At 34.7% G+C, this 55987-nt stretch overlaps 6 protein-coding genes across 6 annotated transcripts; 1 reads left to right on the top strand and 5 right to left on the bottom strand.

Moving 5' to 3' along the window:
* Positions 1 to 3263: 3263 nt before the first annotated feature.
* LOC125777317 (putative nuclease HARBI1) lies at positions 3264 to 7692 on the bottom strand. Its single transcript, XM_049451788.1, has 3 exons — positions 7528 to 7692; positions 3388 to 3687; positions 3264 to 3323 (listed from the first exon to the last, which is right to left on the bottom strand). The coding sequence occupies exons 1-3, from the start codon at positions 7690 to 7692 to the stop codon at positions 3264 to 3266; spliced, it is 525 nt and encodes a 174-aa protein (XP_049307745.1).
* A 5252-nt stretch (positions 7693 to 12944) lies between these two features.
* LOC125777772 (uncharacterized) lies at positions 12945 to 15384 on the top strand. Its single transcript, XM_049453325.1, has 2 exons — positions 12945 to 13778; positions 13838 to 15384. The coding sequence occupies exons 1-2, from the start codon at positions 13251 to 13253 to the stop codon at positions 13991 to 13993; spliced, it is 684 nt and encodes a 227-aa protein (XP_049309282.1). The 5' UTR covers positions 12945 to 13250; the 3' UTR covers positions 13994 to 15384.
* Positions 15385 to 17780: 2396 nt separating this feature from the next.
* Positions 17781 to 19704, bottom strand: LOC125777316 (uncharacterized). The gene is made up of 4 exons (XM_049451786.1): positions 19569 to 19704; positions 19380 to 19487; positions 18927 to 19313; positions 17781 to 18106 (listed from the first exon to the last, which is right to left on the bottom strand). Exons 1-4 carry the CDS (start codon positions 19575 to 19577, stop codon positions 17915 to 17917), a joined length of 696 nt encoding a protein of 231 aa, XP_049307743.1. The 5' UTR covers positions 19578 to 19704; the 3' UTR covers positions 17781 to 17914.
* A 576-nt stretch (positions 19705 to 20280) lies between these two features.
* Positions 20281 to 20772, bottom strand: LOC125777315 (uncharacterized). Its single transcript, XM_049451785.1, has 2 exons — positions 20379 to 20772; positions 20281 to 20324 (listed from the first exon to the last, which is right to left on the bottom strand). Exons 1-2 carry the CDS (start codon positions 20770 to 20772, stop codon positions 20281 to 20283), a joined length of 438 nt encoding a protein of 145 aa, XP_049307742.1.
* Positions 20773 to 38675: 17903 nt separating this feature from the next.
* On the bottom strand, positions 38676 to 39356 carry LOC125777314 (tigger transposable element-derived protein 6-like). Its single transcript, XM_049451783.1, has one exon. The coding sequence runs from the start codon at positions 39354 to 39356 to the stop codon at positions 38676 to 38678; it is 681 nt and encodes a 226-aa protein (XP_049307740.1).
* A 1422-nt stretch (positions 39357 to 40778) lies between these two features.
* On the bottom strand, positions 40779 to 44032 carry LOC125777764 (uncharacterized). The gene is made up of 3 exons (XM_049453314.1): positions 42860 to 44032; positions 42482 to 42794; positions 40779 to 42424 (listed from the first exon to the last, which is right to left on the bottom strand). Exon 3 carries the CDS (start codon positions 42232 to 42234, stop codon positions 41044 to 41046), a length of 1191 nt encoding a protein of 396 aa, XP_049309271.1. The 5' UTR covers positions 42235 to 42424; positions 42482 to 42794; positions 42860 to 44032; the 3' UTR covers positions 40779 to 41043.
* Between the last annotated feature and the right edge of the window lie 11955 nt (positions 44033 to 55987).

Raw genomic sequence — 55987 nt, 5'->3', positions numbered from 1 at the left:
CAAAAGCTGAATCTAGAAGGCGCTAGTAAACTCCCGAAGCTCGAAAAATTTTCTAAGGATTAACTTAATAATGAACTGTAGAACACCGTTATAACGATCATAAACATGAATCCTTCAGGAACTCTATCACAAATATAAACAGCGCCTAAGAACTATCGAAAATGGTAAGTGCATACTAGTTTATTTTACACAAAATATAATATATAAATATGGAGGGCTTTGTTTCTTAATTTAACTAAATTATTTTATTAATGCAAAATAATATTTATTACAATTTTTGAACAATTCATATTTTTAGATGCCAGAATAGTGTCAACAATAAATCTTGCCGTTCTAGTTTTTAATTTTACAGTTCATAAATTAAAAAAAATTGGAATTTTCAATAAATAATAAATTTCAAATCGAAGTCGATTATATTTTATACCCGGAAAAAGATATATTAAATATAAAATATAATATGCATTTTGACAAAAAAGTACGCGGAAACTGATAATAAAACGCAAAATATTTAATTTTTCATCAATAATTATTTTGTCGCCTTCAAAGTAATCCCCATCAGTTGCAATACACTTTTGCCAACGATTTTTCAGTCCTCGAAACACTTTTCATAAGCACTTTTTGGGATGGCCTGCAACTCCTTCAGCGAATTTTGTTTTACATATCTCTTCGATCGACTGGAAACCAGTTACACGGAACGGCAATTTCAGTTTTAGGAACAAGAAAAAAATCACACGGAGCCAAACCTGGGGAATACGGTTGTTGATCGATGGTATTCATTGCGTTTTTGGCTTTAAATTCGATCACAATTGTACTCTTATTGAAAAAAAATTCAGCTTTATCGGGATGAGACGAGTAAAAACGCGTTTATACCTAAAATATTCACTAAAATTATTCGAACGAACTTGCGAGAGATGTTAACTCTCTTGCCTGACAATTTTCATGCACCATATCCTTCACTTTTTAATATTTTCAACAGTTGAAGAGGAGGAAGGTCTTCCAGAACGAAGCATGTCTTCAACGATCTCTCGACAGTTTTTTAAGGTTTTTTTACTAGTCATTTTTTTTTTCCAACATTCTCAACAATTCTCCACACGACATTTGATTAGAAATACAAAATTTGAGACAAATTCTTTGTCGGATATTTATGTAAGTATATCCATTGTAAAAATCGCAACGGACTACTGAGGTGTACCGACTTAACTGCCATAAACAAACTGGGAGACAGTTCGCGCATAGTAATTAAAGATAGTCCTACCAACTTATCAAAATAGATTTTTTTTTGAAATATCATTTACCTGTGAAATTTAATTACAATTTAATTTTAACAATTCCGAAAAATAATATAATTTATTTTCTATGTTGTATACATATATTATTTTTGCTATTAAATTATATTTTATATTTCAGATTTACTGAGTGTACAAGTGTGAACATAACCCTACGAGATAAATTCACCATAACCTACAATGTGGAAATTTTAGTAAATAACATGTCTTAATGAATATCAACTATATCACATACATACATCTACAAATAAAATCAACAAGCATAAGGTAACGATAGATATAAGTATTTAGAAAGCGACGGAAGAAAACAAAATTAAAAAATATTACTTAAAATTAAAAAAAAATTTAGAAAATGTTTTGATGACAAATTAAGTAAAAAAACATAATTTAAGTACAAAAACTGAGACTAGAGTTTTGTAAAACGTTAAGTACATATGCATATAACGTTAAAAAAAATATTTTATAAGTATATTTTTAAAATCTTTCGAAACTAACGTTCTGACTATTCAATGTTTAAAATCTTTGAATTATTTTTTCGAGTGTTGTATAAATAACTTAGTGAATCCGCACTTTAAAAAACTTTTATTGAATGAGTTAAATTCTTACAAGTACATAAATATATATACAATAAGTATCAGCTTATATGAAAAATTATGTGTAGATATCGATAAAATTGTAATATAAAAAAATGTCAAAAAAGAATGGTTTTCAAACCATAAGTTGTGGAGGGTCAATGCGAAAACTAATCTGAAGAATGTTCACTTTTTTAGTCGCTGAGTTTCAGTGAGAATAATATTTTCTAAACTTATTCCGTTATACCACTAATTTTTATATATCTAATTTAATATTTATATGAAATTTACTACCTGCATTATTTTCCAACTGAAATTTGCAACAATGAACTAAATAATAAGTAAGTTGCCATAATGTGACTTGAAGAAACAGTGCAACCTGCCGATTACGGCTTCAAATTTGATTTATTTATATACTTTATTTATTTGTTTGTATAATTATTAACATTTTTCACGTCATTGAAGAACAGAGAACTGCAAAAATCACTATTTTCTTGATTTACTCATACGCGAACTTTTTCATTCAATCCAACTCACTGAAAAAAACAGAGTGATGAGTAAAAATCAACTAATTTTGCCGTACACATCATTCCGAGGATCTTGAGTCTTCGGTTCAAAATTTCTCACTCAATTCAACTCACTGAACAAAAGTCAGCGTTCAATAAAATGAGCATGTGTTGACGAAAGCATCATTCGGTTCAATTTGAGTTGATCGATTATGAGTAAACTATTAGCGACAAGACGGCACGATGTGAGCGTGCATGTACAGTAACAATTTCTATGTAAGCCCCATGCGTTCCACGAACTGCAGCTTGTTGTTGTAGCTTGTTTTTGTTTTCGTTCTTCTCACATTTCATCTGTGCAGAAAAAGTGCCGCTTGCTGCGCGCATGAGTAAAATCATACGAGTTGATTTTTGCGAGTTGAGTGTTGTTCTTGTTCAAAACAATGATTGTTGAACCGAATGAGCATGCGTCCGAAATCATTATATTGAACACGAGCCGAACAAACTCGGAGTGAAACAAAAAATCGCACACACCCGAGTGTATTTAAAATCAACAACGAAAATGTGAGCGCATGCAAGTTTGATCGGCTGATCCGAACAGTGTGATTATTCGGCTGTTGAACGCGTACGAATGTTTTTCATTCAGCCGATGCCGTTCTCTGTTGAAGAAGTTTACGATAAATATTTCCCTCTTCACCTTTTCCGATTGCGCCATTAATGAGTGGTTTTAAGTTTTTAGAGCGTATCCAGCGTTCAGAAAAAAAATTATTCTAAAAAATATAACGTTTTGCTTTTTTAGTCAAACATATACATATGTACCAAGTAGCCAAGTATTGCGAAGACCATTTTCGACTTGCTGTTCTAAATATGCTTTCAATGCTGACATGTTGAAAATCATTGAATCATGCGTTGCCCGGATTCTTTGCATTTATATACCGTATGTTCATTGTATGATCACAAACCTGTAATTAATATAAAATCCAAAAATGCTCAACTACAAATTTACGATAAACTTGTCATACTTACAATCATAGCATTAATGCTAAAGAATCCTTTTCTGTTGTAATATAAATGCTGCAACTCCTTTTTGGGAGCCACAATTTTGATGTGTGTACCATCAACACAACCGATTACCCCAGGAAATCTGGTATTACTATAAAAATGTGATTTTGCTTGTTGCATTTCAGCCTCGGTATAATTGAATTGTATCCATCTTTTCCAAATGAAATTCTCCAGGGCATCGAGTACCTCAGATAGTACCACAGACACTGTGGGCTGTGCAAGTCCAAGCATGTTTTCATTCCCTATACTAAGTTGATACGATCCCTGAGCACAAAATCGTAAAGCTGTTGCCAATTTTAGTATATTGGGAATAGATTTCGCTCGTGCTCGTGCATCGCTGCAGCATCTCCTCGGACAGCAAATCAACAAACGGCTCTTTCGACAAACGGAAGTTTTTTATAAATCTACAAATAAAATTTCCTAAATGTTGAACATGTAGAAACCTCTAACAAATAGCATTGTACTTACGTAGCGGAATCCAATTCCAAAGGGTTGGAAGCGTCCCTTAGCTTCTTTCTATTTCTAGCCAATTCCAGTAAGCTTTCATCCTCCTCTGAAGAATCGCCAAACCACAACTCAGTCATAGTCATATTTTATTTTAACTTTTATTTATATTTTCTTTATTTATAAAATATTTGTTAGTTTTACTTTCACACTTCGTAAACAAAACGCTTTTAGTTTTTACACCATACTATCGTGAACGTTCAAAATGATTGCAATTCACAATAACGCCAATCTTCATCGAATGAGCGTCGTAATACCAAATGCAAATTCGTTCGACCAGCATTTTCGATCGTTGTCGAAGATCGAATGCAACTCATAATAGGGGCCTATGTCTATATACTCTACTCGTTGTGAGAGTATATACTCGCTGCTCTCTTCAGCTACCGCACGACACCGTTTGAAAAAAGACCTTTTTCATGAATTTTTTTAGAAAAAATTATTGCTGTAGGTTTATTTTACTTATTATTATATGAAAGTACAACATTTGAAGGATACTTAAAAAAAGTTTTATCGAAAAATAGCGAGGAATAACGGATTTATCGTCGATCTCTGCATGTCGAACTCAAAAAATTTAACTCCTACGCTTTTGTTTTTTTTAAGAACGTATAAATAATTTCTTATTTCTATGCGCAAATTAAGAATAATATTTAGTTATTATACAAAAAAAATATATTTCCCTTGGATTCCTCCCTCATATACTTATATGTATATGTCGGAATACCATTGTCTTCGTTAGACCTGGTTATAGCGTAGCGAGTTTCGGTTTCACACTTACACTTCACAATATTATCTTACTTCACAATATCTTCCCACTACTAATTCTAGAAACCGACTTAACAAGATCAAGTCTTCAACTCGACTGCCTCTTTGTACGTCGTTTTCTTCCTTTTAAACTTACCACCGAACCACGCTCGACGATAGCGACGTCACACTGTCGTCCCGCTAAAACGGTACTCCTTGAAGAGGCGACATGCAGACAACCACACTCGATGGTGGCGACGCCACGCTGTCGCCTCGCTAAAGCGGTACTTCTTGAAGTGACAACCAATCACAGCACAATTAACGGCTGATGGAATAATGAGGAACTTAGACTTCTAATGAAATTCCCTAAACTGTATACACATACACTCACACACGCATATGAATATTCACACACTATTAGGGTGCGCCGACATATATATTATATGTTTACACAATGAACAATAATACATTACTGGCTATGCCTAAGATTAAATTCAAACTGAGGACAAGAGTTGTATGCGCGTCACTCTTTTATAGTAGTGCAGTCAACTCATGTCGGCTTTTGATTATCTAATTCCGGTGGGTTGAAATCTTGGATGATGTCATGCTTGTTTACTTGTTGGTCACGTGGTGACTGTATATTCTTGTATGATGATGTCATTCCATGTGTTTGTGTGTTGATCACGTTGTATATGCGTTATGTGGTATTGTCGTATTGCTAAGTGAATCATATACATATGTATGTATGGCTGGGTGTTAACTTGCACCAAAGCTTTTATACATTAACGCGGACATTTAACACCACACTTTTCCTTCAATTTGCGTGCAAATGAAGTCCATCCCACGATATCCATTATGTTCAGTTTGCTGTCACAAAACGTTTGCACATTAATTGAAAAGTAGTTTTTTGGTTTCGGAATAGTTCTGCTTCCTCCCCACCTAAATAGTCATTCATTTTAAATAATCGTAAATATCGGAGGATTGCCGCCAAACGTGCGCCTATACTCTCTTTGAACCGAAACTACGGACTCCAGTGCGTGATAGCGGCGGACAATCCAAATTCTTGTTTCAGTGTCCCAGTTATCCATTTTTGTTAAATGTAAAAGTCAATCTGCAAAATAAAAAAAAAATTAACCAGATTCATTAGATAGAAAAAAAGTTATTTAATTTTTTTTTGGTAGCGGCTTTCATCAGCCACCCTGTGCGAGAGCGGCGATTTATAAACATATTTATTAAAACCTCGCACTCTATATCACTTTCGTCGTCAGATTCCATTTCTTACAACATATTTATTTTCTGCTACTTGCAAATCAGCTGATAGGAAAACGTTAACATAGTTGCATATGACAGTATTTAATTAATATCATTGTGATAGTCAAAAAAAAGACAAGACCAAATTCGACGGTTCCCCCTATTTCGGGTCTTACGAATCGAACTGCATCATTACTTTTTTGAGTTACAATCATGGTTTCATACAAAAATTTTGAAGGTTTTCATCAAAGTGGCCCATTGTAAGAGAAAGGCACATTTTTCGTCGGTCTCTAACTTTTTTAATGTTGACTTTTTTGGTAAACTTTCTTTGGCAAAGCTTCTCAGATTAAGTCCGTTTTTAAGTTCTTAGATGACTGTAAACCCCAAATTCAATGTTTTTTGTGTCCTTATAGCCAATATGTCGAAAAAACTGAAATTTAATCCATTTTTTTTTTAAATGTTTTTTCCCTTACGTTTCGTATTTTGATACTTATACATTAAGTGACATCTTGTAATAGTAAGAAACTTAAGCAAAGACAACGTTCTGAGCAAACTAACCATTACTGTTGGCGAAATATATCTGTCAGTTGGACTTGGACATCTTGGTATCGGAACATTTTCTGAATGAGATACTGGTAGCTGTGCAGATTGAACACTTTTGTAAACTGTGTTTTTTTGTTGAGCCTTGCAAACTCGCAATGTTTTTCCCTTTCAATGTTTTTAGTGTCAATTTATCACTATGTATACACTGTGCACTGCACTGATCACTAATCACTGCACTGTAATGTTTCACTGCACTGTTGTTGTATAGTTTTCTGTAGCTAAGCAGGCATACGGCCTTGCTAAGCTTTATGTTTTGCGTTTGTTTGCGCTACTACACGACCGTTCGCGTTGCTGTCTGCTGTTAGGATCGTATTCGGTGTGAAGTGCTTGCTTATTTAGTAGCATAGCGCAGCTTTCGTCAGCGTAGTGAGGTAAGTTGTGTGCGTAGCTTTGGTCAATGCTGTGAGGTGAAGTTTACTAAGTGTAGGATAATTCTAGTATGGTGGAAAGCTCTATGTTGAGGTAGGGTGAGGGTAAATGATGTACAGTGTTGAAGTAAATTATTGTAAGGTGGTAAAAACCACGTTACAGTCCCCCCCTCACTTCGGACAACGATACTTCGCTGGCTACAGGTGGAAGGAGTGGTTTCGATCTCCCACGATGGTTTGGCTGGAGGCTGGCTGGCTGTCCTGGTTGGCATGTGCCGTGGACGGGGAGCGGGTGTGGAAATCTTTATTTAGCAGCAATTTCTTAACCTATGGTACAAGGTGTCTTATGTCTTATGATTATGAGTACTTACAACTAGTAATACCAATTTTAATTTCTGGCTTTGTGTGTTTAGTCGTACAAATGCACAAATGAGTACTTAAAACTAGTAAAATTAATGTTAATCGCTGGCCTTATGTGTTTAGTCGTACAAATGTAGCACGCATCTCTCCTTGCCATATCGCACCAATACGCGATCGCCTTCCAACTTCTAGCCCTGCAGAAGAATAGCGTTCTCCTGGAGCGCTTGATGAAGTGCTGTCGCGTTATTGTCAGCCCTTCTAGGAACCCTGGTGTTACCTCTTCGTGCGACGCGATAGGCAGGGCCGGTCGTGCACTGGTCTCGGCCATGGGAGGTTGTGTCGCCGTCGTGGTCGTTTGAGCCTTTGGGTGAATCGGTGTCGACTCGACGTGGGTAGTAATTTTGGCTGTTGTGGTGGCTATATGTCCAAGTTCAAAGGACATATTACCTCTAGAGCTCCAAAGGACGCTTATAATGTCCCTTTGAAGCATTTCAAATGTATCCATTGTTGTGCTGAGTTGGTGTCTGCTTCAATGAATAACTTGAGAATTGAACTCATTGAATAAATTGAGTCGTTTATTATTTTAAAGTTATTCCAATAAGCATGATTTCGCAGCAATCCCAGCTAGTAGTTTTCGTTCTCCTTATCCTTCTCAATTTTTTCCGTAAAAACTTCTGTATGCTCTTCATCCATCAGCCCAAACAAAGAGTAGTATAATGATCCTTTGAAGGGTAACACTGTCCTAGTTTTCCTTTTCTTCCTCCTCCCCGTGAACGCGATGATGTCGTGAAGCTGTTCAATCATTGAGTTGCTGCTGAATCATTGAGTTCACTAAATTCTCTTCAAATATCGTTGAGTATATCAAATGAAATTGAATTTGAAATAAGGTACCTTTCAACCGAGTACTGATAAATCGATGTGAACAATTATATCCCACATTGTCTTGGTCAACCCAACAGATACTCCAGAAATATTTTGAAAGTAACTTATATTTAAACATTTTTTGCATGTTAAAATCATAAGTAAGCTTAACAAAGTAAATATAAGGTTTTTATTTTTCTTGTTTTTTAGTTCGAGTCGACCACATCTCTCTCTATTGGTTAATACGTATTTTTTCTTCGGTAGAAAAGGGGTAAGCCATGTGCATCGCTCTTTACGATGTGCCATTGCTTATCCTTATGTGTAATTTTATAAATATAGTTTAATAAAGTTTGTAACAAATTATCTGCAGACAAACTGAGGCTTTTCAATGCTTGTGTACTTCCAGAAATTTTTTCTTCAAAATTTCGTACATTAAAAGCAGTCTCAGTCAGTCTGGTGCATCTAAAATTTGTTTGAAATAACTATTTGCTAGTAAGCTTTTATTAGTAAATTTTACATTAAGAAGGTTCCAGGCAATTGAAAAATTTGTCGAGGTTGAAGGCAGATTTGCAATAAAACTTGCAGCCGATCCTCTCAATTTAGTTATTAAAATACACAAGCACAGTTTTTTTTTCTTTTTTTTTATTATTATTTTACATTGTACCTAGTATATAAAAATAAAATACTAACAACAATTCTTGTCTAAATAATTAGAAGAGATACTTAAAAGCTAAATGTTAAGAAATACATTTGCTGCTACTGTTGTCTTACTAGGTCGGAAGGCTTCTTGAGTTTCAGCCGGATTTCTCGCCCAGCACTTTCGATGAGTCTGAAGGCTTCCTTATTAACCCATTTAGACCTGAAACTATTTTTTTTATTGAAGCGTTTTCTTCTATTTTTTATTAGTCCTAAGGTATCACAGAACATAAAAAAATTACATTTCTAGAGGTTGGGTAGAAAATATACCAAAGTTAGCAAAGAAGTTATTTATTATTTATTATTATGACATCGTCATGGTCTGGAACTCCAGTTATGAAGCTGAATATACTGCCTAGGAAATTTAATGCTCGTTTGTGTCTCCTTGTTAACAACTGATCCTTTAGTGCTTCTATCCTTTGTATGAGCATCGTATCTGCTATTTGCTCATTGTTGTGGTATCCGTTTATGGATGTTGTTATGGTTTCATAATAGTCTAAGATTGTTGTTAAATTCACTATGTGGAATAAATAATCTTCTTCGTTGTATATGTAAGATGGGTCTGTTTGTGTTAGAATATATTTTTTGTCTTCGACGTTCGTTATTTCGTATGTTTTTAGTTGTTTATGTAGTAGTAGTATTGTTATCAGCAATATCCATATTTGTTCTGTTGACATTGTGTATGTTATCCTTGTGTAAATTAATTACGTTTATTTGTTACACAAATTAAATTTATTTATTTCAACAGTAAGACCAATTAATTGAATATGTGTCGTTAAATGTTAAATTAAAGGTATGTTCTATGACGATTTAACTCGTCACCTTCGCCGTTCAGTTCTAGAATGATTTTACTTTTGCCTTTTTGTCTTTTTGCCGCTGTCCAATTCTTCTTCTTTGATCATGTCCCGTTACGCAGCTTTGAGTTGGCGTCTTTCTGCTGCTAAGTGGTATGCAGTTTTACGCTCAGCGAGAGCTGTTGCAAAGCGCATTGAGTTACGCAAACCAGCATACAAGTAGCGACGCTGCTATTCTTGGCGTAACCCAGCATACAAAATTGGCCAGCCACAGTGGTACATTAACTTGTATGATCCTCCACTTGGTTGCTAAGTCTGGGTCCTCACGGTTTTTTTTTACTATATGTTTTGTATAACGATGACTGGATTTATCTCTTCTGTCTGTTTTTTCGTAGATTATTTGTCCTTCTTGGAATTCTCTGTGTTTTCTTTTCTTGTTGTGGTATTCAAGCATATAATTTTGTTTCCTTTTTATTTTTTCTGCTGTCAGGATGTTGGTTCCTGTTAAAGAATACATCTACTGGTCTTGCTTCGGTTACTGAATGTAGTGTCCTGTTGTATCTTTTACTGACTGAAATATTGCTTCATCTGCTGTACTTTCCTTGTCTGCTGCTAATGTCTTAGCTATTTCTAGTATCGTCGAATGTAACCGCTCGACTTGTGCGTTCGATGTTGAATGATGCACTGCTGTGAGTGTATGTTTAATTTTTAGCTTTTTCAATAGTGCTGTTGTGCTCACGCCGCTGAATATATTTTCGTTATCTGTCATCAATTCGGTACAGTTGGGGAATATTCGTGTGATGACTTCTTCTATTATTTCGTGGAATTGTCGCTTCGTGTCGAGTTTACGTAAGTATGTGTATTTAGAGTAGCGAAAAATGCTAGATAAGTATCTCGTGCCGCGTATTTGGAATATTCCATTTGTATTGATGTGCCAACTAAATTGGGTGTTGGCGTTGTTCGGATTACGTGTTTAATTGGTTTTCTTTCATATTTCTTCTTTGTACAGTTTGTACAGTGTCTGTTTCGTCTCTATACCTTTTGAATCGGTTGCCAAATGTTTGGACTGCTTATCTGAAGGGATTGAAGGTTGGTTGCTGTCTTGGTTGGACTGGTGGGTTGTTTGGTGGTTGTTTGCTGGTTGTATGTTTCTTTGATGCGTAGGTCGTCGGAATCGTGTTGAGGAGTCTATTTCCATAGGTTCTACTCTGGGTTGTAGGATCTTTTGAGGAAATGTGTTCCAGTTGTTTAGTGTATAATTGTGTTGCGGATGTGGTCGCATCCTGGATATGTATTCTAGGTGTTGATAGCCGACATCATGTGGGATAGTTCTAGCTATATCGTGAGCTTCTGTGAGTGATGCACAGTATCTGGAGTATAATGTGTTTTTGATTGAGGAACATCTGATGCCAGAGATGTATGTTCTCGTGGCTTTTAATTGTGCTTCTTTATTCTGTGATGCAAGGTCTGCTTCGTTTTTATACGTCATTTCTAACTTGGACAGGATCAGGTTTAACGCTTGATTCACTTGATCGTAGTATTCATGTAGTGATGAACTTGTTGCAACCTTCTCATTTCATCTTCCAGGACATACAGTGGTCGTTGGTCGGCATAGATTAAGTCAAGCCGATCGATGATTGCATTAAAATTAGTTCTGGTGTTATTGTTAACCAGGACCTGCGATGCACCGCCGGTTATTTTCCCTAATATTATGAGCACTGCTTGAGCAAATAAGTTTGTTCCTCTGAATTGCATAATGTTATTCATGTGAGTGGTCACTATTTTTCTCCATGGTCGATATTATTTAGGATCGCCCCTGAATGTTCTTATTAGTTTGAACATGTTTAGATCTAACTCCTGTGGATTATTGTATACACATATGTCGTCCTCTTCCTCCGCTTGAGGAGTTAATGTTGGATTAGCTAGTTCCATTGAAGCTATTTTTCGCTGTAGTTCGGTGACTATAGTCTGGAGTGCTTGAATTTCGTGCGTTCATTTTTTAGGTTTTAACTTGTTATTAAATTTTCACTTATTTATTTTACTTGCGTCGATTTGAAGGATAAAGGTTATCCTTTTACTTTTGATCAGGATCCACACGCGTAAGGATTTTATTCACTGAATCCTTTTTTGATGTGTGCCCAATTAATAACACTTGGCTTATTTTAGTCAAAAAAATTGGCTGCCGACCGAGTTGGACCTCTTAAGGCATTTAAATTATCCGCTAACTCCGACCAAAGTATTTGCAGCCCTTAAGGCTTGGTCGGAGTTAGCTTCCGACGTTGCAACTCAGGATGCTGCTTGCAAAACATTATACTCGTATAATGTTGCAGCTGCTCCTACGTTGTCCTTTCCGTTTTTATATGCCTAGGAATATATGAAATTATTATATAAATTAAAGGACAATGTGCTTTCCTTTGTTAATTTATTTAAACGAATGCAATTTTTCACACTTTATGGCGATGTTACTCGCTTGGTTGCTAATTACTTAATAATCTATTGTCCATCGATGTCGCTTTACTAAACCTCTGTCAGCGTTAGTTAGTGCGTTGAGCAGAGCAGCAGCTTCCCTTGCGGTCCTCTACTAATTGTTGCTAAGCATATGCTAAGGTAGGCGAGGTTTGTGGTTGCTTTCGCGTGCCTGGTGCTTTGGCGCTACTGTTGTTGCTCTGCATGCAGCCGTCCAAGTCAAGCGCTATCAAAACGCGTGTCCCATCTAATACGTATGTTGTTACCAAGCGTATGCTAAAGTAAGTGAGATTTGTTGCTACTTTGGCGTACGGTAGTTTTGGCGGTGCAATAACTTGTTGTTAAGTGAGTGTTATGCGTTGTTGCCATGCATTCAGACACCCAAGCCAAGCGCTATCACTAAGCGTGGTTTGCCGAGGTACATATGTACATATATTTAATATGTTGTTGTCACTAAGCGCCTGTTATTGCTAGGCGCGCTCTTAACATATTATAATAATATGAGCAGGGATGGGCACCATAACAATCAAACAAGCATCACAAAATGAGATTGTGTTAGTGCGCTTACAGTGGGACCAAGCGCACCAGCAACCAAAAAATAATCAGTCTGCTTGCAGATGTCGAACGAGCAGGTCTATGTCGCACGAAGCCGCAATGCTACGAATACGTATGTATATACTTATGCACATATTTAACCTTTATGTCAACAGCAGAACTTTTTTACGCACGTCAACAGCAACACACCCGGGTATGTACATACGTTTTGTATGGCAAATGGCATGCCGTTATAACTCGGCAGGTACACATTCAACTAATCGCTTGCGATTCAGATTTTTTTTACTAATAATTCAATAATAATATTTCTAATAATTCAATAAATAATGATTCAGTAGTTGGTGACGAGGCTTTAGATGAATGTGTATGTGATATTGGTGATGACTCAGACTTAGAAGAGCCCACGTTACCAGAATATGACCCAGAGGACGACAGTGATTCTGATGAAGAATTTGAAGATGCACCAATTGAAGCTGGGGAATATTTTACTGCCAGAGATGGTAATGTTTGGTCTTCGATACAACCACAACCTGTACGATTCCGTACGCGCAACATTCTAAGAAGTGCACAATCTGGACCAGTACGGGCAACGCAAGGTTTGACCATTTCAGAAACGTTCAAATTGATAATGTCAGACGAAATATGTGACATAATTTTTCGTGAATCAAATCGAAAGGCAAGGCAATTCTTTGATGATGACAATGCAAAACATCCAACAAGAGAACCGAGATCATGGATTCCCATAACAGAAAGTGAATTTGATGCATATTTGGGCGTACTTTTGCTAAGTGGCGTTACACATTCTGGTTACGTGCATACGAAAGATTTGTGGACTACTAAATCACATCCATTATATCGTGCTGCAATGAGTGTACGACGATTTTGGGAAATTAGCCGCTTCATTCGTTTTGATAATGGAAACACACACCAGCAACGCAAACAAACTGACAAAGCAGCAGCAATATCGGACGTTTTTTTGATGCTAAACAGCTGTCTTCGTAGATATTACGTGGCAGAAGCCAACGTCACTGTAATTGAACAATTGTATGCTTATCGTGGTGGAACTGGCTTCACGCAATACATACCATCAAAACCTGCCAAATATGGGATAAAAGTGTGGTGGGTGTTCGACTCCATTTCGTCCTATCCATTGCAGGTACTATCAATATTGTTGAAAGTATAAATAACTAAATTGAATTTAATTTTTCAATGCAGGGACAAATCTATACAGGAATAGCACCGTCTGGTGAACGTGAAAGAAACGTTGATGAAAGAATAGTCAAAGATTTATGTATCAGCCTTTTTGGTGGAAGTGGAAGAAATATTGTATGTGACAATTTTTTCACTAGCTACACTTGGCAAAATCTTTGATGATAGACAATAATTTATCCATCGCCATCAAAGCCATGATAGGTAGGCCCATCCGAGTTGTGGATGATGGAGCACATGAACCGGAGGAGCGTGATAGTACGGGACGCCCAAAAGTAAAAGGGGAATTGCTACATCTGCTCCAAACGACGCCCTACTCGTAAAGCATGCACATTATGCAACAAACCAGTGTGCGCAGAGCATTCCAAAGACTTGCCGCAATGCGATAGATGTAATTGAATTTCAATAATTTTAAATTTTTTCGTAGTTTTTTTAATATTTTTTTATAAGTATTTTATAATTTATAATAATTTTTATGCCACAAATATTTTTTTCACTCAAAATAAACTATATTTTTCAAATATTATCATATTTGCATGCGTTTTACTATACATATGGTATGGTATACCCAGGTATGTATGCTGTTGACGTAAGGGTGCAACTTTGTAAATGGGCTTTATCTACCAAACGGATGATCCAATCCTAACCAAAATTGAGACTATTGCGTAAAACAGTTTTCACTAGGATATCACGAAATTTCAAGTCAATCCGATTATCCAGTTCAGAGCTACAGCGTTTTGAAAACGCAAAACATACCCAGGTATGTTGCCGTTGACATAAGGGTTAAGAATATGTGCATAAACCATTGAATATAAAATATAATTATTTTTCATTTCAAGCAAGAATAAAACTTAAGTTATTAGTTAATTATAAATTAGTAATCTAATTCATTTAAAAACTTAAAAATAAATTAAATTTGTATATGAAAAGAAAATATAAATCTATATTTGAATTCATCGAAATTTAAATATATAACGAAACTTCAATAAAGTTAAAGCTATTAGAAAATGAAAGCTATTATAATATGAAATATTATGAATACACATTTCAAGAGGTCAGTTAATTTCAAACAATTATCCGAGTGTCAAAAAAAAAAGAGTTCATTCTGTGATAAATTTAAGAAGGTCGTCATAATTTATATCAAAATTTGCTACCTTTATTCTAAGCAGGTCTTCTAAATGTTTGTCTGAAAGCCTTGTTCTATAGGAATTCTTTATGTATACCATAGCAGAAAACGCAGATTCGCAAATATATGTGGTTCCAAACATTGAGTACAACTTATAAATTTCGTTTTTTAAAATAGGATATTTATTTTCATCAATATTTTTCCAAAATTGAATACCACGGTCTAAAGGAAGGTTGATATCATTCTAAAGTTTACTGAGCTCTTTGTGTAAATGTTCCTCTTGCTCTTGGATGTCACAGAGCAAAGGATTCTCATATAACCTTATTACACGTTTAACTTTGATGAAGTCTTTGAATCTGCCATCTAGGTTAGTTTTAAGATCCTCAAAGGACTTAAAATATTGTCGTAACTCTTGTTGCATATTAAAACGGTCACATATTTCCTTAGTATATTTAAAATTATCCAATACTCCAGCTCGAAATTGTTCTTCGAGAATTTCCAAACGTCTTCTAAAAGTATCCATAGCAATTGTAAAATCAAAAATAAATTTGTATTTACTTGCATATTCAAATTTAATTGCGAAAAAAATTGGTGATATCACACAAAAGGGCAAAACTTAACAAAAAACTTGGATTATTTAAATTATTAATTAATTCTTTTGTATCCACGGAAGTATCTTCCGCAAAAAACAAAAGAACGTCTGTCTTCAGGTTAAATAGGCGCTCTAGACATTTAGCCCTACTAAGCCACCTCACTTCGGTGTGAAGCAGAACATCGTGGAATTCTGCTTCGGTTTCTTCCAGAAACTGGCGAAACTTTCGGTGGGTGAGAGCATTATGTCCACCGCGAATTTTTTTAATGATTTTTACTGTAGTTTCCATTACATTCCCCACCTTAAAACTTTTTGCAAATAGTTGCTGTTGGTGCAAAATGCAATGGAAAGTAAAAATATTAATATTATTACGAATAAGCTGTCCAATCAAACCATCTTTTTTGCCTATCATAGTAGGTGCTCCATCTGTGCAAATGGATGATAATTTTTCTTTTTCAGAAAATGAGAACAAATTATTTTGTAGAACCTTATATATATTTTTCCCGGTTGCATTTTTGTGCAATCCTCGCAAACAAAGCATGTCTTCTGAGACATTAAAGTTTTCATCAACGGTCCTTATGCAAATTAAAAGTTGACTAATATCTTGGATATCAGTGCTTTCATCTAAGGCAATCGAGTAATATTTGGAGGACAAAATTTTTTTCTTTAAATTTAAATACATATAATTTGAAATATCTCCAATGCGTCGGGTAACTGTTCGACGGGACAAAGGAATATCATTGATATTTCTTGCTAATTCGATTCCAGTTTCCCCAAAACAATGAAGCACCGCTATTGCCATTTCTTTAAAAAAAGTCCCATCCTCTAAGGGTCTTCCTTTCTTTGCTAATGCGTAGCTTACAATACACGATGCTTTTAAAAATGCCGAATTTAAATCATAACTTGGTTCATTAACGTTTGCGTTAATTAAAAATACGTGTTTTAATTCAAAGAATTTTATTAATTTTTCTTCGTTATTTAAATTATTTATTTCTTTGTGAAAGATTATAAAATGTCTTTTTAAATTTTGCTTAAATACAAAATTTAAAACTTTTTGACATAACAAGCACTGCGACTTCCCAGAATTATTCAAAAGAAAAAAATTCAAATTCCCACTCTGTCTGAAACGTTGTTTGGTCTTCCATGTTTATACTCGCATATGTGTTCATTTATATACGGCATACAACTCGTGCGCATCAACCTGCTCAGTTCAACTTCTGATTGCAGACTGATTTTAACATCGCTTTGTTCCATCGTAAGTGCTCGTTTTACGCTCTTCGCTTGTGCGTGTTAGTGACAATCGGTGTGTGTACGTATACGATAGCTTACGCTCTTTTAGCACCTGCTAAGACTTTGCCCATGCCTGATTAAGGACTATGGAAACATATTTTACATAATTATGTGAAACATACTCAAGCATTTATGAACTGTTTTCTGGTAGAAGAGAAGACAATAAAAGAAGATTACATATTGGAGGAACTGCTGATTGTTTTGGCTCTGGGCCAAGAATGAAGATACAGTGTGCCGTTTATTCAAAATAGTGTGCCTAAGTGTAAGGATTTCTTAAACGACGTGTTATGGGAACTTGATGAGACTAGATTCAAGAAGATTACACGCGTAAACTGGAAAACCTTCGACTTTATTTTAAATTTAATAAAGGATAAATAACATTTAGTGTTAGGCTATCCAGGTAGCGTACATGATGCACGTATTTTTAGTAACTGCGAATTGTCGAATGACGCCGATGTGTTTTTTGGAGGAGCTGAATGGATCGCAGGTGACAGTGCCTATAAATTGTCACGAACTGTTATAACACCATTTAGAGAAAACTCTAGAGAACTAACACAGGGTCAGCGAACTTTCTTTAACAAAATATTCAGTCGTTATAGGATTAGAATTGAACATTGTTATGGCATGTTGAAGGAAAGGTTTGGCAGCTTGAAAACGTTGAGACTGCAAGGATGAAAAAGGCATGAATAGAGTAAATAAATGGATTATCTGCTGCGCGTTGTTGCACAATGTTATACTTCGACTTGACGATCGTTTCGATTACGAGCTTGAGGAATCTGAGCACGATGTTTTAGAGTCATTACCTACTGCTCGAACTAATGAAGGGGAAGCGGTACGCCGAACCATCTATGAATTGTTAAGTTATGCAAACAATGAATAAAAGAATTTGTACTAACAATTAAAAGCTTATTTATTGGAATAAATTCAAGTTCTATATGCACATTAGAGCATTTAAAAAAATTAAAAAAGAAATATTTTGGCATTTAAACCAAACTTTTGAGCGTGGTTCCGAAGAAAAACGAAAAATTTAGAATACGCTTTCTTTTGCGGATCATAACCTTACGAATATGCCTCCTTATGTTCCGGCAAGGAGCTCTTCATCAAGCATTTTCTTGTTTGACGTATCAACACTTGACAATCTTTCGTGCTCCAATCTTATTTTCTCCATTTCGATCCTTTCCTCCTTCTCCAGTTGTAGCTTCTGTAACATGAATTTGGTTTGCTCTATTTCCTTTTCGAATTCTAGTTTTTGTGATTCTAATTCCAGCTTTTTGATGGAATTTCAAATAATAATGCAAATAGGTTTGTATTTAATATTGAGGGTTCCGGATTGGGTGTTGCACCCCACGTTTATTAACATGAGGACTGATAACTTTTAGTAAATCAGCCCTCACTTTGTACACGGATTTTGGATGGTTACAATTAAATATTTTTTGTATAAAAATTGTCTTACGAAATATATTATGAGATGATTCACTGAAATGATGCACGTGGAATGATGTGGCCCGATTGTCTGTGATATGATTCCAAAAAATGTGTAGATGAATGCACTTATACACTTGATGATTGAAAAACGAAGAAGGGAAGAACCAAGCCACATTTTCCATTTATAGCGTGGCTAGAGTGTTGTAACACTAATGTTTCAGTACTCAATTGTTCTGAGTAATATTAAACGTAATAAATCGAATTTTCTTTTGTTGTTAAAACTTTTATTAATTATGTTCTTAAAACTGATTTACAATTTTTGTACTCAAATTATGTTCTTAAAACTGATTTACAATTTTAGTACTCAACTGTACTGAATAAAAATGAAATAGAATAAATCGAACTTTCCTTCTTGTTATAACTTTTTACTAGATGTCTTCTAGAGGCTGGTTTACGAAAAAGTGACCAGAGTGTCGGCAATGCATTGGCAATTGTATAATAGTGTGACCAGAGTGAGGGCAATGCATTGGCAATCCGTAACAGTTTGAGGTTTGAGGCCTTTTCAAATTTCTTTTTGGTGTAGTGGTATTTTGCGTACAAGCACTTGTTGCGATGGACAGGGCGGACGGTCTTGCTACACTCTCTGATGTAGAAGGAAGCACCATAGTCGGACTGGCCAATGGACTTTCAGGTAAACTTGTTGAAAATGTTTCGCCATCATTTTCCATCAACGCATCTACTTCAAAAGTATCCAACAATGACACTGGCATGGTAGATTGATAAATAGCTGGTGGCTGCACATTTACACGATGACCAAATATTGCGTACAAGTCATCATAGAATGGACACATTTTTTTAATGTAATCTTCAACGCTTTTTACATCTCCACTTTCTAGCAATCCTGCACCTGTTTGACACTTCCATTTCAGTGCGGACGAAAAACTTGTTTTTAGGTGCCTCATTTTTGTGCGCATAACATCCCATTTGATGCTGTTCAAAGTAGATGCATTTTTTGTAATATGCTCATAGAATTTTTGAGCAGTTGGTTTCTACAATACATATGTAAGTTCACTAAATGTTAAATACCCTCTTATTGGAAATAGCAAACATATTACCTCGAACTGTTCCGGATTAGCTTTTACATTTTCCACGATAATGTTGAGTAAATCTTTAGTTTGTCGTTCTGTCCAACGAAAAGTTCCATTTATCCGCGAACGTTTTTTCTATAAATACATGTACACATGTGTCACAGACAATTGAAAGTTAGAGAAAAATAATAGTACATAAAAGTTAAATATACTTACTTCTTCCATTTTATAAGAACTTTGTTTGAACTGTTTTAATGATCAGCTGATATTGATATGCCACAAATTGCCATGGATGCCAATTAGAATTGGCTCGCATAGTTGCCATTGTGTTGCAAACGAAATTGCATACAAAATTGAACAGATGAGTTGCGACTTTGCCATTTCGCGACGTTTGCAACAAATGCAATATATTTGCTACAATAAATGAGTACCATTATTATACTCGTATAATGTTGCAGCTGCTCCTGTGTTGTCCTTTCCGCTTTTGTATGCCTAGGAATATATGAAATTATTATATATATATATATATTTAAAATTTGCAAAATTACTTACATATGCTGATTATCCATTTGTGTGTCCATTTGTGTTTGCTTATTTTTACTAAAACAGCTGTTGTCAAAGCAGCTGTTGGCAAAAAGCTTTTTACCTCACGTGGTGACTTTTTTAAGCTTTTTTCTTATGAGGTTTGAGCAAGTATAGCTTCACAAAATATGCCTCACAAGAAATCTCTCAAATGTTTCCTCTCAACTCAGTTGAGAGGTTTTTTCAGAATAGGGCTGTAAAGTTATTTTTGTAGTATTGTTTAGACCGTGCACTTGACACCAGCACAAGATGTAAACGATTTCTTATCAAGGGTATTTAAAAATAATAATACTTCTGGTGTATCGTATATGAGACGGTAGGTCTAAATGGTTATTGTAAAAACTGTTTACACTGGCGATAAAGTGGCACTGGCAAAACTGTTGGCACTAGCTACGTGCCAAAAGACACTCAATTTAGGAAATATGAAACAACGAAATTACTTACTTGCATCACCATCAAAGGTATTTTCCAATCCAGTGGCCGACTCCTCCAAAATAGCAGCAACTTTTTGCGTTACCATGCTGCTACTTTCTACAGCAGCCGAACCGCCACCTGTCCGATAATGCTCTGATTTCTCGGTTGCCATTTCTGCCTTGGACTTTCGTTTCAGTCTTTCGAACTTATCCCGTAGAGTCCTCCACTCTCGATTAGTCCCAATCCTAGCTGTGAAACACTCCGCCAACTTTTTCAAGGCCTCCTCCTTCTGTTTCCATGTGACAGCATCGGATCTTTTATTCTCCAGAATATGTCGTTGTTCATCCACCAACTCCACTAATGCATCCTCTTCTTGGGGAGTGAAGTTCTTTCCTCTTTTTCTTTTTAACAGTGGGCTTTCCATCATAACTTTTTAATTAACAGCTGATTTTGTTTACGTTTTGCTTGCATGACATTGCCAACATGCCAATTTTATAGGCAATTGTTGGATTTTAATTTTGGCCTTGCCATAATTTCGAAATAACACATATATTTTTACAGGCAAGATGAGAAAACGAAATAACTTAAATCGCGCTTTTAAGTGAGGAACAATTTATCCTCCCAGTTAGTAAAGAGAACTTTATTGCTTACATAAGAAAACGGCCCTAAGTCAATTAAGTTGACGGTTGGCCTATTCATATACCGTGTACGAAATACTCCTCACTATTCCTCAATTAATCATTGAAAAAGTTATTACTATTTCCACGAAATAAATACCGGGTGCACCGTAAACTATTAGAGTTTAAATTTCACTTTCTTAATATATTTTATTTTTTAACAAGAGGTACCTTCAATGTTTAGATCTTTGATTCTAAAATTGAAATTCGAGTTTCTCAACTTACATTAAATTCATGATTGCCGGCTGCTTCGATCTTCTTCCTGTCCTGATCCGCCAATGGAATAGCTGCTGCTCGTTTACGATAGCTGGTTGATTGCAGTTGCTGGCTGGTCCTTGATTCGATCGACTTTCAGCGGCAAAATCCTGATTGTTTGTGGCAGCTGGTTGATTGTAGTTGCTCGTTTTTAACCGACACCGACAAACTACTTTGCTTAAATACAGCCCCACGTTGGGCGCCAATTAATTAAAAATGCCAATTTTGTTTTTATTGACTTTATTACGAGTAGTCGAGTGGAGCGCGTCCAGCTCGAAGAGCACCAAACATTATACCGAAAATTATTCTAATTATAAACTACCCTCAAGCTACCTGTTGCTGTTGCTGCCGCCGCTGCTGCGTAGCAGTTGTGGTGTTGCGAGCTGGTATTTGCAGGCGTGAGAACGAATACATATGTGCTGATGGTATTGGCAGACGTGAGAACGTATAATTGCTGACTCAGTCCACGCGTGTTTGTTCTGAATACTACTGCTCTCATATTATCATAAAGTTCTTCTACGCTCAATTTTTCTCCAAAATTATTTATAAGGACATTCTTAATGTCCGCCCACGACTGTACATGAAAATTTATTTCTATTATTTCCCTAGCTCTACCTTGTAACCTACTTTTTATTATATCAGAGAAAAGAAGTTGAGACATTTGGTCATATTGCGTTAGTAAGGGGTGTATTCTATCTATAAGAGTAGTAAAGTTGTAAAGGTCATGTCGTTGTCCGTTAAATTCAGGTAATGTTTTGAGGTATTTGATAGGGTCAAGGGTAATAGAAGGTGCTTGAGTCATGATTAAAAATAAAATGAATTTATATATGTAACATTTAGAATTTCACTTTGCAATTTCGCTTAGTAATCTTAATGGTTCTCTCTTTTTTTTTTTTTTGTTATTCAAATGATTTTTTTTTGTGTAACAATAACTTTGTAAAACTTATACTTATAATATATATGCAAATAACTTACTTTATACAGGATTCTTCGTAAGTGTTGTCTTCTTCTTGTAGGAACTCACTTTATAAAGGATTCTTCGTAAATGTTGTCTTCTTCTTGTAGGAACTCACTTTATACAGGATTCTTCGTAAATGTTGAAATGTTGTCTTCTTCTTCTCTTTGATGTTGGTTTTTTTGTTTTTTAATTGTTGATTTGTTTACTACCTTAATTCTTTAAGGATCTTCTCTCTTCTTTGATGTTGGTTTTTCTTGTTTTTTAATGTTGATTTGTTCACTACCTTAATTCTTTAAGGATTTTAGTAAAAATTTATTTGGTACGCGTTAATTATTAAAATAAAAAAAAGTCCTTGATTCTTCAAAGAAACTTTTCCGCGTATCCCATCCTCGTCGCCAATTAAAACATTTATTTAAATATTTATATTTATTACTAAGAGTATGTAACTCTTACTTTATTGGGCCAAAGAATATGACTCGCTTTGTTGAATCAATGAATATGACTCTTGCTTTGTTGAGTCAAAGAATATGACTAAATTAGTTTACAAAAATTCTTAATCTTAAATACAAAATTGCTAGTAAAGACAGAAAGCAAAATACAATTAAAATTCCAAAGAATTCTTATCAGCAAAATCAATAAGTGCAACGCCTCTTAAGAATGTCGATCGTAAAGACATACCTGAAGCAAAGCGGAAATGCACTTAAAATTCTTTAGAATTTTGGTTACAAATATTGTCAATGCAATTTTGACTATTTTATAAACAAATAAATAAAACTAAAGAGTTCGATGCCTCTTATGCACAATTAAGTGGAAAACAATAAAAGAACTTAGTTTATTTTAATTTATGTATTAATGACGTAAGTATGTTTAAGTGTACATGTATGTATGTATGTAAACAGACATACATGTATGTTTATATTAATATTTTGTATGATGGTGAAGTGGATATCATAACTATTAAGCACTTACTATATTTATAATTACTACGTGTTTAGAGTATGGGAATGTAACTCGCGAGGTGTTGCTGTTGTTAGGTGGTGATAGAATTACGCGCTATCCTGCGTCGTTGCGACGTTGCTAGACAAACACATGGGCAAGGTTAATTGCCTGCGCAGTGTTCTTAAGCGCCGGACTGTTCCGTTGTTGGACAGCTTAGAAAACATATGCGCGAGGTGTTGATATTGCTAAGCGCCACTGTCGAAAGGTTGCGTGGTGATGACATGCGCTAAGCTGTGTTGTTGCAATGCTACATTCGAGCGCAATATAATAACTTCCATGTCATCTAATTTCGCGCCAGATGCAGAAAGTTCCGTTATTAGATCATCAAATATATTAAAATGGTTTATCAAATCCATATCGCCTTTTAATTTTAGTGAAAGTAATTGTTTACGGACGGACAACTGTGTAGCCAAATTTTTGCGTTCATATATTGAATCTAAATTATGAAAAATTTCTTTAGCACTGCAATCATTTGTGACAAAACTTAAGAGGGAATCACTTAAATATTCAATAATTGTATTTTTGGCCAATTTCTCTAACTTTTTCCACTCATCACCTTTTTCAACAGCATTTTTCTCAGTAACTTCACCACCAGTTTCATCAATTACTTTAATCGAATCATTTTCGCTTAAGAGCGCTCTAACTCGAAAGTTCCAAATCGCATATTTTTCACCGTCGAACGGGTTTATATTTCTTTTTGATTTTTCCATGATAATAAATGTAAATCACAAATCTGTAGAAAACAGATCAATCCGCAGAGCCTTTAGGTAGGGGAACACAATATTTATCCTTAATATCTTCTTGGTTTGTCTTGATTTCTCGTTTTGTATATTTCCAGTAGGAACAAATAAGGAAAACACTTTGTTGCGGATATTTTAATTTATAGCAGACACACGTGTTTATTGTTCAAGGAACCAAGTAGAAAGAGAACGAAAAGTAGAAAGGAAAAAGTAAGGCCGTATAATCCAGAAATGACAAATAAATATCGATATTCGATTCGATATATATATATATATATGTATATATATTTGGTTTATTCGTGTTCTTTTATTTAACATTAAACAGTCTATTAATCACAAATCGCACTGTATTTTCTGCAGTTTTGTCCCAAATAGTTATTTTTACGTTGCTGAACAAAACACGGCGGAGCGCTGCACGTCTGGTTGCTTAGGAGGTCGAGGTAAAAAGGAACGAGTCATCTTTGCGTGGTTGTAGTGTTTGCTTTCTTCGATTTCGTAATGGCCGACTCGTTGAACTGTCATTTTGCTTATTGGCTGGTGAGCGAGACTCGTTGTTTGACAGGGATGGCATATAAGGGCTGTCGGCCGCCACATATATACTGTTTTTGCCTTTAATGATGTGATATTTCCACATATTTCTTTCGATATCATAACGAAAAGTTACAGAAACGCACTACAGGGCACTTAAATTCTACTATATTTATTCTGTCTTGTTCCGCTGTAACGTTTTTTAATATGAGTTGCGCGAATACTTTGGGATAATTGACAATTACATATGTGTTTAATTTGTGGTTGAACTTTATGCCAAAGTTCTAAATCAGAGTGAAATGCTGTCCTGTTGACGTTGTTTGTTGAACAGTTCTAACTACCTCCTCGTTTATAGGTTGTGCGGCGTTCACTTGCTTAGGCTTTCTACGTCGAGAGCCTTTCTTTTGCGTAGCTTCAGCGGGTGCTTGGGCTGAAGTTGCTGGCTGTTGTTGTTGCTGATTTTGCTTAGATGTATTTGCGTTCATTTTGATTGAGATGCTACTCATAAAACCACTTTCATTAAGAAAATGGTTCGATTTTGCTGTCGATGCTGTCATAACCTTTGGTTTTAATACAGCTCTAATATATTTCATTAAAAAGCTGTATTATATTATTTTCTAATAGTTTTTCAATTTCTTTCTTTACGAAGTCGTGGTCTGAATACGGGTATGGGTATTGTCTAACCCACACAGGATCTTTTGATTCTGTTCTAATTTTCGCTTCAATAGTTGTGGTGAAAGATAAGTTCTTTCCACAGTAATTGCTTTTCATTAATTTTTTAATTTCATTTTCGTACGTTTTATTCCCTATCGTATAGTTTAATGTTTCTATTCTTGTTTTTGAGAAACTAATGGAGTAGTTAATCATGTTTATTTTTGCTTTCATTGTTTTTAGATTACCTTCCCTTAATATAATGTCAAAATGTTTTAATTTATCTATGTCTAGTAATTCAATTTCATGCCCTAATAAATTTATCTTTCTCTTGTGAATAATCATGGAACATCCATGTACTGTTTTTGTTTTCACTGTTTTGTTTAATAATACCTTCTTTGCATAAGGATAATCACTTCTAATATAACTACTTGTGGCACCAGTATTTATTAATATATGCACGGGCTTACCATTTGGTGCGATTCTTCGTAGTGTGGGAAGACCGTGGTGCTTTATAAAAAATGAGTCTGCTCTTGTTCTTCTTCATCACTAGCTGGCTCGTTGTATAGTGACTGTATTTCTTCGATATCTTCGTTGGCGTTCATGTCTGTGTCTTCGGAATTGAGCTGATGATGGGTCGATTTCCATTTGTTCGACTCGTTGTTGTGTATTGTGTGTATTCCAGCTGTTGATACTGTGAATCGTGCTGCATGGTTCTTGCTATCCCATAGGCTTCGATGATATTTTGACATCCTCGAGAATAAAGAGCGTTTTTATTAGTTAAGCTCCTGAGTCCTGTAATGAATGTGCTGACTGCTTTTGATTGTACCTCCTTGCTTAGAGCTTGGGCATCGTATTCATTTTTATGTGTCATTTCGATTTTTGATAAGACTATATTTAGTGTAGTTTAGGAGTCGTCCAATCTTTCTATGATGGCATCAAAGTTTTGTTTTGTATTGTTGTTGATTAAAATTTGTGCTGCTCTTCCGGTGATTGTGCTTCTAACTATTATTAGAGCTTCAGCGTATATATTCTGTCCTTGGAATCTGGAAATGTTTTGCATTAATGTACATGCCATTTTACTCCAGTTCCGATAGTCGTGGTAATCTCCATTAAATATAAGCAATTTTTTGAATATATTTAAGTCAACTTTCTTTGGGTCGTTATAGGTGCGTAATTGATCTTGATATTCATGTAGAAATATTCAAATTATGGTCACTTTCGTTTTTAAATTGTTCCGTTTATTTTATAAAAACTCCATAGAAATATATATGTATGTAGGAATTCTCACCTGGTCAGCTCCTTTCCCAGCAATGAAACCAGTGTTAGCCTATTTTTCAACAGCTTATGAACATCTGACGAACAAAGCTTAGCACCGAATTCAGTAATTAACGCACTTTTTAAGTTTTCCCAATTGCTTACATTGCTTTGACTTCTAACGAAAAGCTTGGCTGCTCCACGTAGAAGCTGCTTGCCACAAACAAATCTTTGCAAATCGTTCCACTTTACTATATCTGCATTTAACTCGAATTCGTTTACCCAAAACCGAATATCTACCGACCCTTCACCAGTAAATGAACTAACAGAATCACCTAAATCTTTAAGAGTAAATAGCTGTTGCCGCACAAAGGACTGGGAAGACTGTGGAATGTTGCATTTTTGAACGTCATCGTATACCGACCGACTCAACTCATCATCGCTTGGCTCATTTCGCGACAAGCCATAGTGCTGCAGTAGTCTGTCCTGAAGTTTTCGTTTTTGTCCAGTAGTCGGAATACCAATTTCTCTCAACTTGTCTTTCAGTCCATTAACTGTCAAAGTCATTAAAGTGTTTAAGTCCATCTTACCAACTAATATTTAGACCTTGTTGTAACAAGTATAAAAATACAGATGCTTATAAACTAAAAAAAAAGTTTATCAAAAGTTGCTTAGAATATGTGCATGCGTATACATAAATACGTATATAGTTTAAAATACTGCTGGCGATCACTTATATTACTCGTAGTTTAAATTTAATAAATGAAGTGTTTTTTATTTTCTATATTTTGTCTTTTTACTGCATTATCTATAGCATAGATATTATTCGTCTTGTTTAGGCTTTTTCTTTATTCTCCTTCTTATTCGAATGGTGTCGGTTAATTACTCTGGATTTTAAATAGGCTTCTGCTCTGCTGCTACGAATGCTCCTTCGGCTGCTGCTGTTCTGCTTCGGCTGCTGCGGCTCTGCTTCGGCTGCTATTGCTCTGGAATCTTCGCTGCTTTTTGGTGTCACTTCGAAAGTTCGCTGAAGTTTTAGTTACTTGGAACAATTTAAATATGTCTGCTTAGGTTGGCTTCGCTAGGTTTCGGTGTCGCCTTGAAGTTTTACTGCGGTAGCTTTACAAATACTGCTTCGAAATGTGCGTTATTTGCTGATTTATGCAACTATTTCGGAATTCCTCTTTCTTTTAATCCACTTCGTTTTTGCCTGATGTTCTTATCTTTCGGTGTCCACGCTGAGCTCTGATGATTGTCTGCGTCAACTTTCGCTGCTGCTAGCTCACGTCTGGGTGAAAATCCCGATTGAGCCCCCAATTTTGTAGGAATTCTCACCTGGTCAGCTCCTTTCCCAGCAATAAAACCAGTGTTAGGTTTTATAAAAAATATTTATTTAGAATTAAGTTTAGTTTAAAAGTAACTTCTTTACAATCTTCTTTACAAGGTTTTAGGTCTTCTTTCCGCTGCGGTATAACTCGTACTGTCCGTTCGTCTTTTCTTTCAAAAATGTCCAAGCCGTCGTTTGTCGTGTTTCGTTAAGTCATTGCTTTCTCGTCAAGTTTAAGGTGAGTACACAGTCTTCGTCAGTTGTTCGTCACCCTACAACCAGCACTACATGTATATTACTTAACTTTCTAACAAATGTCACTAGTTCAGCGCGGTGCGTTGTGTTGCGCACGGCGTTACGATCAGGAATGAAAAAATGAATTTGATGGACCTTAAGCTTTACCGCCCACAACTTTTACGTAATCCACAGTTGGCATCCACTATTTGACATACAGATAAGTGGTTGCCACTTATCTGTTAATTTTGATGAACTATGGAATACGATCTCAATTCTAATCCCACATTCATGGATTGCTCCAGTTCCATGGGTAGCTTCCATCTGGGTAAACCTTCTTTGGGGTCCTGAATTATTTCGTTAAGAGCATTTGTCTCTGGTTGATTCATTTTTGTGAATTTATTTTATTATTTCACTAATTTTAATTTATATGGAATTTATATTCCTTGTTGATTTATAGGACTATATCCTAATTTGAATTGACTACACTTTGAAGGATTTTGTTTTGAATCCTTTTTGACGCGTAGCCCCACGTTAGGCGCCAATTAATATTTCCTGATTCAAATTATTATTGGTACACTCAATTTGTTTTGCTGCATTAAGATGACGAAAACTCGTTAATGAAACATAAATATGTAGTTTATTTGATAAACAAAGATGGATATAATCTTTCATAAAAAACACGGAAGGAAAGAAAATACAAAATTAACAAAAGTACTTTTTTCAAAGACAGAGAAAATAAATATAATGCACATAAATTCTTATTTTTTTAAATACACTTTTAAATACGCTTTTAGTCTATACTTGAATGCAGGAACATTATCTTATGTATTGCGCTGTCTTTACAACTAATGCTGCAGCGTTTCTCGGTTATAATATTCCGGGCGACGGAAAACACTCTTTCAGAAGGAGCTGAGGATGCTGGAGTTGCTAAAAAAAATTTTGTATGGCCTGCAGTTTTTAATGACCCATTCAGTTATAATTTCCAACGCTTCCTTTTTGCGTTCTGCACTTTTTTCTACTTTATTGATACTTTCGCAATTACTGGCCAATGTGTATTTTATAAAGCACTTGTGCTTCAACAAGTTTGAGGTGGATTTTTTGCAGTGCTTAAATATATTGAAATACGTTTTGCACGCTACAATATTTGGAATTTGTTCATTAATTTCATTTACTACTATTCCAAATACCTCTCAAACTTTACTTTTCCCAGTAGCTTTATAAATTTTTAATTCACCACTAATAATTCTTTCTCTTATGGCACTACGAGTATTACTTAGCTACTACTTAATGTGATGTTTGCTGCAGGTGAGTCGTTAGTAAATGACTGCAAATATTAATACATTATAAGAAAAGAAACAAAATAAATATATATTTAATAACTTACGCTATCAAGTCCCATATCCGTAATTAAATAATGACAAAATTTCAGCGCAAGCAATACCAGCCAAGTCACAAACAAGCAAAAACTAATTTCGGATTTAAAAGTACTTGGGAGTAATACAAGCAGCACGAAATATTTTCACTTGTTGCTGTAGCTTCGGTTAACTTTTGTTCACGATCGTGGCTAGTAGTTTACTACATTTGGTTCAACAGAAAGAGAATAATTAGTAATTGCACTCTCAATGGGGAGTAGCGGCTTTGTGCTGTTAAAGGTTCGCATTCTCTTTTGAGTAGAGTACAATAGTAGGAGTGCTTGCAAGCATGTTAGTGGCAAATGTATTTTTGCAGCTCTTTAATAGATATTGACTCGCGCGCCGATCTCCGCTTACGAATATTACGATGCATCGATCGATCGATAGTAGGTATTATTTTGAAAGCAAGGCGGGAATGTTGCGGCCCGGTATTTTATTTTGATGGCCCGGTACCGGGTCGCGACCCGACATTTGGGAAACGCTGGTCTGGGACCACACACATCTGTATGCACTAACCCTAAAATGTCTTTAGCACGATTTTCTGTATTTTTCGGAAATGACTTTACTTTTATTTTGCATCTCGCACACACTTCACATACAATGTCCATGTCTTTATTCACTAATTCCTGCGGACTACCATAATTTAAATGTCCGTATCGTTCATGCCATGATACCGCCTTATCATTCGAAGAATAAAAACACATGTTATTTTCGCATTGAAATACGAAAAGTTTGTTTACTTTCTTTGCTTTTAATATTATTTCGCTGTCCTTCATTACCTTTGCATAGTTTTTATCAAAAAATACTTTTAATCCATTTTCTACGGCTCTCGCGACCGACATGAAATTACTGCACATATTTGGCACAAATAGAACATTCCGAAGAATAATGTCACTCTTTTGTGAACTTATTCGCACATTTCCTACACCTTCAGCTGTAATGTATTTATTACCATCCAAACAGATTTTCTCTTTATGCTGTTCTAATGAAATGAACAAATTTCTATTACTACACACATGCGATGTTGCTCCGCTGTCAAGAAGCTGGGTTGTATTGTCGACGTGCTGCCAACTTTTGACCAGGAAAAAAAGCTGTTTTTGACGGGAAGAATGGAGAAAAAAGCTAAAAAAAATGATAAAAAAATCCCAAAAAAAATCTAAAAACAAATGTATCAAAAATAAGAAAAAATGTCCACCAGAATCTTTAAAGTTTAGCACCTCAAACCAAAATTTGTTTGTGTCGCTGATGTTGTCCCATTTAATCAAATTTATGTTGTTGTATTGGCGTTCAGTTTAAGAAATATTTTTGCATTGCAGGAACTCTAAAATATCTGTGATGTCTTTCTTCACCGCGCACAATATCTTGGTGACCGAAAAAACTTCAATCTGTTTAAGAATTTTAAAATTATCCGGTAGCCAAAAAGTAATAACCAAATTATTTAGTCGTTTATAAAAAAAAAAAAAAATTGCTTACCTCTGTTTTAATTGTTTAATCAATTCAATTGTGAAATATGTGCAGCGCTCCCGAATTTGTTTTTCTTTACTTTCATTTATATTCAGGGACTTCATTTTTTTTTTCAAAATCGTAGCCCTTCTGCAAAGTTGCATCGGCATACCTTTCAATATCGTCAGTTTCGAAAATATCTAATTCAGCTGGTGGTATAACTCCTTTCTTTAGCGAATTTATGACAAACTCCAAATCATTACGCAATTCTGTTGCGTTGGCGTTATTACTTTGGAATGACTTGTTCACCCTTTGTAAGTCGCAAAGAATTGTCTTTAAAAATAACAAATAGAGATTGTTAACGTCATCGCTGAATTGCTGGTGAAGCATTCGCGCTTTAAAGCATTTTTCATTAGTTGCAGCTAAGCTAAAGTGCAATTTCAGCTCTTCCCACCGATCCAGTATTCTCGATACCGCCAATTCAATCGACAACCATCTTGTGTCACTGACCCCAGGGTCAAAGGAACCTTTTAGAAAAAATTTACATAATTAAAATAGTTACATAATTATAATTTATACAATAAAAATGTTATTGAAACAATAATTTACTTTGTTAAAAACAACATGCAGGACAATTCACACATAACAAATAGTACATAATTGGCACAATAAAGTTAGTAAGCGGAATACTCACGGACACTTAAAAAACAATACATAAATGTTAAGAAACAAATTCAAATGTCGGTAACAACAGTTTGAAATACCTTATCATCTTTTAAACTTTTATAATTTTTTTGATATTCTATTTGACGGCATGAACTTTTAGCAAACCAGTTAAAAGTTTCATAGATTAAGAATTCCAAATTCTCTGGGAGGTGATGTTTACATACTTGGCTAATAGCCAGCTGTACAGAATGGCACACACATCTTATTAAAATTAGGGTTGGAGTTTCCTTTTTTAGTTCTGTGAAAACACTATGGTTTTTGCCTGTCATGACATTGGTATTGTCTGTCCCAATACCAATGAGATTCTTAATATCTTATTTATACAATGGCTGCAGCACTTCCACTTTCTAAATCTACAATTTTCTTAAAAATGTAGAGACGAATACACCCCGCCGCATCGAAAAATAATTGATAACCACACCTACGTAAATATATATACATTCACAAAATAAATTTAATAAATATTTAATTCAGTAAAAGTAGTTGTTATTAAAAATTATGTCAATAATACATACCTAGAAGTTTTGTAACGCTTATGTCAGTGGACTCGTCGAGGAGGAGGCTGAATTTTGATTCTCGGATATCTTCGCGTAAGTCTTCAGAAAAGTGTGATCCTAATACATTTTTTAAAATGTTTGTGCATTTGGTCCGGTGCAGATTTATATTCGCCTCGTCGAACCATTTTTTGCATAGGCTCCCCAAGTGGTCAATTTGCGCCATTGCTGTATGCTGTGCAATAAAAAGGCACAGTGATGCTTCCTTAATTTGCACATTATAATTTTCAGATGCTCTTGCAAAGTTGAGCTTGTTCGCCTGGGTAAAGCCACTCATGGCACTTGTGTGCTTCTTTGTTGCAGCGTGAGCTCGCAGATCACTCAGTTTCGCTGTGATAGTGCTCTTGCAATAGTTGCAGTAAACCCTCTGCTGGTCTGTATCATCCCTGCGAATCCATGCCTTGAATTCATCACTTTTAAGCCACACATCGCGGCATTTTTGCTTGTATTCTTTCGGCATTTCACAACTTTTAAGAATTTACGCGCACTTTTTAAATAGAGATGGAACCACTAAATAGAGATGACATTTGCGTGTATCTAGAAACCGCCACCACATTTTCTGGTTTGTTTGTAAGTGACTATCGTAAAGCTGCCACTTTTTCATATTTTTTTTGTACTTAAGTGTTAACAACACAAAAAAAGTCAGAAAAAGCCAACTGAATTTCTAAAAAAGTCAGAATTTCCGCTTATCCCAATTCCCGCAATTCTCAAATTTTTCCCGCAGTTAGCATTCAAAAAAGCCAGTTTTGACGGGAAAAAATCCAAATTGACAGCACTTGTCGAATGAGTTAATAATGTAAAGATTTTCTATTTTATTTTTACATTTTTATTAACAAACCGTCTTCTTACAACGTGCTTATAATAGACTTAAGACTACTTATATAGTTGTGGTTTGCTGATAGGGGTGTACTGCTGCATTCTTGATAATTATGTTTCTATTGTTTTCCTGATAAAGATGTTTTTACTATTTTTCTGATAGAGATGTTTTTACTATTTTTCTGATAAAGATTAGCCGATGTGCCGCTTGATGTTTGTTGAGGTGATAAGCATGTTTAACTATTAATATTTGATATTTGTATATATTCGTCTGTTTAGTTGATAAGAATTTTGGGTGAGCGATATGTTCCTTAACTCGCGCTTCAAACTGTTTTCGCAGCAACAACTTGTTGTGTGTTGGTGCAAACACCGCTTGCATTTCTGCAACAAGGCTGTCTATATTTTCTGTGCTAAACAGAGGCCTCGCGTGCAGCCACACTCTTGCACTACCTTTTAGTTTGCTTATCATTACAGAGCGCAGCGCGCCATGATCGAGATTAAAAACTTTCGCAGCACTTCTTAATTGTTGAATCCAAACGTTAAAATTCGGCCCACCTTCGTATTCTGGTGACAGATCTTTTAACATCTCCAAAGGTATAGCACCGACATTCCTTACCGTAGCGCTATCTTTATTACGTTCGTTTGTTACTGTACCTACAGCGCCGTTGCTGTTCAAAGCGTCATTGTCGTTTAAAGTGTTGTCGTTGAAAGCGCTGCCGTCGTTCAAAGCGCCGTTGTTCAATGCGCCGCCGCTATTATTTGTTGCATGTTGTATGTTTGTTTGTTTGTTGTATGTCGCGCTGACATTCGTTGCGTCGTTATTTAAAGTACTCGAAGCTCTGCTATTCAATGAATCGTCTTTTTCTGTCACATCAGTGGCGCCGCCTACTACATTGCTTGATTTAAGTTGCACGATCATTAGCTTTAACTGCTCGACTTCTCTGGTCAGGAGCTCATTCTGCGTCTTTACATCACGTTCCGCTGCCTCCTCCAAAGGTGATTCATCAATGCCCACCGATTCAACCTCCTCGCCAGCGAAACTAGGACAATCGCCACGCTCAATTGCAGGCACATCGCCCAACCTTATTGCCAGGGCACTGGGCCGCCGTATATATGTTTGTATCGACGCACTCCATTTTTATAAAAAAATTTTGCAAAAATTTTGTTAAAACAGTACTTTGCTACTGTGCCCGAATCCCACTTCTGAGATTTTGTAGGAAGACCAATTCGTTTCGTGGTTGCGTCCGAACTGACTCTTCTTTATTTTTTCTCACTTTCATGTCGCCAGTTACAAGTTTAAAAATTACATCAGGGTTGCTTATTCAAGTAACATTAAAATAAGGTAACGATACAACATAATACAGTAATCACATTTACATTGCTACAGTTACTGGATATTATTTCCAGATCTTCATGATCGGGGGATCCGGCGGTTAATTTCCAAGCCGTTCCCAAAATATTTATTGATCTTCTAGATCTTTTTTCAACCGGTTTAATGGTTTCTAAGATTTGGAGGGATTGGGTTAGTTCGTGCTCTAGGATAGGATATAGGATAGTGTCCTTAGGTATGTCCGAGTAAACGAATTTACCAATGTCCGTCAGAAATTGTTCGTATTTGTTAAGGTCTATTACGTGTATTAGTCTAAAGGCTCCGTTCTGAATTTTTGCTAGTCCGTCATTTATTGAAACTAATTGTGCGTTCGAGTAGTCGTAGATGTCCGTTGTCGCAGTGGCATCGTAAATTAAAAGACATATTAGAGTTCTTAAAATAATGGTGCGGCGGCTGACGACTAGCATCTCCTGTTTGTTTCCTACTGAGGGGCCCTTTCCTGCACACTTTTTGTCCTGGGATGGTGACTTTGGTCACCGGGTTCTGGGGCCTAGTGCTGATGTTCCTTCGTCCTGGCGTTTGTTGCGACGTTATGGACCTGAAGTCCGTGGTGAGCCGGTTTCCTTGTAGACTTTTATTTTTAAGTCCTTCTTGGTTCACGGTAAGGACTTTACCGTGTCCTTTTTTCCTACACTTCACTCACGATTCACTACAACTAGGCCCCACGTTGGGCGCCACTTAACGATTTTCCTACTGATTGAAAGAAAAAAAATCGTTTTTGGTCAGCACGACCTTCTCGTTATAACTTTATTTTTAAAACTGATTTTTACAATGTTCTTAATCTAAAAGCTTAACTAAATGCAGCGGGCAAAACATAATTAAATTCCACGAATTCGCTAATTTAGGTGGCGCGTGTGCTGACAGTGCGTCTGGGCTATGCTGTGGGAAACATTGTGTAACTTGAGTTCCATATCCGCTCTATCTGCATTAGTAAGTATTGCTGATATATGCCATGTTAACATATACAGTGTTCAAATAAAGTCTTCGTACAGCACCTAATAAAAAGTTCATTGATAAAAATCAGTAAAACATTTCAAATTTTTTTAACATTTTTTAATGAGTTTTTGTTTACGACATATTTCATTTTATATTAAATCAAAAATAAACAAAATTCATTAAATCATTTCAAAACTATACATAAAAATTGGAATAATTTCACTATTTTAACTCCAATAAAGTCTTCGCATATTCTATTAAAAGTAAAATAAATTATAAATATATCCAAATGTGTATGATTTTAATATTTTGTGGGATAGCCCTTGTTTTTAATAACGGCTTTAAGGCGGTCTGGCATTGATTTCACAAGCTTTTGTGTATATCGTACATCAATTTTCATCCATTCCTCTTGAAGGACTTCTTTTAGGCGAGCTTTTGAACTTATATGATGAGTTTTACACAAGTGATAAAGAAACTGTCGAATTGTTTACGTTTAGTAGTTGGTAACCTGTGACGTTCCTTGAGAATGATTCTGGGCACCGATCTCGTTTAGAGTATATTATAAGACCGTTGGCTGGGCGTCGTCGAGATGACCTTGTTTCTTCATCAATACGTTCAATGACATTATAACCCTCTAATGGAAACTCTTCTTGAGATAAAGCCCAAGTCTCAGCAAAGCCCAAGTCTCAGCAAAGCACAGAATATCAGCAGAACAAATCAGTTTATCTGATTTGATAAGCGCAATATGCTTGTTTAGACTCCTTACATTTTGGTAATAAATATCCAGGCAATCTGTAGCATGTCGTCAATGCACCTTCTGTCCTCAATCTATTAAGTTCAGTTTTAATAGTGTCATCCTGCTGTCCAAATGGGTTCTAAGGAGAAAATTTCTCGATTATATATAATCCATTGGCATTTGTGTCTTTGCTACATCCTACATATAAAGCTGACCTGCTAACTCTACCCTCTAGATGAACCGCAACTTGAGCGTATGTTCCACCTTGGCTTTGAGAAGAACTGCAGCACTGTCTTGAATTCTCTCTTCATTACGAAACTCCAAATTTGAACTGCGTAATTGTGCAATATAGTCGGCGTTCCTCATTCGATTTATTTCCAAATTTTGGCTATATTGTTGTCGGCTTCGATTCAAAGCATTGCGACGTTATTGTTCCTGCGACTGTCTAGATACTTTTGGCATTTTTATAAATTAATATAAAATATTTATATCAATAAAAATATACAAAAAAATTAACAGTTAAAAATTAATAATTAATAATAATATATTTCAAAAAATAATGGTTGATTAAAAAAAAAGGATTTTTTCGATAAATTTGAAAGTTGCTTGTGTTTTTCAAAGTTTAGCTCCCAAAAATGACTTCACTCAATGATTTTAGTTTAGCAACTGTTTATTCAATTCAATACTTACGACTCCGTAAGCTACATATTAAATTCTATACATTACTAAAAAATGCTGACTCGTGACATTCCGTCACGTTCAACTTCTAATCCATGCCTCTGTGGCATGGTTGGCTTTAAATTACAACTACTAGGGTAGTCATACATATATAACTTGCAACGTTGATTCCTGCTCGTTCGCAAGTTGCTGCTTGGTTTGCTGACGTGTCACTCTTCTTTCAGAATAATTTAAAATTTGTTCACAACGTCGTCTTATTGGATCTCCTCGACGACTGCTCCTGCATCTAGTTGCCTGTTTTTTTTTTTGGTTATTGGATCCTGGCGTCGTACAGAACGTTCCATTGTGTTGCGCTCCTGCTCTATATTTTGGATTCAAGCGCCTGATTGAATGTCCTATTGTGTCGCGCTAATTAAACTTTGCATTTAAATAAGTTACACAAAAAATATATTTTTAGCTCCAGTAGAGAGCGTTCTTTATTAGTAAAAAGTACGACGTATGTACGTTGTGACTTCTATTTATAGTGGAGTTTGGCTGTAGTGATCTGTACTTGCAGTTTTGTAGTTCCTACAATGGAAAAACTACTGAGAATTATATTTATTACTAATTTTATGTTTGTTACAAATCTCCAAATTAAATAAAAGTCAATGTTTTCTCCAAATTAAATAAAAGATGATGTTCTCTCTTTGAATGCCAAAATCGTTCTAACATTTTATTCTTAATATTTAATACAACATAACTGCTAAACTTAAAGCTAGCGTCTCTTGTTACAGCTATATGAAACGTTTATTATTTATGTTTGTGCACTTAATACTGTCAGCAGTTTTGATGAGAATGTTTATACGATATTTCTCAACTTTAACTTGCTGTCAGCAGTTTTGGTAGGAATGTTTATTTGACGATTCTTAACTCTGAGTTGTACAAGGCGGTTGTATGACTTAACTGCAATGGAGAAGTACTGCATTGTACAACTCGGTTGTGTGTTTTAACTCGCTCCTGCTTCGCTGCTCTATATTCTCGATTAGTTGGTCTATTTAAATGTTTAGCGGTGTTGCGTACCTACTCCTCTGCTCTATACTCCGGATTCAAACGCCTTTTTAAATGTGCTATTGAGTCGCGCTCCTGCTCCTCGGCTCTATATTCCGGATTCAAGCGCCTGATTGAATGTCCTAGCGATCCTTGAGAGACTCGCGTATAAGTATTCGGTCTTCTCGTTTACTGGTTAGACGCTTTCTTCCACTTTTTGATTTATTATTGTGGGATTTCGTCTCCACAAATCGTGTGATAGCACATTGGACCGCGCACCGCGAACATCCCACCAAATTGGCAATCTCAACCTGAGACTTACCTTCTTCACTTAAGTAAAACTTGAATTCTAACTCTATAATCGTAACTAATTTCACTTTTTTAGGCATTTCGGTAAATATGAACTGTTTTTGTAAGATTGGTAACTTTTCACTAAATGTAAATTACACTTCCACTTTCAAATTTTACATGCGAAAATATTTTATGAATTTCTTAAAAATGACAATTTTTAGTATTAGCTTACCCAGAGTGAAGAAGTGGTAACTTTGATAGCCACATTTGAGAATACTTGTATTTTAATGGGGTGCCTAATACTTTTGACCAAGGCTGTATGTAATTTTTCGATGTTTATTTCCATTGATTAACATATACAGTCGAACTTCCATAACTCGAATCACTATTATCCCAAAAAAAACTTCGATTTACGGAGACTTCGAGTTATAGAAAAAAACTTTTTGTTTAAAAAAAAATTCAATTGCTACTTTAGAGTATATTAAATGATGAATATGTATTTTTTGTTTAAAACACACATTACAGAAAACTGTAATAAGTTACAGTGAAGTGAAATATTCAGAAATTAGTGACTTAAAATTTTCTTTTTTTTTGGTATTTTCAGTAAAAAATTACTCCGTACATTTCTCATCAGTTGTAGTGTCATTTGTTTGCAAATATAAACTCAATGTTCGGAAAGCATTTTCTACATCATTTCTGGAAGAAACTATTCACCAGAGTTTCTTCTACCGATCCCTCGCCGTCACTCTCCGTTCCGCTTAATATTGGATCATCTAATTCAGGGCAGTAATTCTCAACAATATCAGCATTTGTAGGAAAGCCAGTTGTGCAAAGGTCATTATCTACTGCAATATAATCCTGAAGAGTAGCATTGCAAGTTATTTTGTTTGCTTTTAACCATGCTTCGTAATCAGCTTCAATTACATTTTGATATTCATCAGTAGTACTTAAAAAACTCAGAGGTATGTCATCTTCCTCTTCCCATTCAGAATATTGACCAAATCCAGCTTTTTTGAAGCAATTCGCTATGGTTTGATTTTTGACGTCAATATCCCAAGCTTTTGTTACATGATTGATGCAATCCATAAGTGTAATATCTTGTATTTCGTTTGCCTCTATACGCTTTAGTGCTTCTTTTACTATTCTGGTACGATAAAAAACTTTCAAGTTTTGAATTACTCCCTGATCCAGCGGCTGTAATTTAGAGGTCATATTCGGTGGAAAAAATGCCAGTTCAATGGCTTTCAGTTTGCTTTGTACGTCTTTTGGATGTGCTGGGCAATTATCAATAAACAATAAAATTTTTCGGCCAGTACTTTGAAAGCGCTTATCCAAATTTAGAACCCATTCTTCAAAAATTTGGCCAGTCATCCAGGCCTTGGAGTTTCTTTATAGTCTACGGGTAACCACTTAATACCTCGAAAGCACCGCGGTTTGGCACTTTTTCCAATCAATAGAATTTTAAATTTTTCCGATCCATCCATATTTGCTGCTAGCATCAACGTAACCCGTTGCTTGCTATTCTTGCCTCCGTGGCATTTTTGGTTTTTAAACGTCAATGTTTTGTCTGGCAAACATTTAAAAAACAACCCTGATTCATCCGCATTAAAAACATCCCGTTTTTTAATAAATTCGGCAAAACATCTTTTTTCCACTTTTCGCAGTTCACTTCACTAACGTCATTGCTTTCCCCACACGCTCTTTTATATCCCACAGCATACCTAAAATAAAAATTGAAATTTTCGCCAATTGAACGTTTTGTTCCCTACCTCTGCTTCCATTTATCAAGCCAACCTGTGCTTGCCATAAAATGATCATCGCCAAAGCGCTTTGCAAACTCCTTTGCCTTCTCCTTTAATATTCCTTCAGATATAGGTATGTTTTGATGTCTAGCTGCTTTGAACTAATCGAGGCTTGCTTTATCGATGTTTTGAAATACTGGGGTTTTAATCCTTTTATACCCAGACGAACCCCAGATTCAAACGACGTAATAATTGAATCTTTATTCTTAAAAATCGTTGACACCGTACTGGCTGGGATACCAAATTTTTCAGCTGCTTCCTTTTTCTTTAAGCCACCTTCTACTTCTTTCAATAGTTTATACTTTTCTTCAATCGACAAAGATTTAAAAACACGTTTAGTTGCCATGATAATTAATAAATACGATCTTATTTCCCTGTATCATCAAGTACGACTGACATTTATGAACTCAAGAATGATAGAAAAGAGATTACGCATTGCGCAGGTCCGTTATACTAAACATACAATTGCTTACGTCATACGGTGCAGTAAAAAATTTGGCAGCTATAAACTCTACTACTCTAACATTCTTGTTAACAAGCAATATTTACTTGCTACTCAAGCTATTTCACGAAATTTATGAGCCGTGTGACGTAGATGCGCAGAACGAAAAAAGTTTTGTCTCTCATCTGCGCAATCTTGTACTCTATCATTCTTGCACTGAACTGATACATACGAAAACAAAAATAAGCATTTGATGAACAAAGAGGGAATTCCCCGAATAAAAAGGCGGTTCAAAAAAATAAGCAAATAAAAGAAAAATGTAGAGCGAAAGAGAGAAAGTACAATACTGCGAGTTGTAGAATGAGAGAAAAGGACATTACTTCGAGTTATAGAAGTCATAATTATGTATTTTCGTTCGAGTTATGGAAGTTCGAGTTACGGAAGGAAATTTACATGTTAATTACTCTCTTAATGCTACTGCCAACCCATTTAGTTCGAGTTAGAGAAAATTCGAGTTAAAGAAGTTCGAGTTATGGAAGTTCGACTGTATGTATATTAGACCTGGCGTTATTTTTTTTTTTTGGAATTTTGAGTACGGGGATTGGTCAAATATGCGATTCGATGTAATAATTCATGTGGTAAATTTTTAACTCAATCAGAGTGTGCCAACCTGTGCCATAATGAGGTCAAAGTTCAAAATATAGAAAAACACTTGGTTTTTTTACTGTTATCTGTTTATTTATTAAAGAAAAAATAAAATGACGCAATTTTTCCACAATTTGCATTTCAATCATTAATATATGTCTCAATAATATTACAAAAGCGAAGTTTTAGTATATGAAGGGAACTTTTGCCTGTAGTTCTCGACAATATGAAGCAAGTATTGTTTATCTTCTTCGCTATGAGTTAAAGGCCGGTTAAAATCTGTTATTAGTTTTACTTTCCTCTCAGCAGAATCATTAACAGCAGTGACGTTTTTGAGAATTTGAACACCTTTTAAATATTCTGCATTTTCGCACCAGTTTGAGGGATCTAAGTTGAAAAATTTTACGTCTATTTCCAATCGTGAAAAGATATTTCTAGTTCTTTGCGTTACAAAACAACTTAAATCTTTACTTATGAATGCTTTCATTTCTTCAATGCTGGCATTTACATTTTTACGAAGATAAACGCCATTATCGTCATTGCTTTCAAACTCCTTTTCTAATGCTAGTGCTTCAACCATCTTTCTTTTCACATTTAAGTCCACATTAGAATCGAAAAAGGCGAGACCAACGGCTTCCTCGGACAGATACCATAAGTGTTTTTTCATTTTATCTAATAAGGCTAGAGATATTTTTGGGTCGTAATAACCGGCAATGTTTTTTATCAGCTGCAAATCCAAATTTGGTGCTTCGACTGCATTAGTAGTTCGAAACCAATACGGAATATAAAGACGCACCAGGAAAATACACACATTGCGGAATCCATTCAAATGGCTGGAAGACATTTTAAATTGTTTTTGCAAAGCAAACATTTTTAAGGCATATATCGCTTTTGACATAAACCTGGCAGGTGACGTCGCGCCAGGTGCACGAAAGGAAAAGTTCGGGATGCTGCCACCTAAGAAAATAAACATGAGTTGCAATAGCTCTTTGTAATCATGGCGAATGTGGTCTTTTGCTATATTTTTGATGCAAAATTCTTTATTGGCTTCACATTCCTCTGCACTTATAGCACGTCGCACTTCTTCATCCATGATACCAATTGAAAAATCTTTTAAATTGAAAGTGTTCCATTCCCGCGAAAAACGTTCAAATATGGCAACTTCCGGGCCACAAGATTTTCCAAAATATATTTCAAATACAGCTCGTAGTATGATTTCTGCAATATGATGCCTGCATGGCAACCACAACAAGCTACGTTTCAATTTTTGTTCCAGCAACATTCCAGCCCCGTTACGTTTACCAGTGTTTGTAGCTGTCGTGTCAAAGCATACCATTTCCACCGAATTTATCATATTCATTTTTTCTAAGTAATTATATATGGACTGGGCGATTGCTTTACCAGTTCCACATTCAATAATTGGGATGGAAATTAATTTTTCTACATATATTATCTGCCGTTAAAACAATAGCTAGGCGTTCTACTTTTTCCTTTCCAGTCATTGCAGGAAGTAGTTTACCGTCCCAGTGTAACACAAATGTATCAGGGATCTGAAAAATTTTCGCTCTGAAAAGTATTCATAACAAATCCAAAATTAACTTTTATACCTTGAAATTCTCAATAATTTCTGTACCATGACGCCGACGATATTCCTTGCGCTGTTTTCTCAAACTTGTACAATTAATAACCAGATCTTCAATATTGTGACCCAAAGCTTTAGCTGTTGCAATAATAAAATGAATTGCGAGTGGGGTTGACATATTGCCAGCATCCATGCAAGCAAGCATTCTATCATCTATGAAGCTTTTTTTACCACGTTTTTTTTCAGCTCGTTGGTGTTTGATACGATCCTCAACTGTTCTACAGATTTTTCAGACTCACATTTACTTTCGTCACTTACATCATAGTCTACACTCAACTCTAAAAAAAAAGAAGTTGAAAGAGAAACTTACATATTATTTGTTTCAGCAGAATTAAATAAATACCTTGAGTGCTTTCCAATCTTTGATACTTTGCTCTGCGTCGATTTTCTTCTTCTAACCTTTGCGCCTTCCGTTTTTCTTTATTTGCGAGACATTGATCTATAGAAATCATGCTCCCAACACGACCTGGCTCTCTTTGTTTAATTAAAAAGTCTCGGTCCTCAGGAATAGCTATCATTTCTAAAGCATCAGCATGTGCAATATCGAATAAATTGTTTAAATTATCATTGAAATCATTTTCCTTTTTACGAGAACTAGAAAACGAAGATTTACAAAATTTCTGTACTGTTCTCAACTCATCATATAATTTCACTAATTTATCGTCACAAGTTCTTTTGTTTAACGTTGGAATACGTGCTCTTTCCCAAAAAGGCAATATTTCCTTCGAAGCCAATTTAGCACTTTCCTTAATTGTTTTCTTTTCACACCGCACATAGTAAAAAAAACATTTCAGCACTTGTAGTTTTGACGGTAACTTGCTTCCAAGTATATTTTTTTCACATTTTCCTATCAAATATACATTTGCGTCAGCAGATCTAAGTGTAACAAAATTATTTACAGCCATCACGATATTGCAGTATAACTTTTACTATTTTTAATTATTTTAATAAAGACCCTTTCTTAACCACAGTCAATTTCGCAATGACAAAATATTAAAAGCTCTATTTGCACGTCTCAGTCTGTCTAATTATCAACATTGGCGTATGTGAACGGTAATGTATGAATTTACCGTTAGGCGGGCCACTGACTACATTACATTCGAGTAATTTGTTGTTGTTGTGAACTCAGTGAACGCAATTCCACTCAATTCCAACAACAGTCTTGTGCAGATAATTTGTGTAGTCAGTGGCCCGCCTCAGTTCAATGGAATTTTTACTAATTTACTCTTTTCTAATATTTATAAATTTTCTTATCATTGGACATATAGAAAAAATTATTGTGCAAAATATTGAGAAAAAATGAGGTCATTACATTCTATATATAATAAATAAACAGATAACAGTAAAAAAACCAAGTGTTTTTCTATATTTTGACCTTTGACCTCATTATGGCACAGGTTGGCACACTCTGATCGAGTTAAAAATTTACCACATGAATTATTACATCGAATCGCATATTTGACCAATCCCCGTACTCAAAATTCCAAAAAAAAAAAAATCTCATATAAGCTGCGCCAGGTCTAATGTATATTCAATAGCAACTTACTATCATAGCGTTGATACTATGGTAGCCTTTCCTATTGAAGTATATGTAATATTACTAATATTTTAGTGAAGCGTATATTTACCTCTAGGAATTTTATATTGCTGCACAAGCCACTCTTTACATGTAAGGGAATCCTCTGGTGTAAACCGTATAAACTGTGGGCACAACTTCGTTTCCATTTCTTTAAGCACATGGGATGTCAGCTTCGAAACAATGCTTTGACAAATCCCAATCAAATAGTCACTGCCTACTCTGTACTGGTATCCACCGCTAGCCAAATGTGAGAGCGTGGTTGCTAATGGTAGCACTGGACGCACTGCTCTGACGTCATATTGCGTTAAACATATATTATTTAGGACATATTCAAACGCCTCTTTAGTTAGACGAAATCGTTTTAAAAATCTGCAAAGAAAACTTCGTTAATGAGGTTTCATGATTTATTTTTTATACACTGACGCTGTGTTCGGCAGTGCCAAAGGATTGCTCCGATCTCTTAGTTGCCTCCGCACTATTTTTTCATCCCCATCACTGTCAAATAAAAAAACAAAGTCGGATCCATCTTGATATTCAACCATTTGATATTTAAACTAACACATTTATTGAATATTTTGCAACAGTTTTGGCAGTTCCACATCTATTGCGACCTAAAAATACGATCCAAAGCAATGTGGAATTTAAAAAACTATTGTGAAATGAAAACACATTACGATCCGTTTGGTTTCGTATGTCATAATGCCAATCGCCGCATACGATTAATGTATCACGTAATTTTCTTTCGTATGTTTACCGATCCGTGACCCCAGCTTTCAACGAGTAAATATGGCACGCGCATTAGTGGCAGCTCTTCTTCTGATTGAAGATTTTAGAAATGGAGGAAGAGGAAGAAATTGCAAAAAGTGGCAGGAAAAAACGAATTTGGGTGCAAGATTGGCGTAAGAAAAGACCAACACGCTAGTTAATTCATATACTTATGAATGGTTTCAAAAACTATATATTCTTTTGCTGAATATGAACTTTATTCTTTTGAATTACATAGTTAAAGTGAACATGTTTTTGTATTATCCTATGTCTTATATACTATTCGTTAAGTTGATAACATATCCATGTTTTGTGGCTTAGGTCTAAAGTCTAATCTTATTATTTATTATAAACAAGTGCTTATCATGCGGCTTATCTTGTGGCCTATGCATGTCTTGTATTCAGATATGAGTTCAAAGTCTTGTTTTGATACTCTTGTTTATTTGTTTAGGCAGAGCTGGCTTTATCAGCGTTTCTCATATACTTGTGTATAAATGTCGTTGATACTGGTATTAACTCTCCTCCCTCTTAAAAAAAAAACAAAATGTCCTCATTTTTATAATGTAAAGTTGGCTGTGAGTTTTTGGAGTTCGTGTAGTTTCTTTCTTTCTTGAGTAACTTGTCGTAGTTTGATTAATTTGAGTAGTGTCCAAATTATCAGGATTATAATTCCAAATGTTGTAATTGTGTAGCAAAAAGTTTGGATCGGGTGATCTTCGATTGGAATGAGTAGTTTATGTAACTTCCGGATATTCGTAAATTTAGTTTCTTCATTGGAGTTGATTACTTCATCAATTGTTATGGTGCCTTCATGTTGGATTATCTGTTTTATTGTATCCTGTATGTTTATGTACTTTCGTCCATTTATTTTAATGGTGTCATTGAACTGGATCAAGTTTACTCCTGAGATAGTTTCGTTATTAATTTCATATTTTCCATCTAATATTATATTACCATAATCTAATATTGTGATATTTGCATTTGTTTCTTCAATAGTTTTACAATTTGCTTTTTCTTTTAGCACTAATTTCGAAATACATTCATTATCCTTGTTGGTTTTACATATAAAAGTATTTAGTGATTGTTTACATTCTTTTACTCTTGAATAATTATTTATATTACATTGAGCTATATATTTGTCTAATATATATTTGCCATGCAGATAGCTTAATGATGTTATTTTAAATAATTTACATTTTTGCGTTATTAAAGGATATTTATAAATGATTACATACAGTGACACACAAAAGTATTCGGAAAAATATTTTTCCGAAATAAGAGTATCAGCATTTTCTTTCTATTTACAGTTAATATTCAAAAACTATTTTAATTAGTTTATTATGGCTTATAGTTTTATTTAAAAGCAAAACATAAATTTTTTTCAAACGACAACATAACCAAATAGTACTTCAATTCAAAAACTAGGCAAATTCACATCACAAAAGTATTCGTAAAAAATTATATTTATGTAATAAATTTGATTTTGTTTTGTAATTAATATCTAGTAGCATACCCTTTCATCTTAATAACTTCTCTTAATCTACTCGGCATTGAGTTCACAAGTTTTTGAGTTCTCTCAGATGATATTTTATCCCATTCCTTGAGTATAGCTGCTTTGAGGGAATTTTTTGATGTTATTGGGTGTTTCCTGATAGTTCTCTCCAAATCTGCCCATAAGTGCTCAATCGGATTAAGATCCGGCGATTGAGGAGGTGTTTTTAAAGTATTTGGAGTGTTGTATAGTATCCACAATTTTGTATTAAGGGCTGTATGTTTTGGGTCGTTGTCCTGCTGGAATATGTAACGACCCGAAAGTCCAAGTTTGTCAGCGCTAGAGCATAGATTATCCTTTAATATTTGAATGTATTGGTAGTGATCCATTTTATCATTAATAAATTGCAAATTTCCGGCACCGTTTGCACTCATGCAACCCCATAACATTACGTTGCCACCTCCGTGCTTAACTGAACATTTTGTATTCTTTCGCTGCATTTCGGTATTAGCTTTCCGCCATACTTTATTACCACAGTCAGGCCCAAAAATGTTAAATTTAGTTTCATCACTAAAGATTACTTTCCGCCAAAACTCGGAGTTTTCATTTATATACTTCTTTGCGAATTCTAATCGCTTCTTTCGATTTTGCTCACTAATCAACGGCTTGATACGTGGTGTTCTCGCATTGTAACCAGCAGCCCTTAGCGTTCTACGTACGGTTTCATCACTGATTTGCATTCCAAGGCTTTCGGCGAGACCCCGATTAATATCTGGAGCAGAAGTTCGTGGCTGTTCCTTGATTTTTCTTATTATAACAGCTTTATCACGGGGCTTAAGCTTTTCTGGTCTCCCTGGTCGCTGCCCCAACTTCAGTGAATTCCTTTGTAAAATACTGTGGACAGTTGAAATACTTTTATTAGTATATTTCGCAATCTCTTTTAATTTTTTCCCCTCTTTTCGTAGGTTATATATTATTTTCCTTTCCTCGTAAGTGCTTTCTTTCGATTTTCGACCCATATTGTATTCAATTTCACGTACTTATAATAAACAGCACTACCAAAATATCTAAACTCACTGAAATTTCAATTCCGATTAAAGACAAATTCTAGCTGACAGTAATAACGTGTGCTGACGTGGATAACGGGGTTTTACCGAAGCCGTGGATAACGGAATTTATACAGTGTAATATTTTTTTACGAATACTTTTGTGATGTGAATTTGCCTAGTTTTTGAATTGAAGCTCTATTTGGTTATGTTTTCGTTTGAAAAAAATTTATGTTTTGCTTTTAAATAAAACTATAAGCCATAATAAACTAATTAAAATAGTTTTTGAATATTAACTGTAAATAGAAAGAAAATGCTGATACTCTTATTTCGGAAAAATATTTTTCCGAATACTTTTGTGTGTCACTGTATGTATCCTTAATTCTAATTACATTTATTGTAGAGTATTCCATTACATTTAAAACTGGAATATCTAACTTTTCGTTTTTTATTATTTGTTTTATATCATTTAAATTTAAAGACTTAGACAAGTAATTTCCTGTCTTTACAGAATTTATAGTTTCGAATAGGGTTTCTAATTCCTTCAAAGTTTCTGATATGACCAGGCTTGTTGAGATTGATTGAGGATCAACCTTTGAGATTGACCGTTCAAAGTGTGAGTTAATGACTCTCTGTTGATTATTATTTTCTATTATTTCATTTAAATGTGTTTTTATTTCAATAAGATCGTCATGATCTGGAATCCCAGTTATAAATTTTATTATAGTCCCTAAAATGTTTATTGATCTTTTTTGTATTGAGTGTGAAATAGTTTGTTCAATTAAATTTGAGATTCTATTTTCGTTTATAATATCCTGTTGTGTCCTGCCAATTGATCTATATTCTATCTGTTTGTATCTTTCCATTATTGTCGTTAAATTAAATAAATGATATAAAAATTCGGTATCTTCATATAGGTATGCGTCGTCAGTTTCGGTGAATATAAATTTTTTATTTTTTAGATTGCTCACTGTGTATGCTTTTATGTTTATTATTAAATTCAATAGGAGTATTACGAATGTTATCTTTATGTAAGACATGTTGTCTTCCTCCTCTCTCTACTAAAACTGTGTCCTCACGGTTTTCTATAACTATGTATTTTAGATATTTTTGTTCAGTTTTTGTACGTCGTTTTGATAGTGCGTAAATTATTTGTTTTGGTTCATAAACTTTTTGTGTTCTTTTCTTATTATGATATTCTAAAACTTTGTCTTTGTTTTTTTCAATCAATTGTTTTATTTCTGGATAATTCTTCCTATTAAAAAATACTTCTACCGGTTTTTGTTTGGTCACCGAGTGTATTGTCCTATTATACTCGTATGCTGCGTTAAATATTTCCGTAACTGGATCGGTGTTATTTTGTTTAGCTAATGTTGCTGCGATTTCTATCAGTGTGCTATGCAAGCGTTCAACTGAACCGTTTGATGTCGAATGAGCTGTTGGCGTACGATTATGTGTTATATGAAGTCGTCGGTATAGTGACAAACAAGATATCGATGTGAATATACTCTCATTGTCGGTTTGTAGGTTTCTACAATATGGGTATGTAAGTGTGAGAATTTCTTCTAGTTTGTCTACGGTGTTGACTTTATCTGCTATTTCTCTCATTAATAAATATTTTGAGTACCTACACATACTAGTTATATATGTTCTATTTCCTATGTGGAATATATCCATACTTATAGATTCTCCTGGTAGATTTGTTGCTGGTGTTCTCCCTATCAGTTGTTTTGTTGGTCTACGCTCGTATTTTTGTTCATAACAATTTGAACAGTTTCGTGCAAAGTTTTTGATTTGTTTCGCCATATCGGGCCAAAAATATTGTTGTCTAATTTCCATCGCGTTATTTTTCTCATTTCTATGCGCTCGGTTATGTGTATTTGTTATAATTTCCAATTGCCTGTTTTTGTCTGTTATGTCTTCGACTAGATTTTGTGCTATAAAGAGCTTGTAGTTTAGAAAATGTTTACTTAGTAGTGATTTTATTGAGAATAGTTCTTGTTCATCGATTTTAATCGCGTTATTGAAATTAGGTGTAAAAATTTCTTTTAAGGTTTTTGTTAGATATTCAGTGTTTTGGTATTCAATAATGTGTCTGTGATACTTTGGAAAGGTCGTTTGTGTTTCTTTTTTATTTCGTTCAGTTTTCTTTAATATGATTTGGTTCTTAAATGAATTTATCGTTTGTTTTGCGTATGTATAGTTTTCGTTTGGTGAACTACGTGTCGAGTGCATCGATTCTATTGTTGAAGTGTTAATTTTTTGTCTTGATAATGCATCTGCTACTACGTTTTGATTTCCTGGTTTGTATACTATTTTTGCTCCAGATTCTTGTATAAAATGTTTCCATCTTTTTAGTTTTATATTTGGATTTTTGTCCGAAATAGAAAATATCAAAGCCTGGTGATCAGTGTGTATAGTTAAATCTGCTATACCGTAAATATAATTCCTAAGTTTTCCAATAGCCCATACTATTGCTAATAATTCTTTTTCCGTTGTACAATAATTTTCTTCTGTTTTTGTTAATGTTCTTGATATAAAAAATATAGGTTTCTTTTCTTGTGATAAGACTCCTCCTATGGCAAAATTACTCGCATCTGTAGTTAAATCAAAAGGTTTTGAGAAATCTGGTTGAAATAGTTCAACTTGTTCTTTTAATTTTGTTTTAATTATTTGTATAGCTTTTATGGCTTCTTTATCTAATTTAATTTCTTTCTTAGCTGACATTTTTTTACTTGTTATACCATTTTCTCCTTGTAGATGTATGGTTAGTGGTTTTGTTATTTTGCTATATCCTTGTATAAATTTCCTATAATATCCCGCCATACCTAAAAATGACCTTAATTCTTTCAGGGTTTGAGGTATCGGATACTTGTCTAATGTTTCTACTTTCTTAGGATCTACCGTTATCCTATTTTGTGTTATTATATGTCCTAAATATTCGACTTGATTTTTAAAGAAGTGTGATTTTTCATCGGAGATTTTCATATTTGCTTTATGTAATGCGCTTACTATTATTTGGATGTGTTTAATATGTTCTTCAGGTGTCGAGGAATATATTAACACGTCGTCGATATATACAAACGCAAATTTATTTATATATTCTCGTAGAATATCATCAACACATCTTTGAAATATTGAGGGTGCATTTCTTAATCCGAAGGGCATTCGTATGAATTCATATTTAGCTCCATTTATGGAAAATGCTGTTTTTTCCCTATCTTCTTTTTTTATCATAATTTGGTGAAATCCTGCTTCTAAATCTATCGTAGAAAAATATTTGGCTTTACCTAACGCTTGTATTGTCATGTTTATGTCCGGAATAGGATATCTATCTGTTATAGTTTTTGAATTTAATTTTTGAAAATCTATCACTAATCTTTTCTTGGGTTTTCCATTTTCATCTATACCCTTTTTTGGTACTGTCCAAACTGGTGAGTTATAAGGACTTCTACTAGGTTGTATTATATTATTCTTTAATAATTTTTTTATTTCTGAATTGACAAAATCGTTATCTGCGTACGGATATTGGTATTGTTTCGTCCAAACAGGTTCATTATTTTCTGTCCTAATGGTTGCTTCTATCGCTGTGGTAAATGGTAACTTTTCTGTTTTATTATTTCTCCTAATTATTTCTCTAATCTCCTCTTCATAATCTTTATTATCATTTGTGTAATTTATTTTTTGATTTTTGTTTTTATTTTTATATTTTAATTGTAGTGACGTGAAATCTATTTCTGCGTTTAATTTTTTTAATCCACAAAATCCTATTATCATATCAAAATCTTTGATATCTTCTAGTTCAAAAAATGGTAAATCATGGTTTAACAGATGTATTATTTTTTTACTAGTCATGATGGAATATCCATGCATTGATTTTGTCCATACAGGATCTATTGATATACTCTTACCTATTCTGCATTTTTTTGATATGTAGTTGTTTGTAGCGCCTGAGTCGATCATGATATTCACTTCTTGTTGTGTCGGACCATCCTTGAGTGTAAGGCAAGGCAGTCCATTCTTTAGCCTAAAAAAGTACTCGATGTATCGTCAGCTTCTTCCATGTGTCTGAAGGTTTGTTCTGGCTGAGGTTCAGGTTGTTGCTGTGTGTTGATCCTTTGTATCTTTTGCGGAATGATGTTTCTGTTAGAGTGATTTCGTTTGCACCCACTGTTTCTTTGAGGTTCGTCAACATCCATGCGTTCTTGTGGTGGTTGATATGTATTAAATCCTCTTTGAGGTTGTGTATAATTGTAATTGTTCCTCATTTGTTGCCTTGGTTGGAATTGATTTTGCCTGAAGTTGTTATTATTATGATTATTATGATTAGGTTGATTATATTGGTTTCTTGACCATTGATTTAAATTATTATTTTGCCATTGTGGTGGATTAAAATTAAAAAGGTTTGTCTTTTCCGGTATTATTCTATGTTGATTAGTTGGTCTTTGCCAAAAGTTATTTAAATTTTGTTTTTGGATTTCGATAGGTCGTCTTAGATTTTTATTTTCACTAGTTTGTTGTAATCGTATTTCGATTTGTTTAGCACTTGTATAGGTTTGCATTAAACTTTGATATTGATTTGATGCTAAGGCTGTTGCCAAATTTTTATTTTTTAATCCTTTAATAAATTGTGTTATAGATTCTTGTTCAATATATTTGTTATTTATTTCTGTTTTTAGAAGGTCCACTGTATTTTTAATCAGCTTCCTGTGCAATGTCAATGTGTATTGGAAATAAGTGTCCAAGTCTTCTGTTGGTTGTTGTGCCAAGTTCTTCATGTGTTCTTGTATTTCATACAGTGCGTTTGGGTCGTGATATAGTGCGTCCAAAGCTTCCATGATACTGTAGAAGTTGAGAGGTGTGTTGTTGCATTCAAGTAACATATCTGCATGCCCCGTGATTCTTCTTCTGAAGGTTGTAATGATATTGTAGAATTGAGGTGTATTCTGGAATACTTGGAGTGGTTCCATGACTTTCATTACATGTGACTTCCATATCGTATACTCTTCTTTGTTTCCTTGGAAAATAGGTAATTCCTTTATGACTTCGATTTGTACATCTGTTACATTCTGGTATTGCATCGTGGCTTCTTGGTATATTGTTGGAGTAGAAGTTTCGCTAGTATTAGGATTTGTAGTTTGGAACATCCGTAATATTAACTCCTTGTCCTTTCTCCTTTCTTCGTCCAATTTCGAGAACTGATTCTGAATGTAGGACATTATGTAGTTTTCAGGAGTGGTAGGGACTGTAGCTGAAGGATTTATGTCCTCGTTAGGCATTGTCCGTTTTGCTCCTTGACTCATTTTTTGAGTGTCTGTCTTCGTTAAGGAAGATTTAAAGATTTTGGCTTTCTTTACTAAAGATTTCAGCTTGAGGATTTAGATGTCCTTCTTTATGCGCTTCGAAGATTCTTAAGGATGCCGATGTCCTGTTGTGCGATCTCCTCCTTCCCAGTAAAGAGCGGTTGAGCCCCCAGTTAATTCATATACTTATGAATGGTTTCAAAAACTATATATTCTTTTGCTGAATATGAACTTTATTCTTTTGAATTACATAGTTAAAGTGAACATGTTTTTGTATTATCCTATGTCTTATATACTATTCGTTAAGTTGATAACATATCCATGTTTTGTGGCTTAGGTCTAAAGTCTAATCTTATTATTTATTATAAACAAGTGCTTATCATGCGGCTTATCTTGTGGCCTATGCATGTCTTGTATTCAGATATGAGTTCAAAGTCTTGTTTTGATACTCTTGTTTATTTGTTTAGGCAGAGCTGGCTTTATCAGCGTTTCTCATATACTTGTGTATAAATGTCGTTGATACTGGTATTAACTTGCGCGCATACAAATTTGTTAAAAGAACTAGAAATATCTTGCCCAAAGCATTACAAAAACTTTCTGAGGATGGATGTTGCAGTTTACAACGACCTCTTGGTGCTGATAACGCCATTAATCGAAAAGCAAGATACTGTTATGAGACATGCAATTTCACCAAATGAACGTCTTTCCGTAACGCTAAGATTTTTGGCCACTGGAGAGTCCTACGAGAGTTTAAAATTTCTGTCACGCATTGCAACCCCAACTTTGCGCAATATAATAATAGAAACATGCACACAAAAAAGTTTTGGTGTCAAAACAGCACTCTTCGGTGTTGCTGTATATATAAACTAAAAAAGGTGTAAACTTAACACCAAAAGGAGTCAAAAAAAATAACACTAAAAGGAGCAAGATTGACACTAATGCGGAGTATTTGTAAACAGCACCTTAAAGTGTGATTTTAACTCCAATAAAGTGTTAATAAGAATTACACTAAAAGGTGTAATTTTAACTCTATTAAGTCTTAAATTTTGAGTGCAGTTTTAGCTCCAGTAAAGTGCTAAAAAAAGTTACACTAAAAGGTGTAATTTTAACTCTTAACTATTCCCCAAAATTTGCCTCCACATAAAGGCTGGAATGAAACGGGACTCGTTTTTAATTCATTTTTTATTCAGTTCAAAAACTATTTACATATACGTATAATACATAAAATGACTTAAAATATAAATCAAATACCTCAATGAAAGTATATGTTATTGGCACATGTAAAGCTTTTCCGTCAATTAAAATAAAATACTGAACAATTTCCTCCTTTCTTTTTCCAGATGCTACGATTGTGAGCTGCTTGCTGTTTAATTCGAAGTCGTAAAATTATAAAGATAGTTAAATTATTGGTTTTCTTATAGGACAAATTATTGCTACTTTTTAATTTATATTTGAATAAAAGCAGGACAACAGTTATAGTTTTATCGCAAACGTTACTCCATACATACTTATTTTCTGAAAATTTATAAATTTATTGATGGTTGATTCGAAATTTACTCGTTGTTGTTTATTTTCCTTTGAGCGTAGTGTAAATGAAGGTAGTAGTCGTAGCAGATGTAAAAACGGTTTGATTTCAATAAACCACTCTAAAAATTTAAAATTTAAATCAGAATTTTTAATACATACATATGTATTTCCTAAGTGAATATGCTCACCTGGTATTAAACAGCTTCCAATAGTATCTTTCAAAACGTCACCCGCGAATTTTAAATAACTTCGCCGCGAAGTAATTAGGCTGTTGGCTATTAAACGATTGTAGCGCAGTTCAAAATCGAATGAAAACTGAAGATTGTTTACTAGTAATAAAGATTATTTTACAAATGTTGTCTTATATACCAGGGATGGATCGTGTCGAAAAATCGGAAAAGCTTTCAAAACATCAAGATGTAGGGTACAATATCGAATTCTCTCACTCAGCGTTGTTTTTAATTTTTGCTTTATATCTTCAGAGTTCCCTCCAACGACACAGTTTCTGAAGAAACCTACATCAAATTCCTTTGCTGTGCTCTTACGTCCATCTGTATTTGATTCACTTGAACTCTGGCTAAGATTCGTGCGCCTTTTTCTATTCAAATTTTTTAGCTTTGAAACCAGGTATTCTGAATTTTCCGCCGTCCGTATTTATAGTTACTATCGCCCTTTACTTAAAAAAACTCACTTACAATTCCTCCTATCTCGCTTGCGTTGCATTTGTAAACTGGAAAATTGGCGAAAATGGCTTTTGCAAGAGCTATTTTTTGTTGCCGAGATGGATAATTACCACAAACTTTGCGCAGAAAGTTTGCAGCTTCACGCACCAATATTCGGCGTGAGGCATCAATTAATGTTTTTGTTTGGTTGCATTCCTCCCGTATATGAGCACCATCACCTTCCTTAAGAAAGTCCAATAATGCCTATGTAAATACATACTTAAGATTGTACATTGTAATTTATATTAGCACAAATAATTGAGATTTTGTCTTAGCTTTCCTTTGTCTAAAATTTCTAGCAAAAAACAGCAGCAACTTCCAAACTGCTTAATTGTAGATACTATTTGGTCTTCCTCTATTGGAACTTTATCCCGGTCCAGAAATTTTATTGTGATATTGTACGCAATGCCGAATTTTGAACAAACTGTTGAAATGATAATGCAATAAAGATTCACAAACTTTAACTAACCCACAAACAAGAAAAAACTTACTGAAATCAAGCACATCTTTCGGTCTGGTATCTGTGTTTATATCAATGAGTTTTATCACATTCCCACTTTTCACTTTTACCAACATTTGCGTTTTATTAATCAATTCCTTATTTATTTAACAATTTTAGTTATTTTGTTATTTTTAATTTCCCGACTGAAAGAAAAAAAACAACAAACACATGCGGGAGTTGTAGCACATGGAAATTTTCATTTGCTCTGCTGTGCTACCGCTCCCAATTTTTTGCTACCGCTACGCCAGAGCATAGCGCAGAATTTAATATTTTGCTCCCGCTCCAGCTATAGTTTTTTACCTAACAAAACTCGGAGCAGAGTAGAGCACTTCTTTTACATTGTTATGCTAAGGCTATGCTGTGGCTCCCAGAAAAGTGATAGCGGTAGCGATAGCATAGCAATAATTCTAGAAATTTTGCTGCTACGGAGTAGTAAATGAGAACCCTGCTTAAAAGTGCAGATCAGCGAGCAAATTATTAAAATGACTCCACATTTTCTTACGTTGCACTGTTTTGGTGTTACAAATGAGAATGA

Source organism: Bactrocera dorsalis, chromosome 3 (genome assembly GCF_023373825.1).
Source record: "Bactrocera dorsalis isolate Fly_Bdor chromosome 3, ASM2337382v1, whole genome shotgun sequence".
In the NCBI taxonomy this organism is placed as follows: Eukaryota; Metazoa; Arthropoda; class Insecta; order Diptera; family Tephritidae; genus Bactrocera; species Bactrocera dorsalis.
Note: the sequence above shows the minus strand (reverse complement) of the source record. Positions and strands in the feature narration are given on the sequence as shown.

What these genes read in the sequence shown, in the direction of transcription:
- LOC125777317 (XM_049451788.1), bottom strand. Translation starts at nt 7,692, where the DNA reads ATGTCCTTTGAACTTGGACATATAGCCACCACAACAGCCAAAATTACT. An exon ending in CTATCGCGTCGCACGAAGAG is followed by an intron (nt 3,688 to 7,527) that starts GTAACACCAGGG and finishes TTTTGTGCTCAG; the next exon opens with GGATCGTATCAACTTAGTAT. An exon ending in TTAGCATTAATGCTATGATT is followed by an intron (nt 3,324 to 3,387) that starts GTAAGTATGACA and finishes TATTAATTACAG; the next exon opens with GTTTGTGATCATACAATGAA.
- LOC125777772 (XM_049453325.1), top strand. Translation starts at nt 13,251, where the DNA reads ATGTCAGACGAAATATGTGACATAATTTTTCGTGAATCAAATCGAAAG. An exon ending in TTTCGTCCTATCCATTGCAG is followed by an intron (nt 13,779 to 13,837) that starts GTACTATCAATA and finishes TTTTCAATGCAG; the next exon opens with GGACAAATCTATACAGGAAT.
- LOC125777316 (XM_049451786.1), bottom strand. An exon ending in CTAATCCGGAACAGTTCGAG is followed by an intron (nt 19,314 to 19,379) that starts GTAATATGTTTG and finishes TATGTATTGTAG; the next exon opens with AAACCAACTGCTCAAAAATT. An exon ending in CATTGGCCAGTCCGACTATG is followed by an intron (nt 18,107 to 18,926) that starts GTGCTTCCTTCT and finishes TCCATCAAAAAG; the next exon opens with CTGGAATTAGAATCACAAAA.
- LOC125777315 (XM_049451785.1), bottom strand. Translation starts at nt 20,772, where the DNA reads ATGGAAAGCCCACTGTTAAAAAGAAAAAGAGGAAAGAACTTCACTCCC. An exon ending in TACCTTTGATGGTGATGCAA is followed by an intron (nt 20,325 to 20,378) that starts GTAAGTAATTTC and finishes TTTGGCACGTAG; the next exon opens with CTAGTGCCAACAGTTTTGCC.
- LOC125777314 (XM_049451783.1), bottom strand. Translation starts at nt 39,356, where the DNA reads ATGACTGGCCAAATTTTTGAAGAATGGGTTCTAAATTTGGATAAGCGC.
- LOC125777764 (XM_049453314.1), bottom strand. Translation starts at nt 42,234, where the DNA reads ATGAATATGATAAATTCGGTGGAAATGGTATGCTTTGACACGACAGCT.